Raw genomic sequence first — 72,089 nt, forward strand, 5'->3', positions numbered from 1 at the left:
CTTACGGAATGACCGGGAGCCTTCCTCCTGTGAATGCTGCAGGAAGCACACGAGGGGCACACGGGTGAGTAAAGTGAGAAACCATTATAATGTCTATTTGTTCCAGGTCTGCAACTCCCAAGAACTGCTGAACAGCGCACAGGACAGCCAGAAAAACAGCATTTCTGACACGTTGAGCAACGGCAGCCGCTCCATGTTTGAAGCTGAACGCCTAAAGCTGCATTTTGCTGAGTTTACGTGCGTTCAGGCATTACAATCTATTCTGGCTGTCAAAACGTCTGTAAACGTGGCGTCCTGTGTGCATGAGGGTTTCAAAGAATACATTGACTTACACATGTAATGGTCTTAACTGGTGCGCACCTGACCTCTGCGCACTAACCCCCCCTGAAGGACACTGCCCCTCCCCCCCCCCCCTTCTACCACCTCCATGGAAAATGGGTGATCAAAGATTAGGAAGGCTCACACCCCGCTATGGAGTAATAATGGAAATGCACAATGAGAAATGTTCCATATCCTGAAGGTCAGAAGAACACCACATACATGTAAAAAAAAAAAATTATATATATATATTGATTTGCCTACAGCTGAAATTAATGCAGCACTGAATTCATTAATAGTTTCTTAAAATGCAAGAAGTGTGAGTATCTGAGACTGACCCATTATCTGCCTCTTGTGGTTCCTCTACAGCAGAGCTCTGACTGGAAGAAGCTACATAAAGAGCCAACCAGTTCCGCTTTGCTTGTGTGCTGTTTTGAGTGTGAGACAGGAAGTGAAAAGAAATCTTCCCAATAGAAAAAAAAAAAAAAAAAAAAAAAAGGATTTAAGCCTTCAATATCACTTTAATAAAAATAGATTCAAGGGTCTACATTTAAAATGCTGTCTTATATCCACATTGGGGAGATTTCCCCTTTCTTCCTAACCTGCTGACACAAAAACCCTATACTGGAAGTGCAGACAGCAAACAATACTGGACCTCTACTCCATCTGGAACTGAAAAAAAAACCAAACAAACATTTACAATACTAATAATAAAAAAAAAATATATATACACACACACACACACACACACACACTATATTGCCAAAAGTATTGGCCCCGCCCTCCCAATCATGTGATTCAGGTGATCCAATCCCCTCCATGAACACAGGTGTATACAATCAAGCCCCTAGGCATGCAGACGGCTTCTACAAACATTGGTGAAAGAATGGGTCGCTCTCAGGAGCTCAGTGACTCCAAGCCTGGTCCCGTGATAGGTGGTCACCTGGGCAATAAGTCCATCCGTGACATTTCCTGGCTACTAAATATTCCACGCTCAACTGTTAGTGGGATTATAACAAAGTGGAAGCAACTGGGAACAACAGTCACTCAGCCACCAAGTGGTAGGCCACGTCACATGACAGGACGGGGTCAGCTCATGCTGAAGCGCACAGTGCGCAGAAGTCGCCAACTGTCTGCAGAGTCAATAGCTAAAGACCTCCAAACTTGGTGTGGCCTTCAGATGAGCCCAACAACAGTGTGTAGAGAGCTTCATGGAATGGGTTTCCATGGCCGAGCAGCTGCATCCAAGCCTTCCATCACCAAGTGCAATGCAAAGCGTCGGATGCTGTGGTGTAAAGCACGCCACCACTGGACTCTAGAGCAGAGGAGACGTGTTCTCTGGAGTGACCAATCACGCTTCTCTGTCTGGCAATCCGATGGACATGTCTGGGTTTGGCGGTTGCCAGGAGAACGGTACTTGCCTGACTGCATTGTGCCAAGTGTAAAGTTTGGTGGAGGGGGGAGTATGGTGTGGGGTTGTTCTTCAGGGGTTGGGCTTGGCCCCCTAGTTCCAGTGAAGGGAACTCTTAAGGCGACATTTTGGACAATTTCCCGGCTGGATGACATCTATCATCATCTAGCCCTCTCCTCCCCCAACCTTACTGTCCCTGTTCCCCCTCCTCCTTTCACCTAGGGTGGTATGCATGCATGTACACCCCGCCTAGGAACACCTACTCCTCTAGACTGACACCCACCCACCCATCCACGTAGATTTGCATACCTCTTCTCAGAAGTCAGCCCACTGCTTGCATCAGGGGGGGGGGCTCTTAATAGAAGGACTATGGCAGGGTGCCGTGATATTTTTCAGGCCGGTCCTTCCCACCAACATTGCATAGAGAATTACAGAGACCAAAAAATGCATCCCTTAAAAAGAGACTTTTTGTCCTCTATGTAATAAAAAATAAAGTTTGAGGGAAAAAAAAAAAGTTTTTTTTTTTTATAAATACAAAAAATTGCACTTAGCACTGGGAAACACTTTTTGAAAGATAAAGAACACATTTTATATACAACTATAGAGATCAGACTCTCCTCCCCAATCTTCCTGTCCCTGTTCCCCCTCCTCCTTTCACCTAGGGTGGTATGCAGGGGCAGACTGACCATTTGGAAAGTTGGGCAATGCCCAAGGGCCCGGGATCAGTAGGGGGCCCCATGAGATGCCCTTGGTACCTTTTTTCATAGGCTTTTTTGAGTTTGGGCAAGGACACAGGGGCCCCTTGATCCCCTATTGCCTGGGGGCCCCATGAGTTGTCATTCCACCCCTGGTAGGCGGCCCCATGAGATGCCCCTGGTACCTTTTTCATAGGCTTTTTTGAGTTTAGGCAAGGACACAGGGGCCCCATGATCCCCTATTGCCTGGGGGCCCCATGAGTTGTCAGTCCGCCCCTGGTGGTATACATGCATATACACCCCGCCTAGGAACACCGACTCCTCCAGACTGACACCCACCCATCCAGGTAAATTTTCATACCTCCTCTCAGAAGTCAGCCCACTGGGGAGGGCTCTTAAGAGGAGTACTGAGGCAGGGTGCTGTGATGTTTTCAGGAAGCTATGCACAGCACCAGGCCAGCCCCTCCCACCAAGATTGCATAGAGAATTACAGAGACCCAGTGATGATGTCATTGGATCCAAAATTAGCCATGTAATAGAAATGAAAAGGAATTTTAATTTTATTTGTTGACAAGAAAAAAAAAAAAGGAGGGCTCAGGAAAAGCAAATTAAACTTCAGCTTTAACCTCTGGTGGCTGCACAGCTCAGGGTTCATATACCTTCCCCCTCCATCTCATTTATTATGTCATTATTCTTCTATATTTACATAAGGAGCAGGGAGCCTCACTACACTGAGCAATGTGGATCCTCCCAGTCCCCGCTCTCCCTTTTCATCTGAAAACGGCATTTATAATATATAAATAGAATATAAAAATAACAAAGGGGCCGATTAAAGAGCAGGAGGGCGGGAAGATCGGGGTGGGGAGAGAACGGCCCTATTACTCACTCCATTCCTGGCAAAGTACAAAAGTTGTTTCTGCAGAAGATTTCCTGTGACATCACTTCCATCAGACCCTACCACCACCTTCATCACCTATTGTACTCATTTACACTGAAAATAGGACAGATCCCGCAAAACAGCCTATATAGATAATAAAAAAGAAAAAGCCAATGCAGATTTGCAAGTGTGCAACATTTTTAATTTGCAATTTCAGTGTTTGATATAAAAAAAAAAAAAAAAAAAAAAAAAAAGAAGAAGGAAAGAACTTCTACTTTAACCCTTTCAAACCCCTGATGTCTCATTAACGAGAACCTGTCACCAAAAAAATGCATCCCATAAAAGAGACGATTTGTCCTCTATGTAATAAAAAATAAAGTTTATGGGGAAAAAAATAAATAAAAAAATGTATATATATATATATATATATATATATATATATATATATATATATATATATATATATATATATAAAATATATTTTAAATAAAAATTGCACTTAGCACTGGGAAACACTTTTGAAAGATGCAGTGAAGGAAATGCGTATTTGCTCCCCTGCTGATGTTGAATGTTCGCCCCTCACACAGAAATGATCGGTCTAACAATATAATGTTCGGTGTAACACTGAGAGACAGAATACAACAACAAATTCAGCAGAAATGCGTTTAACAAATGATGACTGATCTGCATGTTCATGAGGGAAATAAGGATTTGCTCCCCTATCATTCAGCAGGATTTCTGGCTCCCAGGTGTCTCTCATACAGGTAACAAGCTGAGATTAGAAGCAGTCTCTTAAAGGGAGTGCTGCTAATCTCATTGTGTTACCTGTATAAAAGACACCTGTCCACAGGAGCAATCAAACCATCAGAATCCAAACTCTCCACCATGGCAAAGACCGAAGAGCTGTCCAAGGATGTCAGGGACAAGATGGTAGACCTACACAAGGCTGGACTGGGCTACCAAACTATGGCCAAGCAGCTTGGTGAGAAGGTGACAACAGTTGGTGCAATCATTCACAAATGGAAGAAACACAAAACAAGTGTCAGTCTCCCTAGGTCTGGTGTACCGTGCAAGATCTCACCTCGTGGAGTGTCAATGATCATGAGAACAGTGAGGAATCATCCCAGAACTACACGTGAGGATCTTGTCAATGATCTCCAGGCAGCTGGGACCACAGTCACCAAGAAAACAATTGGTAACACACTACGCCGACAAGGACTGAAATCCTGCAGTGCCCGCAAGGTCCCTCTGCTCAAGAAAGCACATGTCCAGGCCCGTCTGAAGTCTGCCACTGAACATCTGAATGATGCAGAGGAGGACTGGTGGGAAGTGTTGTGGTCAGATGAGACCAAAATCCAGCTCTTTGGCATCAACTCAACTCTCCGTGTTTTCAGGAGGAGGAGGAATGCTGCCTATGACCCCAAGAACATCATCACAACTGTGAAACTTGGTGCTGGAAACATTCTGCTTTGGGGGTGTTTTTCTGCTAAGGGGACAGGACAACTGCACCGCATCAAAGGGACGATGGACAGGGCAATGTACCATCAAATCTTGGGTGAGAGCCTTCTTCCCTCAGCCAGGGCATTGAAAATGGGTCGTGGATGGGTGTTCCAGCATGACAATGGCCCAAAACACATGGCCAAGGCAACAAAGGAGCGACTCAAGAAGAAGCACATTAAGGTCCTGCAGTGACCTAGCCAGTCTCCAGACCTTAATCCGATTGAATATCTGTGGAGGGAGCTGAAAGTTCGAGTTGCCAAACGTCAGCCACTAAACCTTAATGACTTGGAGAGCATCTGCCAAGAGGAGTGGGCCAAAATCCCTCCTGAGATGTGTGCAAACCTGGGGGCCAACTCCAGGAAACGTCTGACCCTCTGTGATTGCCAACAAGGGATTGGCCACCAAGTACTAAGTCATGTTTTGTGAAGGGGATCAAATCCTTATTTCCCGCATGAACATGCAGATCAGTCATCATTTGTTAGACGCATTTCTGCTGAATTTGTTGTTGTATTCTGTCTCTCAGTGTTACAATACACCGAACATTCGATTTTTAGACCGATCATTTCTTTGTGAGGGGCAAACATTCGACATCAGCCGGGGAGCAAATACGCATTTCCTTCACTGCAAATAATGCATTTTATATCCAACTATAGAGATCAGACCAAAATGAGGAGGAATAAAAGGGACAGAGGGACTTTGCTCCAAATCAGGGACATGATGGTTGTTTCACGAGAAAAACACAATTTTACGAAGCAACACGTTTGGTATCTATTTACTCAGCACAACCTCATCTTTACTATTTTACCCCCCCCCCCCCCAAAAAAAAACCCAACAGGTAATATATTGTGATTGTGGGCCCTAAACTTAACTTCAGGTGTATTTTTTACTGCAATCATGAGTTACATGGACCCTTGCGCTGATATGGAAGTTTTATGCAAGCTTTGGACCTAAAATTATTTTTTTAAACATATGTCCAAAAGACGCTAAAACAGCTCTGGCAGTGAAAGGGTTAAATCTGCAGACAACCCGATACATACTATCAGTAGTTTCAGGCTGAAAATGTCATGTGATACAAGATTTAGCACCTACAGTAATTACGTGCTATAATTTCCTGCACAATTCAATACGACAACCTGAAGGTATACTATCCAAATATTGGTGGCTAGAATGCCCCAAAAATGTCATTCTGCTTGTGTGATTGGCTCACTGATGCCCCCAGAAGTCTGCACTAATATTCATGCCAGATTTTTGGCATCCACTGCAATTGGAGTTTCAGTTTTGGCAAAATACTCCCAAGGGTTAAATATTTCTAAAGGCATGCAGATTTTCTTTAGAGTGCTGCCAGGCGATGATGGTCACTCCCATTCCGAATCAGTCAGCAAAAGGACATGATGAAACAAACCGCTAGTATTCAAAGCAACCAAAAGGTACGGGTCTGCTTCAAAGTTTGTTAAAATTCCTGGATTGTTTCTTCCTCAACAAAAGTAGAGTTACCCTTTAAATGATCTGGTGTGCAAGAAGCCATGGAACTCTATGGAGGAACTCTATGGAGGAACTCTATGGAGGAACTCTATGGAGGAACTCTATGGAGGAACTCTATGGAGGAACTCTATGGAGGAACTCTATGGAGGAACTCTATGGAGGAACTCTATGGAGGAACTCTATGGAGGAACTCTATGGAGGAACCCATGGAGCAGTATTTAGAAGTGGTAGAGCCCAAGACCACTTTAAAGAGTTAATGTTTGTGAGTGGAATACCTCAAGCAAAAACTGTTAAGGTATGGGTAGAGAACCTTCCTCATGGACTAAACCACAGCTAGACTTAATAATTGGACCAACCTAAAGTGATGGTTCAGGTGTACTGGCCAAGTCGCCCAACCTAACCTATGCTGAAGAAGCCAATCCGATGTTCTGAGTGTTCATAAAACAGGAGTTTTAAAATCTATTTAAAAAAAAAAAAATAAATCACATGACAATAATGAATAGCCTTACCTTCTGAGCATTGCGTGATGACGGCAAAAGATGGTTCCAGAAAGGAGCCCCCTTGGAGTCCGTGCTTCTGCAAGATCCATGAAGGGCCTGGCAGGTTTCAGCTCCCTTCCATCTCTTCCCAGGTCCTTCATCGTCAGAACAAGAGTCCCCAGTCTCGGTGGATGGAAGTAGTTTTCTCTTCACTGCAACGCTGCTGCTTCCAGGGGTGCCCAGGCGGGCGGCCCCAGGAGGAGTCCTCTCTAAGGAACTCAGGTCTTCACCATCAGCAGTGGGGAGCTTCCCGTCTTCTACACAGGCTTTAGAAGCCTCCTTGGATGCTTCTTTAGCAACAAAGTTACTATTGGCACAGCCATGACTGCCACCAGGGCTGTCTTCTTCTAACATTTCCACCAATGTCTCTGTATGTGCAATGTTGTGCAAATCAAGATCAAGTATGTGCTGGTTGCTGGTAGATGCCTCTGAAGTCCTTGTGTCAGTTGAGAGACTAGTCCCGTTAGATTCGGAGGCATTTGACAGTCCTTCAGAGTTCCCCAGCTGTCTCTCTTTCAGACTGCTTCTGTGCAAAGTGGTGCAAGGTGGAGGAGAGAGGGATTCAGTCCTTCTACATCCGACTTTATGGAGGAGTGGAGAGGTCACTCTCCTAGGTGAATCCTTGGAAGGAAAGCCCTCCACTCTATGTTCAATGACTCGCAGTCCGCTATGGGAGAAATGCTGAGCGGAACTGCACATTGGCATCTCTTCTGAAAGCAATCCATCCTCAAACATGTCTTGATCATCTTCATCATCAACAAGTGAGCTGCTTGGATAGTCCCTATCTGACTGACCGTGTCCAGGTGGGCAATCACTTCTGGACTGCCCCCACATGGTTCTCCTTGGGCTCCTTGCAGGCTCCGGAAGCTGGTCCGGAGGACCTCTCTTCAAGGCTTGACGGCAAATGGCTTTAGGCCCCGGGATATCAGATGTTATAGATACATGATAGACTTTCTGGAGTTTGTGCTCCGTTTCTGGGTATCCAACAAGAACTCTACAGTCCTGAGCAACGTTCAGAACTCCAACCTGGCCTGCAAACGATGAGTCAACAGGGGCAGGCTGCCCGTTCTCTCCACCTGCCTCCTCCTTGGGTGGTGTGTCCATCTGGATGTGCCTCATGGATCTAACACAAGTGAGCCTCCAAATACTGGGATTAGCAGGAGAAATGGAGAAGCTCCAGGGTAGCTGGAAACCAATGGATGGGGCCAGTGGACAGCCTCTCTGGAGTGGCTTACACAAACCCAACAGTCTCCAGAGTGATCTGCATCTACGGAGAGAAAGCAGCAAGAAGTCAATAAGTCTGCGGAATGGAATAAAATTTACCATAAACAATATATGGAGAAGCTCATTGCCGAGGTCCTTCTGAAAATGATAGTTGCTTGGCTGCGTTTGGCTTGAATTAAAAATCGGGGAAAAGTCAGAACTCCTGATCTCTTTACTTCTTCCAATAAATGTCAAAGTATCGGTATTAGTATCAAGCAACCAGAAATTTCAGAAGGGAAAATCATCAATGGCATTCGACACTAAATTCCCCATACTTTGGGGAAAGCAACAAAATCCCTCATATTCTCTCCAAAACTATTGGGCTGGTAAATGTCATGCTGATCACCCATCACCCATGCCACCTGCCAACATCCCCGCGGAGCCATTAATCTGTGCCCACCTTAGACCTAACTCATACCATTCTACACTAATCTTGTGTATGCCACTGAATTAAATGGTGGAACCCTACACAGGTCCCAGCAATTCTCTACCTCAGGGCTAACGCTGGAAAAAAAACAAAAAATCAGTTCACTCTTATACAGGGCTACCACTGGGCTTGAAGATACCCTCCATGTTTCCACCCCAGAGACTCACCCCTGTACGTATGTGCGCTGCCTGTGGCAGTATGATGCCCCTTCTTTGGCACCTAGGATGCTCCTTCCCTGGCACATCTAGCTGGTGAGTCTGCTCATAATGGCACCTACAACTGCGAACCAGACGCAGGCTCAGAGCTTCGCTCCACACCATACCGGAGAGGAACCCTCCAATCAGAAGCAGCGCTGCTGTGGTCCAAGATGACTGCAAAAAGAACAAAGACAAGAAAAAAAAAAAAAAAGCACAATGAGACAAATGGTATACACTTGTTTAAAGCCAAAGGACTTGATACACTTGTTAAGTGGGCAGCACAGGGGCTAAATGGTTAACACTTCCACCTGGCAGTACTCGGGTCGTTGGTTCGAATCCCAACCACGGCATCACCTGCCTGAAGTTTGCATGTTCTCCCTGTGCGGGTTTCCTCCGGGTACTCAAGTTTCCCACACTCCAAAGACATGAATTGGCTCCTGTCTAAATTGTCCCTAGTATGTGTATGTATGAATGTGAGTTAGGGACCTTAGATTGTACGCCCCTTGAGGGTCAGGGACTGATGTGAATGTACAATATATGTAAAGTGCTGCGTAAATTGACGGCGCTATATAAGTACCTGAAATAAATAAATACCAGCACATGCAGTAATCTGTACAATAAGTCCTTAAACACCCATCTGCTGATATTTGGGGGCAGCTGCAAATTCTCTGTACCCAAGTTCCCAACTCCACCCAACTCTAACTTGAATCCTGGTGAGCTCTGTGTATTTCTACAATATCTGGGCAGTCATTCAGTGTGAGACTTCCTGTAATAAAGACTGCTCACTGCTGCTCTCTCTCCTTGTACAAGGGGACTGGTTTTGACTCCGCCCCTCCTGCCGTTTTCAGCAGGCTGCAGTAAGTGGAGCCTGCTGGGCCCCTCCCACTGCTCTGCTCAGGCTCTTGACTCCCTCAAGAGTTGGTTGTGGCCAGCTCAGTGGATTGCTGTAGGAAAGTCCTGGATTATTTCTTGGATACACAGAATATAACATTTATAGGTAAAGTTGATCCAGGGAATATTCGATTGCCTCTCGGGGGATCAGGAAGGAATTTTTTCCCCTGCAGGAGCAAATTGAATCGTGGTTTGCTGTTTTTTTTTTGCCTTCCTCTGGATCAACTGTGAGTGGAGGATTATAACTTTTTTTTTTCTATGGTTGAACTGGATGGACTTTTGTCTTTTTTTCAGCCAGACTATGTACAGCACAGTGATGAGGTCACTGCTACTTTTATATGGTAACATCCAAGTTTTCAAAAGCACATCAAAGTGGATTTAGATCCTTTGTGGCTATTGATATATTTCACATGACAACTTGCATACCCGAAGTCTAGTTTTTTTCTAGTTCCCCCCCCCCCCCCCCAAAAAAAATAAAAAAAATACATTTTTAAAATTATATATATATATATATATATATATATATATATATATATATATATATATATATATATATATATATATATATATATATATATATATATAAAAATTTAAAAAAAAATGTATTTTTTTTTATTTTATATATACACATACACAAAAATTATACAGTTGCAAGAAAAAGTATGTGAACCCCTTGGGATTACGTGGAGTTTTGCATGAATTGGGCATAAAATGTGCTCTGAACATCATCTAAGTCACAACAATAGAAGAACACAGTCTGCTGAACATAATACTACACAAACATTAGATGTTGCCATGGTTTAATTGCACATAACATGTAAACATTCACAGTGCAGGGAGGAAAAAGTATGTGAGGCCCTAGCTTAATGACTTCTCCCAGAGCTAATTGGAGCCAGGAGTAAGCCAACCTTGACTCCAATCAGTGTGATGATATTAGATGTGTTGCTGACAGCTGTCCTGCCCTTAAAAAACACACACCTGTTTTGGGTTTACTGGTTTCAAGAAGCACTGTCCGATGTGAACCATGCCTCGCAGCAAAGAGCTCTCAGAAGACCTACGATCAATAATTGTTGACATGCATGAAGCTGGAAAGGGTTACAAAAGTATCTCCAAAAGCCTTGATGTTCATGTGTCCACGGTAAGACAGACTGTCTACAAATGGAGAAAGTTTAGCACTGTTGCTACTCTCCCTAGGTGTGATCATCCTGTAAAAATGACTGCAAGAGCACAGCGCAGAATGCTGCATGAGGTAAAGAAGAATCCCAGAGTGTCAGCTAAAGACCTACAGAAATCTCTGGCACATGCTAACATTTTTGTTGACACATCTACAATAAGGAAAACATTAAACAAGAATGGAGTACATGGGAGGACACCACGGAGGAAGCCATTGCTGTCCAAAAAGAATATTGCAGCACGTTTGAAGTTTGCAAAAGAGCACCTGGATGTTCCACAGCACTACTGGCAAAATATACTGTGGACAGATGAAACCAAGATTGAGTTGTTTGGGAAGAACACACAACACTATGTGTGGAGAAAAAAAGGCACAGCACACCAACAACAAAACCTCATCCCCACTGTGAAACATGGCGGAGGGAGCATCATGGTTTGGGGCTGCTTTGCTGCCTCAGGGCCTGGATGGATTGTTGTCATTGATGGGAAAATTAATTCCAGAGTTTATCAAGACATTTTGCAGGAAAACGTACGACCATCTGTCCGCCAACTGAAGCTCCGCAGAGGATGGGTGATGCAACAGGACAATGACCCAAAGCATACAAGTCATTCAACAAAACAATGGCTGCAACAGCACAGAATACGCCTTCTGGAGTGGCCCAGTCAGAGTCCTGACCTCAACCCCATTGAAATGCTGTGGCATGACCTTAAGAGGGCGATTCACACCAGACATCCCAAGAATATTACTACACTGAAACAGTTTTGTGAAGAGGAGTGGTCCAAAATTATTCCAGATCGTTGTGCAGGTCTGATCTGCAACTACAGGAAACGTTTGGTTGAGGTTATTGCTGCCAAAGGAGGGTCAACCAGTTATTAAGTCCAAAGGTTCACATACTTTTTCCTCCCTGCACTGTGAATGTTTACATGTTATGTGCAATTAAACCATGGCAACATCTAATGTTTGTGTAGTATTATGTTCAGCAGACTGTGTTCTTCTATTGTTGTGACTTAGATGACGTTCAGAGCCCATTTTATGCCCAATTCATGCAAAACTCCACGTAATCCCAAGGGGTTCACATACTTTTTCTTGCAACTGTATATATACACACACACACACACACACACACACACACACACACACACACACAATATATATACACATTATGCAAACATTTTTTTTAATTATATATATATATATATATATATATATATATATATATATATATATATATATATATATATATATACACACACACACACATACACACACAATAAATATATATAAATTTATTATGCACAGAAATGTGTATAAAAACAGGCATACACAGTTACATAGTTAGTCTGGCTGAACAAAGACAAAAGTCCATCAAGTTCAACCATTAACACAAAAAAAATAAATAAAAAAGTTATAATCCTATACCCGCAGTTGATCCAGAGGAAGGCAAAAAACACCCAGCACAGCACGATCCAATTTGCTCCTGCAGGGGAAAAAAAAAAAAAAAATCGTTCCTGATCCCCCCCACCCACACAATATATTTTTTATATATATATATATATATATATATATATATATATATATATACACACACACACACACACACACACACACACACAATTTATACACACACCCACCACATTTTGTATTTAATAGACTAGAGCCAACAGAACCCCTTAAAAATACATACTTCACCAGGGTTCCTCATCTACAGTATATGTAATCTATAAACAGACCTTTTTTTGTTTTTTTTTTGTTTTAAAGGTTCTTTGTGATGACCAAGTTGTATAGAAAAGACATTAGACAAGCAAAAAAAAAAAAAAAAAAACCAGAATAAAAGGTTTTGTAACTATAAGAGTTGTATAATTTATTTTACTCCATCTAAAAAGATGAAATAAAACCAATTATATTGTATACGGCGCCCCACATCAATACATAGAAATATAACAGTAGGGCTATTGTTATTACTGCATGCATTGATGTGGGGCGCCATATACTATAATTTGGTTTATTCACCATTTTTAGATGGCAGTATAACAAATTATATAGCATTTATATTAAAAGGGAAAAAAAAAAAAAAAAAGGAAAGAAGGAAGAAGGTTTTGTATTTGCTGTTTTTCTGTACAAAAGGGTCCATCACAAAGGACCTTTAAACAATCTTATTATAGTAGAGATACAATCTGGTTTGACAATCCTGAGCCTTTTATTCACAAAAAGGAAAAAAAAAAAAAAAAAAAAAAGTCATTATTCAGAGCATGTGTGGAGTCAATGGCAGGGCTGCCTTATGATTCAGGAGGGTGTGGATCACATGACAAAGAGCAATTAAAGTGCTATATTATGACTGGCTGGCCTCCAAAAGTAGGAATGGGATGTTTTTAATCATAAACTAGGTAAGAAATGTCCTACAGTATATTATAAATATAATACTGTATATAATTATGACATTATGAATTAACATTATATATTACACATGTATAAAAAAAATATACATAAGCATATACACACATTTTATATATTTATAAATATTTAAATAGGTTAGTTCATAATGTCATAATTATATACAGTATTATATTTATAATATACTATAGGACATCTGTTACCTAGTTTATAATTATATATATTTTACATACACACCTCAAAAAAAAGGAAAGGAACACGTTTTAATCAGAGTATAGCATCAAGTCTATGAACCTCCTGGGATATTGATCTGGTCAGGTAAGTAGCAGAGGGGGTTGGTAACCAGTTTCAGCTGCTTTGGTGTTAATGAAATGAACAACAGGTGCACTAGATAGCCAACAATGAGATGACCCCCCAAAACAGGAATGGTTTTACAGGTGGAGGCCACTGACATTTTTTTTCCCTAATCATCTTTTTCTGATGGTTTTTGACTGTTGTTGCATTTGGCTAGGGTCAGTGTCACTACTGGTAGCATGAGGCCATACCTGGACCCTACAGAGGTTGCACAGGCAGTCCAACTCCTCCAGGATGGCACATCAATACCTCCCATTGCCAGAAGGTTTGCTGTGTCTCCCAGCACAGTCTCAAGAGCATGGAGGAGATTCCAGGAGACAAGAGCATGGAGGAGATTCCAGGAGACAAGAGCATGGCGGAGATTCCAGGAGACAAGAGCATGGCGGAGATTCCAGGAGACAAGAGCATGGAGGAGATTCCAGGAGACAAGAGCATGGAGGAGATTCCAGGAGACAAGAGCATGGAGGAGATTCCAGGAGACAAGAGCATGGAGGAGATTCCAGGAGACAAGAGCATGGAGGAGATTCCAGGAGACAGACAGTTCTTCTAGGAGAGCTGGACAGGGCCGTAGAAGGTCCTTAACCCATCAGCAAGACCGGTATCTGCTCCTTTGTGCAAGTAGGACCAGGATGAGCCCTGCCAGAGCCCTACAAAATGACCTCCAGCAGGCCACTGGTGTGAATGTCTCTGACCAAACAATCAGAAACAGACTTCATGAGGGTGGCCTGAGGGCCCGACGTCCTCTAGTGGGCCCTGTGCTCACTGCCCGGCACCATAGAGCTGGATTGGCATTTGCCATTGAACCCCAGAATTGGCAGGTCCACCACTGGCGCCCTGTGCTTTTCACAGATGAGAGCAGGTTCCCCCTGAGCACATGTGACAGACGTGAAAGGGTCTGGGGAAGCCGTGGAGAACATTATGCTGCCTGTAACATCGTTCAGTATGGCCGTTTTGTTGGTGGGTCAGTGATGGTCTGGGGAGGCATATCCATGGAGGGACGCACAGACCTCTACAGGCTAGACAATGGCACCCTGACTGCCATTAGGTATCGGGATGAAATCCTTGGACCCATTGTCAGAGCCTACGCTGGTGCAGGGGGTCCTGGGTTCCTCCTGGTGCAGGGGGTCCTGGGTTCCTCCTGGTGCAGGACAATGCCCGGCCTCATGTGGGGAAAGTATGCAGGAAGTTCCTGGAGGATGAAGGAATTGATACCATTGAATGGCCCGCACGCTCACCTGGCCTAAATCCAATAGAACCCCTCTGGGATCTCATGTTTCGGTCCATCCGACGCTGCCAGATTGCACCTCAGACTGTCCAGGAGCTCAGTGGTGCCCTGGGGTCCAGATCTGGGAGGAAATCCCCCAGGACACCATCCATTGTTTCATTAGGAGCCTCCCCCGACGTTGTCAGACATGCATACAAGCACGTGGGGGCCATACAAACTACTGAGGGCCATTCTGAGTTGCTGCAATGACATTTCAGCAATATGGACTCGCTTGCTGTATTATTGTTTCACTTTGATTTTTGGGGTGTCTTTGGATTCAGTCCTCTGTAGGTCGATCATTTTCATCAAACAATGGGACATCCTTATGTTCCTAACACATTACCCCGTCCATATCAGTACAGAGATGGAAGAAAAGTCCACTCCTCACATTTTTGTAAATATTTGATTCTCTCTTTTCATGTGACAACACTGAAGAAATGACAGTTTGCTACAATGTACAGCTTGTATAACATGGAACTTTGCTGTCCCCTCAAAATAACTCATCACACCGCCATTAATGTCTAAACCGCTGGCAACAAAAGTCAGTCCACCCCTAAGTGACAAGGTCCAAATTGGGCCCAAAGTGTCAATATTTGTGTGGCCGCCATTATTTCCAGCACTGCCTTAACCCTCTTGGGTATGGAGTTCACCAGAGCTTCACAGGTCACCACTGGAGTCCTCTTCCTCTCCTCCATGACGACATCACGGAGCTGGTGGATGTTAGAGACCTTGCGCTCCTCCACCTTCTGTTTGAGGATGCCCCACAGATGCTCAATAGGGTTCAGGCCTGGAGACATGCTTGGCAAAAGTCCATCACCTTTACCCTCAGCTTCTTTAGCAAGGCAGTGGTGGTCTTGGAGGTGTGTTTGGGGTCGTTATGTTGGAATACTGCCCTGCGGCCCAGTCTCCGAAGGGAGGGGATCATGCTCTGCTTCAGTATGTCACAGTACATGTTGGCATTCATGGTTCCCTCAATGAACTGTAGCCCCCCAGTGCCGGCAGCACTCATTCAGCCCCAGACCATGACACTCCCACCACCATGCAGCCCCAGACCATGACACTCCCACCATAATGCCTGACTGTAGGCAAGACACCCTTGTCTTTGTACTCCTCACCTGGTTGCCGCCATACACAAGTGACACCATCTGAACCAAATCAGTTGATCTTGGTGTCATCAGACCACAGGATGGTTCCAGTAATCCATGTCCTTAGTCTGCTTGTCTTCAGCAAACTGTTTGCGGGTTTCTTGTGCATCATCTTTAGAAGAGGCTTCCTTCTGGGACGACAGCCATGCAGACCAGTTTGATGCAGTGTGCGGCGTATGGTCTGAGCACGGACAGGCTGACCCCCCACCCCTTCACCCTCTGCAGCAATGCTGGCAGCACTCATACATCTATTTCCCAAAGACAACCTCTGGATATGACGCTGAGCACGTGCACTCAACTTCTTCGGTGGACCATGGCGAGGTCTGTTCTGAGTGGAACCTGTCCTGTTAGACCGCTGTATGGTCTTGGCCACCGTGCTGCAGCTCAGTTTCAGGGTCTTTGCAATCTTCTTATAGCCTAGGCCATCGTTATGTAGAGCAACAATTCTTTTTTTCAGATCCTCAGAGAGTTCTTTGCCATGAGGTGCCATGTTGAACTTCCAGTGACCAGTATGAGAGAGTGAGAGCGATAACGCCAAATGTAACCCCCCCCCCCGCTCCCCATTCACACCTGAGACCTTGTAACACTAACGAATCACATGACACCGGGGAGGGAAAATGGCTAATTGGGCCCAATTTGGACCTTGTCACTTAGGGGTGGACTCACTTATGGCTGTGTGTTGAGTTATTTTGAGGGGACACTTTTTTTTTTTTTTTTTTTTAAATTGGGCCTTTACATATAAATTATCCATTTGTCCAAGCTGGTATGTTGCTGAGTGACCAAGCGACTCATCTTCAAGGATGGGTTTGTCATTATGATCTGATTTGATATGGAAACTCCTTTTCCTGTGGTGCAGTTTCTATTGGTATTCGGCCGCCACCTTTAGTTGCCATGTATACATTTCATGGGACACTCTGCTGCTCCCCCATCTATAATTACCAGCAACTACCGGCTGTCAAATTGACAGCAGGGAATGGCTTTGTATTAGGCAGCAGGCGGGGCGGTCTCAATGTGTAACATAACAAGTGTAATGGAGTAATACAATGTAACAATGTATTGATCCATTGTTGGCATTTACTGTCTCATTCATATGTAGATCATCACCTAACCCCCTCCCAACCCTTTACCCCGGGTTCACACCTATGCAGCATTTTGCAGAAACGCAGTACAGTCCATTTATCATGATTTCCTATGGGACAGGTTCACATCTGCGCGTTTTCAGCCAGTGTGGTTTTTCGAAAAGGGTCAGGGACTTTTTTTGAACGCAAAATGTGTTTTTGGTTCTATAGACTTCAATGGGAATGCTGCAGAAAATCATGTATTGCGTTTGTGCTACGTTTTGCGTTTAAAATCTGCCTAGCAACAAGAAAAGAAAGGAAAAAAAAAAGAAGAAGGAAGAACCCCCCCCCCCCGCGCAAAATGCAACGCAGAAATGCACAAAACGCAACCTGCATAGGTGTGAACCTGGCCTTAGGAGGTTTCAGATGCCGAGAGGCGGAAGCGAGTGATTACCGGTCACATGATCGGAAGCTCCCAATTGCAAGTAGCGATCAGGAGCTTTCCATTACCTGCCGGTAACCGGTGTCGGGAGTGCGCGGTGTCGGCACATTTTGGTATGTTATGTATATATGCAGCCTCTCACCGTTAATGCCAACCCGCTGAGAGGCCGCATGTATGACTGCGGCTGGTGAGAAGAGGTTAAAAAAACACAAAAACAAAAAAAAAAAAAAAATGACAAGTTATATTTGTACATTCTTTTCTTTTTTGTGGTCGGAAAAGCTGCAGAATTATTTAAAGTTACACTGCATAAAATCTGTTAAATACACAAATGAAATCCACTGATGGCAGCTTATTTACCTGTCAAAGGATTCATATTTCTGCCCATCCAGTTCTGAGATAGACACAGCTCTGCCAGACAGCACATCGGGGAACTGATTTTTCTCAGCTGCAGTTAACACTTACAGGTCTTGTCCCACCCCCAGCCTATGACTGGTAAAAGCAGTAGACTGATAAGCTCATCTCTGTCACTCTGCTCTCTCCTTCTATCAGCATGTTCCTTGTTAACACATGAGCGCCGCAGCACAACTGACTGGCCCCTCTCTGCCTGAGCTCTGCTGTACAGGGACTGCAGGAGGCATATATTAGGTCATATTCAGGTGCAAAACCTGCCTGCATTTCAACAAAACATATCATGATGTATTTTTGAATACACAGCTTTAAAAAGGAAACCTGAAACTGCTGATCTCTCCACATGATAATGCCACTTACCTGGCACAATAACACAGCCAATGACTTCATATCGCAGTGACTTAGAAAGGCAGAGATAGCCGGGATAGGAACACTTTCAGCATTGGGGGGGCTCAATGGATCACAAGAGGAAGCGCGCGCGCGCGCGTGCGTGCGTGCGTGTGTTGTATAATAATAAATAATATTTAATTCTACACATATATGTGTATATAATTAAATATTATTTATTATTATTATACAGTAATATATACACATACATTAAAAAAAAGTATATATATTTTTTCTTTTTTTAATGTATATTTTATATTATATATTACTGTATAATAATAAATAATATTTAATTACATTATATATATATACACACGTGTGTGTGTGTATATAATTAAATATTATTATTATTATTATTATACAGGAATATATATATAAAATACACATTAAAGAAAATATATATATTACACATATACACACACATTTTTTTAATATATATATATATATATATATATATCTGTATAATAATAAATAATATTTAATTATATACACACACACACACACACACACACATATATATATATATAAAATCACATAGATATCTATAGTTACTGGCAGTCCTGAGCTTGCTGCAGTCTCTCCTGCCAGGAAAGGAAATGGTGTGTATGTGTATATATATATATATATATATATATATATATATATATATATATATATATATATATATATATCAGTGAGTCAGGCACTGAATCAGAAAAGAATTGAGATGAGGCAATCCCCCCCCATCCTCCTCATCACTCTCCATGGGGGGCTCACAAGCTACAAGGGTTTCGTGGTCAGCCAAGGACAAGTGATCAGCAGTCAGAGGATAGCCACCTAGCCAGCACGGGCTAAGTCCAGCTTTACCTAGCATCAGATAGATTTGACATTAACGCTCGTAAAGATCACAGTACGCCCCCCCTTGACAATGCCTTCATTCTGCTTTTCTCTCCAGAAGGACGGCACCATCTTTGTTCAGGTATTTTCCTGGGTCAGACTCTATTTCATGGACCAAGATGCTAAATCAAGAAGAACACAGTCATGTAAACTCCGGTGTCTGTGCATGTACCGGCTGTGTTATCAAAATGCCCGACACATATCAGCCGCTGCTGCAGCCTCTCACCGTGTGACTTGCTACAAAGTTACAACGTATAGTCTAATCACTGGAGGAGAGGAGACTGAGGAAACGCTTCCCTCTGCCTGCAGCAGACTGATGACATCAGCCCAGCCTAGGCAAAGTCACTGGATTGGAGATCAGGGAAGATATATATACACACAGATGCTGAGCCTCCATGATTGGATGACTGAAATCCAATGAATGAAAGAAGTGGGCCAGGATCCAAAAGGAAGGGGGCTAGATGATGCTGGACGTCCTCCAGCCAGGAAATGAGGCGGAGCTCCATCTGCAGCTTCTAATGCACATTATGAGAAGCTCACAGTATGCAGTTAAATCAGAGGACGCCTACTGACAGCGTGCCTGTAGATGTAACAGAAGCCGCCATTAACAATCTAAATGTGGTTTTGGCAGCTCGGCCTCCAGCTGTGGATTATCCGGCATCACCGGAGAGAGCTGGGAGGGCAGCAGATCCTTCATTCAGAAACCTTATCTGAGCCCAGCACTGAGGAAGGGGGGGGGGGGGGGGGGTGCAGCGTGGCTGATAGAGCCTGCAGCCAGATCACTGGGGATTCCTAGCAGCTGAGATAAGCACACAGCACAAATAGCTTCACATAGAGAACGAGGCGGCCACACGCCCAGCCATCCGACCATCCCACCGCCCGACCATCCCACCGCCCAGCCATCCGACCATCCCACCGCCCAGCCATCCGTGCGTACTTCATAGGAGGTGTCACTCAGGAGCCTCCCCGCCTGCCAGCCACCCTTCATGGCCAGGGAGAGGCCCACATCTATTATGTTGGAGCTGGGAATGGGTTTGTTACTTGACAAGTCCCTGATCTGCAGCAAAGAGACTAAATCATACAGGCCTGACACCAATGATGGGGCGCCATCGCTCACACCGACGCCAACGATGGGGCGCCATCGCTCCCACCAACACCAATGATGCCACTGCACCGACGCCATGGCTCCCGCCGACGCCAACGACGGGGCGCCATCCCTCCCGCCGACGCCAACGACGGGGCGCCATCCCTCCCGCCGACGCCAACGACGGGGCGCCATCGCTCCCGCCGACGCCAACGACGGGGCGCCGTCGCTCCCGCCGACGCCAACGACGGGGCGCCATCGCTCCCGCCACCATCGCTCCCTCCGACGCGGCGCCATCGCTCCCTCCGACGCGGCGCCATTGCTCCCACTGACGCCAACGACGGGGCGCCATCCCTCCCTCCGACGCCATCGCTCCCACCGACGTCAATGATGGGGCGCCATCGCTCCCGCCGACGGGGCGCCATCCCTCCCACCGACGGGGCACCATCACTCCCACCGACGCCAACAACGGGGCACCATCACTCCCACCGACACCAACGACGGATGCCATTGCTCCCACTGACACCAACGACAGGACAATATTGCTCCCACTGACACCAACAACGGGACACTATTCCTCCCACTGACACCAACGACAGGACACTATTCCTCCCACTGACACCAACGACAGGACACTATTCCTCCCACTGTCAGGGGGAATACCTGGAGGGGGGACACTGATACTAATTACCGAGCACAGGCCAACTAAATGCATTCTAGAAAAGTGTACCCCAACCTGTGTTATACGCATACTATGTGTGTATTCATATACATACATCTCTATCTCTATCACACATATATATATCACACACACACATATACAGTTGTGTTTAAAATACTAGCAGTCAGACATCACTAACCGGATCAATCACTGTTTTTGGTGGAAATGATATTTCTACATGGCAAATAATTTCCTAGCAGGTGTAGTAGAGTAATAGAAATCCAACAGACCCAACAGTCATGACATGCATGCTGCTGATTCTGTGTCATTGAATCACTCATTGAAAGGGGCGTGTTCAAAATAATAGCAGTGTGGAGTTCTATTAGTGAGGTCATTCATTCTTTGAAAAACAGGTGGCAATTATTGCACTTATTTAAAGGAAGGAAGGCAGCAAATGTTGGACATGCTGGTTACAGTGCATTTCTCTCTGAAATTCTGAGGAAAATGGGTCGTTCCAGACATTGTTCAGAAGAACAGCGTACTTTTGATTAAAAAGTTGATTGGAGAGGGGAAAACATATAAAGAAGTGCAGAAAATGATCGGCTGCTCAGCTAAAATGATCGCAAATGCTTTAAAATGGCAACCAAAACCTGAAAGACGTGGAAGAAAGCGAAAAACTACCATTCGAATGGATAGAAGAATAGCCAAAATGGCGCGGACTCAGCCAACAATCAGCTCCAGGAAGATGAAAGAAGGTGTGACGTTCCCTGTGAGGACTGTTACAATTAGAAGACGCCTATGTGAAGCCAAGCTATCTGCAAGAAGCCCCCGCAAAGTCCCACTGTTGGGAAAAAGACGTGTGCTGAAGAGGTTACAATCTGCCAAAGAGCACATTGACCGGCCTAAAGAGAAATGGCGCAACATTTTGTGGACTGATGAAAGGAAGATTGTTCTTTTTGGGTCTAGTGGGCGGAGACAGTTTGTCAGACGACCCCCAAACACTGAATTCAAGCCACAGTACACTGTGAAGACAGTGAAGCATGGTGGTGCAAGCATCATGATATGGGGATGTTTCTCATACTACGGTGTTGGGCCTATTTATCACATACCAGGGATCATGGATCAGTTTGAATACATCAGAATACTTGAAGAGGTCATGCTGCCTTATGCTGAAGAGGAAATGCCCTTGAAATGGGTGTTCCAACAAGACAACGACCCCAAACACACCAGTAAACGTGCAACATCTTGGTTCCAGACCAACAAGATGGACGTTATGGAGTGGCCAGCCCAATCCCCGGATCTTCATCCAATAGAAAACTTGTGGGGTGACATCAAAAATGCCGTTTCTGAGGCAAAACCAAGAAATAGAGAAGAACTGTGGAATGTGGTCCAATCATCCTGGGCTGGAATACCTGATCACAGGGGCCAGAAGTTGGGTGACTCCATGCAACACAGATGTACAGCAGTTCTCAGAAACAGTGCGACTACAACCAAATATTCATGAAGTCATTCAAAGGAAAGCAAAATCTTCAAACATTTCTCAGTTTATATAGTGAATGTTTGAGTTTGTAAAGAAGAATACAAACACTGATTTTTTTGAACCGTCTAATATTCACTTTTCTTCCATTTTTTTTTAGAGGAACAACACAAATTTGATGTATTTTTCTTCATGTTGTGATTTGGAATAGAATGTGTCGTGTTCCCAATGCATTTGTGTGGATGGAAATAAAAGCTATTAGAAGGATTTTCAGCTTTATTCACTTTTTTCAACACACTGCTATTATTTTGAACACAACTGTGTGTATATTATATTTATATATATATATATATATATACACACATACATACACACACACACACACACAGATACATATATACACACACATACACACACACATACATACACACATATACATACATAGATACACATACACACACACACATATACACACACACATACATAGATACATATATACATACACACACACACATACATATATACACATACATATACATACAATGTATTAGCAATCCTCCATGATCAGACATTTCTATGTTGAACCCTGAGCCCGGCATCGCGATTCATACAAACACAAAGCACACAATAAAGGTGTCACTGACAAGTGTATAAAGTCTTCCGGCTGTCAGTTGGACTTTTATGGAGCAGTAAAGCGGCATCACTATTCATAGACGGGTAATCTGCCCTCAGTGAGGTCATCCCCTGGATCTGGAGGGGTGTGACAGCCCATAATGATTTAGAAGGGTTTGCCGTCCATTATATTTGGGGATGGGGGTGGGGGAGCAGTCGAAATTTTTTTTGAAGAGGACTGGCAGCTTAGCAGTACTTGGATGCGGTGGCTGCATTAGGATTCTTTGTCGTAATTTTCACCTGGTGATCCTGCCTTAGGGTGACAACGCTCACTCACTGTTCTCTATGATGGAGGAGTGTTGTCACTCTAGGACAGGAAGTGTTAGGACTACAGAACACCGCTCTCCTCTTCTCAATGACATAGGAGGGAGGTGTACTGTCACTCACTGTGCTGCATCCATGGAGAAGCAATGTGAAAAGACTATGGAACACCTCCCTCCTATGCTATGGAGATGAGGATGGAGGTGCGGAAGGAGTGTTCTATAGATAGTTCTAACACCTTTCCTGGCCTAGGGTGACAACATTTACTGAACTGTATTCTCCGGAGGAACAGTGTTGTCACCCTAGGACAGGAAGTGTGTTAAGACTATAGAACACCTCCCTTTTATGCCATGGAGTAGGGGATTGGAGAAGGAAGGGAGGGCTGCGTATCATAGGGCCACCTCCTTTCCTGGCCTAGGGTGACAACAGTTATTGAACTGTATTCTCCGGAGGAGCAGCGTTGTCACCCTAGGATAGGAAGTGTATTGAGAACATTGGCACTCGTCCCTCATGTTATGGAGTAGCGAATATTGTATTCTCTGAAGAAACAATATTATCACCTTAGGACAGGAAGTGTGAAAGGGCTATAGAACACCTCCCTCCTATGACATGAAGAAGAGGAGGGTAGTGACCCATAGTCCTAACACCTTTCCTGTCCTTAGGTGACAACACTCACTGTATCGCTGGAGAAGCAATGTTGTCACTTTAAGACAGGAAGCATGGTAGGACTATGGAACACCTCCCTCTGCTCCATAACACAGGATGGAAGAGTAGTGCATCTCCGGAGGAGCAGCACTATCACTCTAGCAAGAGTGTGCTAGGACTATGGAACACCTCCCTCCTATGTTATGGAGAAGAGAAAAGGGGGTAGTGTTCTGTAGTCTGAAAGAGCAACATTGTCACCCTAGACAGGAATTGTGTTAGGACTACAAACACCTCCCCCTTCTTCATAACAGAGGATAGGGGCGTTTCATCACTAACTGCACGGAGTCTCTTCAGAAGCAACATTGTCACCCTAGGAACAGGAAGTGTTAGGACTACAGAACACCCCCTCTCCTATTCTCCATAACACAGGAGGGAGGTGTTCTGTCACTCACTGTACTGCATCTCTGGAGGAGCAACGGTGTCACCCTAGAACAGGAAGTGGATTGGACTATGGAACACCTCCTCCCTCCTATTCTCTATAATATAGGAGGGAGGTGTATTGTATCTCTGGAGGAGCAAGGTCTAAGACTGGACGTGTGTTAAAACTATAAAACACCCCCCCTCCTCTTTCCCATCACATATGAGGGGATCCATCACTCACTGCATCTCTGAAGGAGCAAAATGAGGGAGGTGTTGTGTATTCCTAACACTTCCTGTCTTATGACAACACTGTTCCTACTCCACAGACAGTACAGTGAGTGTTGTCAGCCTAGGACAGGAAACATGTCAGGACTACAGAACACCTCCCTCTCACTCTCCACAACATAGAAGGGGTGTGTCCTGTCATTCAATCTAGTGTTTTTCTAAAGGAACAATGGACATGATGTGTGTTAGGACTATAGAACACCTCCCTCCAAAGTTAAAAGAGAAGGGGGGGGGTGTTTCATAGTGCTAACACCTCATATACAATACAGTGAGTGCCGTCACCCTGGTATCAGAAGACAGCAACAGGAAGCAGATGGTGACCCTGGATGATGCCTGAACAAAGAAGGTGCTGTGCTACAGATGAAGGAATTGGAGGAACTTGGAGGAAAACTATGGTTGAGCTGGATGGACTTTTGTGTTTTTTCAGCCAGACTAACTATGTATGGAACGAAGAAAAAAAAAATTGTGCATTCCAGTACGATGCACGGCTACACAGGAAAGGAGGAGGAGAAAAAAAAAAAAGGTGTCGTCCAAATTTCCAGATATACAGGAATTACATTTCATTAAAGTGTTCCTGAACCCCCAGCAGTACAATCAGTCTGTAGATGCAGGAAAGCATGCTTGTTATACTCACTGTGGGACCTAAGGGGTTAATCCCCCGCATTGTGTAAAAAGGATGTTTAATCCTGTCTTCTCTGATCCTCCCCTTCTACTGTCCCCAATCCATTTACTGATAGAACAGAGCCTTGAGGGCTTTTGTTTTTCCTTTTGGAGGATGCATGTGATCAGCACAGGGCCAATCCAGATAGAGGGTCGGGGGTCATGCAGCCTCATAGGACAATCAGAGGAGAATTAAAACTCATTCTACAAGCTGTAACCAGAGCTGTGCTGGACATTGATAGAAGTCACAAGACTGCTCTATACTGCTGATGAGAAAAGGGATTTATCAGTTTATATTTACTAAAAAATTGCATTTCTATGCTGTGCGTACTGTGGGAGAGCGGATATAGTGAGCGCGGGGCCCGGGGAGAGCGGATATAGTGAGCGCGGGGCCCGGGGAGAGCGGATATAGTGAGCGCGGGGCCCGGGGAGAGCGGATATAGTGAGCGCGGGGCCCGGGGAGAGCGGATATAGTGAGCGCGGGGCCCGGGGAGAGCGGATATAGTGAGCGCGGGGCCCGGGGAGAGCGGATATAGTGAGCGCGGGGCCCGGGGAGAGCGGATATAGTGAGCGCGGGGCCCGGGGAGAGCGGATATAGTGAGCGCGGGGCCCGGGGAGAGCGGATATAGTGAGCGCGGGGCCCGGGGAGAGCGGATATAGTGAGCGCGGGGCCCGGGGAGAGCGGATATAGTGAGCGCGGGGCCCGGGGAGAGCGGATATAGTGAGCGCGGGGCCCGGGGAGAGCGGATATAGTGAGCGCGGGGCCCGGGGAGAGCGGATATAGTGAGCGCGGGGCCCGGGGAGAGCGGATATAGTGAGCGCGGGGCCCGGGGAGAGCGGATATAGTGAGCGCGGGGCCCGGGGAGAGCGGATATAGTGAGCGCGGGGCCCGGGGAGAGCGGATATAGTGAGCGCGGGGCCCGGGGAGAGCGGATATAGTGAGCGCGGGGCCCGGGGAGAGCGGATATAGTGAGCGCGGGGCCCGGGGAGAGCGGATATAGTGAGCGCGGGGCCCGGGGAGAGCGGATATAGTGAGCGCGGGGCCCGGGGAGAGCGGATATAGTGAGCGCGGGGCCCGGGGAGAGCGGATATAGTGAGCGCGGGGCCCGGGGAGAGCGGATATAGTGAGCGCGGGGCCCGGGGAGAGCGGATATAGTGAGCGCGGGGCCCGGGGAGAGCGGATATAGTGAGCGCGGGGCCCGGGGAGAGCGGATATAGTGAGCGCGGGGCCCGGGGAGAGCGGATATAGTGAGCGCGGGGCCCGGGGAGAGCGGATATAGTGAGCGCGGGGCCCGGGGAGAGCGGATATAGTGAGCGCGGGGCCCGGGGAGAGCGGATATAGTGAGCGCGGGGCCCGGGGAGAGCGGATATAGTGAGCGCGGGGCCCGGGGAGAGCGGATATAGTGAGCGCGGGGCCCGGGGAGAGCGGATATAGTGAGCGCGGGGCCCGGGGAGAGCGGATATAGTGAGCGCGGGGCCCGGGGAGAGCGGATATAGTGAGCGCGGGGCCCGGGGAGAGCGGATATAGTGAGCGCGGGGCCCGGGGAGAGCGGATATAGTGAACGCGGGGCCCGGGGAGAGCGGATATAGTGAACGCGGGGCCCGGGGAGAGCGGATATAGTGAACGCGGGGTCCGGGGAGAGCGGATATAGTGAACGCGGGGCCCGGGGAGAGCGGATATAGTGAACGCGGGGTCCGGGGAGAGCGGATATAGTGAGCGCGGGGCCCGGGGAGAGCGGATATAGTGAACGCGGGGCCCGGGGACAGCGGATATAGTGAACGCGGGGCCCGGGGACAGCGGATATAGTGAACGCGGGGCCCGGGGACAGCGGATATAGTGAACGCGGGGCCCGGGGACAGCGGATATAGTGAACGCGGGGCCCGGGGACAGCGGATATAGTGAACGCGGGGCCCGGGGACAGCGGATATAGTGAACGCGGGGCCCGGGGACAGCGGATATAGTGAACGCGGGGTCCGGGGAGAGCGGATATAGTGAACGCGGGGTCCGGGGAGAGCGGATATAGGGAATCAGCGGGGTGGATCTGCTGTCACATAGAACTGATCCTTTATCTCACGGCCTAGCAGAGTCCTGACACACACCGCCAACTACCAGGGTCCAACAGGGCCTATTCACATGACGTGGGGCCCATGTACCCTGCATGGCACCCCAACATACCCGCTGTCAGACGTACAACATGGGGTGCACTGCCAGAAAAAAAAAAAAAAAAAAAAGTACATGCCTTATTTTTTGACAGTACACATTCCTGTATCGCCGTGCGGTGTGATGTGACGTGTGATGCGGTGTGATGTGCGGTGTGATGTGCGGTGTGATGTGACGTGTGATGCGATGAAACGTGCGGTGTGACGTGCGGTGTGACGTGTGATGCGGTGTGATGTGCGGTGTGATGTGCGGTGCGATGCGCGGTGTGATGCGATGTAACGTGCGGTGTGATGTGCGGTGTGATGCGGTGTGACGCGCGGTGTGACGTGCGATGATATGTGTGGCGCAATGATATATGCGGCGCGATGATATGTGCGGCGCCATACGCCCTTCAGCAGGTGCATTGGGGTGCCATTTAGAATGGATTGCACAAAGGCACTCGGGCGTGCTTCATGGCTATGCAGGTTGGGAACACGCATAAAATCAGACTTTCCCCGACACGCACAGAAACATGTATGGCACATACATACAACACGTCCAATAGAACTATGTAACATTGCCATACCTGGAACTCCGCTTCACCCTTACTCAGGTAATACTGACATGTCATGCTGAACCTCCAGGAATGAAAGAACTGAAAGGGACGGGGCCAGGAACAGTCAGGCTGGGGAGGAAAAGGCTAGATGATGCTGGATGTCCTCCAGCCAAGAGATGAGGCTGAGCTCTGTTTGACTTCCTGCAGCCTCTCATGCACATGTGAAGCAGGCAGACTTGTGTGGGGTTTCTGTGGTCTTAACGTGCGATTTGCTGCGGCGCAATTTCTAAAGCAGTTCTTGCTAGACGTTCTGCAGTTCCCTGTGATTTCACATACATGAGGGGGAAATTTGCAAGGAATTATTGAAAATCTTCAGAAATCACACCTGAAATTGCTCACAAATTGCAAGATTTTAAATCGCAGTGGTGTGACCGATGACTTAGATTTACATAAACAAGTGTCTCCGTTGAATGATTTCCCGTCACTTCCGGTCCCAGTGACACAACAGGAAGTTAGAAGAAATCTCTAAAAAAGGAGGGGAAAGGGAAATTTTGTATTTTCCACCGCAGGGGTCATCCGGAGTAGTAGAGGAGGAGAAGGAGGAGGGGTGACTCTCCCCAGTGGGGACACAGGCAGAAATCTGAACTTTGCCTGGCGACACGGAGAGAGGAATTTTTTTTTCCCCCTCAGTGGAGTCGAGAAGAAGGGAAGAAGGAAAGGAACGAAGGAAGGAGGAAGGAAAGGAACGAAGGAAGGAGGAAGGAAAGGAACGAAGGAAGGAGGAAGGAAAGGAACGAAGGAAGGAAGAAGGGATGGAAGGAAGGAAGAAGGGATGGAACGAAGGAAGGAAGAAGGGATGGAAGGAAGGAAGAAGGGATGGAAGGAAGGAAGGAAGAAGGGATGGAAGGAAGGAAGGAGGAAGGGATGGAAGGAAGGAAGGAGGAAAAGGAAAAGGAAAAGGAAGGGAAGGAAGGGAAGGAAGGGGGGGAGAGAAGGAAGGAAGAAGGAGGAGAGACGCCAAAAGCAAGAAGCAAAAGACTGCATGTCACAGCAAATATGGCTGCTGTACACATCCCATCACTGCCCATGTATCCCCGCAGACATCCCCCACGTGTCCATCACTGCCCACGTATACCCGCAGACATCCCCCACGTATACCAACAGACACCCCCCACGTATCCGTCACTGTCCACGTATACCGACAGACACCCCCCACGTATCCCCGCAGACACCCCCCACGTATCCATCACTGCCCACGTATACCCACAGACATCCTCCATGTGTCCATCACTGCCCACATATCCCCACAGACATCCTCCACGTATCCCTCACTGCCCACATATCCCCGCAGACACCCCCCACGTATCCATCACTGCCCACGTATACCCACAGACATCCTCCACGTGTCCATCACTGCCCACATATCCCCACAGACATCCCCCACGTATCCCTCACTGCCCACGTATACCCGCAGACATCCCCCACGTATCCACACAAACACCCCCCACGTATCCCCGCAGACACCCCCCACGTATCCATCACTGCCCACGTATCCCCGCAGACATCCTCCACGTATCACTCACTGCCCACGTATACCGACAGACACCCCCCCACGTATCCGTCACTGCCCACGTATCCACACAGACACCCCCACGTATCCGTCACTGCCCACGTATCCACACAGACACCCCCACGTATCCGTCACTGCCCACGTATCCCCGCAGACATCCCCCACGTATCCGTCACTGCCCACGTATACTCCCAGACATCCCCCATGTATCCGTCACTGCCCACGTATACTCGCAGACAGCCCCCATGTATCCATCACTGCCCACGTATCCCCGCAGACATCCCCCACGTATCCGTCACTGCCCACGTATACCCGCAGACATCCCCCACTGCCCACGTATACCGACAGACACCCCCCCACGTATCCGTCACTGCCCACGTATCCCCGCAGACATCCCCCACGTATCCGTCACTGCCCACGTATACTCGCAGACATCCCCCATGTATCCGTCACTGCCCACGTATCCCCGCAGACATCCCCCATGTATCCGTCACTGCCCACGTATCCCCGCAGACATCCCCCACGTATCCGTCACTGCCCACGTATCCCCGCAGACACCCCCCACGTATCCGTCACTGCCCACGTATCCCCGCAGACATCCCCCACGTATCCGTCACTGCCCACGTATCCGTCACTGCCCACGTATCCCCGCAGACATCCCCCACGTATCCGTCACTGCCCACGTATACTCCCAGACATCCCCCATGTATCCGTCACTGCCCACGTATACTCGCAGACAGCCCCCATGTATCCATCACTGCCCACGTATCCCCGCAGACATCCCCCACGTATCCGTCACTGCCCACGTATACCCGCAGACATCCCCCACTGCCCACGTATACCGACAGACACCCCCCCACGTATCCGTCACTGCCCACGTATCCCCGCAGACATCCCCCACGTATCCGTCACTGCCCACGTATACTCGCAGACATCCCCCATGTATCCGTCACTGCCCACGTATCCCCGCAGACATCCCCCATGTATCCGTCACTGCCCACGTATCCCCGCAGACATCCCCCACGTATCCGTCACTGCCCACGTATCCCCGCAGACACCCCCCACGTATCCGTCACTGCCCACGTATCCCCGCAGACACCCCCCACGTATCCGTCACTGCCCACGTATCCCCGCAGACACCCCCCACGTATCCGTCACTGCCCACGTATCCCCGCAGACACCCCCCACGTATCCGTCACTGCCCACGTATCCCCGCAGACACCCCCCATGTATCCATCACTGCCCATGTATACTGGACAGACATCCCCCATGTATCCGTCACTGCCCATGTATACTGGACAGACATCCCCCATGTATCCGTCACTGCCCATGTATACTGGAAAGACATCCCCAACGCATCCCTCGCTGCCCACGTATACCCGCAGACATCCATCCCCCATGTATCCGTCAGTGCCCACATATCCCCGCAGACATCCCCCATGTATTCGTCACTGCCCACGTGTTGCTCCTTTAAAGATTTCTTCTAAGTTACTGTTGTGTCACTGGGACAGGAAGTGAAAGAAAATAGTTCACTGGGGACACTTGTTCGTGTAAAAACTAAGAGGAATTCTTTTCTGCTCCTTTAGAGATTTCCTATTGTGTCATGACCTGGTGTCCCCATTGGGAGCTTTCCCCTCTATTCTTGTTCTAATGTCCCTAAGTTTTCTGTTGTGTCACTGGGACAGGAAGGAAGGGAAAATAATTCAATGGGGACACTTATTCATGTAAAAACTAAGGGGAATTCTTTTCTGCTCCTTTAGAGATTTCCTCCAAGTTCCTGTTGTGTCACTGGGACAGGAAGTGAAAGGAAAATTTGTTTTTACTTGAACAAGTGTCTCCAGTGAACTATATCCCTTCACTTCCTCTCCCAGTGACACAACAGGAACTTGGAGGAAATCTCTAAAGGAGCAGAAAAGAATCCCCCTTAGTTTTTACATGAACAAGTGTCCCCATTGAATTATTTTCCCTTATTTCCTGTTCCAGTGGCACAACAGGAACTTAGAGGAAATTTCTAAAGGAGTGGAAAGGAATTCACCTCTAAGTTCCTGTTGTCACCAGGACAGGAAGTGAAGAGAAAATTTGTTTTTACTTCAAGTGTCTCCAGTGAACTATTTCCCTTCACTTCCTGTCCCAGTGACAACAGGAACTTGGAGGCGAATTCCATTCCACTCCTTTAGAGATTTCAAGTTCCTGTTGTGTCACTGGGAAAGGTAGTGAAGGGAAAAGTTTTTTTTAATTGAACATGTGTCCCCATTGAACTATTTTCCCTTCACTTCCTGTCCCAGTGACACAACAGGAACTTAGAGGAAACTTAAAGACATTAGAACAGGAAATGGGGAAATCTCCCAATGGGGACACCTGGTCCTGTGACAACTTTGTGGGAGGGGATTTCTTCTGACTTCCTGTTGTATGTACAGGACAGGAAGTGTGCTCTTTTCTACAATTAGCTGCTCCCTGGCCATCGTAGGGAGAGGAAGAGACGATACGGAGAGTATCCCCAACATATTTCATGCCCTGGGGGAGGGGCAGGGAAGTGTGAAGACCCCGCCCCCTTAGCGCGCACACAGGTTATAAAAGGCAGTATCTTGGGACGGGAAGTCCATTATTACATAGCGATGCGCACACTTTACATACGTTGCGTTAAAGCCTTTTCATTTTTTTTTTTGGGGGGGGGGGGGGTGTCCGGCGCACTACAGATGCGCATACCACAGTTTTTCTTAGCGCAACATGCAGGTTGTTCCCATTTGCGCGCGGATGTGTGCGGCATTATTCAAAAGTAACATCAACGCAATACACACGTGACTGCGCATTACGCCCCTACCTGGCAGCTATGAATGCAGGGCCCCGGGTCAGGTGATCAGAATGCGGCATGGCATGTCACATGACCCCCCCCCACGGTGCGCACCGACGTCAGCGCGGCATTTTCTTTCACAGAGGAGTCTGCTGACATCGGCTCCCCAGGGTGCTGCTGCCTGCAGGTCACATGACTCACCGCAAGCTCGGGTTATCGGAGTTTCACAACTCCCACAGCACGCCTGGTCACACGCACGTCATAATCTACACGCATGATCTCTGTACGGAGTCGACATGCAACGCTCAGCTGACTCAAGAAAGATGGGTTATATTAAAAAAAAAAAAAAAAAAAAAAAAAAAGGAAGAAACGTAACAAAGTATCGCTTTGTTTACAAAACACAATGTAACAAATCACATGGAGGAAACAAGGAGGAGGACTAACCAATCACTGACATCGGCAAGCTTTGCGGTGCGTTTCGCGGAAGCGCACTACAGTCCACGCACCAGGATTTCCTACGGGTGAAGTTCACAACTCTGCATTTTCAACCGATGCGATTTTTTGGAAAGGGTCGGGGATTTTTTATTTAGGGACGGTTCACACTATAGAAAACGCAGTCCAGATGCGTTCCGGACACGCTTTTGATGTGTTTTTGGCGCGTTCCGGTGCATTTTTGTATGCATTCCAGTTCCATTTTCTTCAATTTAAAAAGGGACATGTGCGTTTCAATGCGTTTTTGGTGCATTTTACCGCTTTCCAGTGCAGTTCTGTGCAGAAAAAAAAAAAAAAAAAAAAAAAAAAAAATGCAGCCTTTTCTACTTTTCTTTTTATTCTGCACCCGGAACGCACTGGAACTGCAAGCGCTGATGTGAACTATGACACCGACAACCATATCACCTACTTTCTGTGCGTTTCGGATGCAGAAAAAAAAAAAAAGCAACTGAAAACGCATGGAGTGTGAACCGGCCCTAAATGTCCTTTGCAAGTCCCTGACCCCCCCGGTTCACATCTATGCGGCCGTGCGGGCCGTGTTTTGCGCGGATACCAGAGCCCATTCATTTGAATGGACTCCCGCCGTGCAGCGGCCCCACCCGCACAGATGTGAACCTAGGATGAATGTGACCTCTCGCAGCTTCTATACAGCAGGGCAGCAGCTAGAGAGGAAGAAGCACCACAAGAAGCCAATCAGCTCAACAGCATGCAGATAGGAGGAGAGAGCACAGTGACATCACAGTGCTGATTCTCCTTTCACGGTCCAGTCACAGGCCCGGGGGGGGGGGTGCTTGAATCAGACTGCGGACATCTACTGGCAGAAATAAAGTACTGCAGGGGGGGAAAAAAAAAATCTCAAGGGGGAATATTGTAGCAAAACAAAACAAAAAAACAAAACAATAGTTTTGTTTGTTCAGCTTTTAATGGATTGCTGATTTGCATCTTTTTATTTTGGCTGCTTTAACTCTGGATAGGTGTGGAAGGATCAGGACCTCGGTCTGATTTTTACTGCTTTCTGTGCCCCCCTCCCCCATTTGTCCTTGTATCAACAGAACAAAGGGGAAAGTCAAAATGTGGACACTGGAACAGGAATAGAGGGGAAATCTCCCAATGGGGACACCTACTTTCTGTGCATTTTGGATGCAGAAAAACAAAAAACGAAAAAAAAAAAACAAGCAACTGGAACGCATGTAGTGTGAACTGGTCCTTAACCCCTTCACGCCGGCGCCTCCCGGCCCTTTAAGGGTTCCAGAAACCGGGAGGGGTTTAGGGTCATGTGACCGCCGTCACGATCAGGAAAGGTCCTGATCGAAAGAGGAGATCGGGACCTTTCCGTGAGTACCGGACATGTGTGCTGGGAGCGTGCTCTCTCGGCACATATGTCCCTCCTTTTTTAATAGAACGCAAATGTGCGGCCGCTCAGCATCTAGGCCCAGACCCCGGGAGGCCGCATATTTGTGTGCGGCCAGCGTGAAGAGGTTAAAGCGCAAAAAGGTTCAACAGACGTTCAATGGAGACGCTGCGGAAATGCATGTAGAGCTTTTTTGGTGGGTTTTGCGTTTTTACATTGCCCAGCAACAAGTTGGCAAAAAAAAAAAAAAAAAGACAAAAGTGCAAAACGCACTGCAGAAAAGAATCACACGCAAACCACATAGGTGGAAACCCTACTGACCCGAGGCCCTATTCACATAGCGGGAAAGTGCATTCCTACTCGCTTTTTTTTTTTTGTGTTTCCAAATGTCGCAAATAGAGCGGCTCATTCACTTGAACGGGTTGCCCTACGCATGGCAAATGTGCCAAAGAAGCTCCAGTACGGTTTCGGGCGTGGAGTGCCGCACAACAAAACGTACCACTTTTGGGGGGGGGCATGAACACTGAATTGCGCTGATCTGCAGCAACACACACATTGCCTGAGTTCTGTCACGTGTTCAGGAAACGCCAAGTGTGAACGCGGCCAGGCTCCATTCACATCCGAGCACAGACAAAAGGCGCACGTTTTTGTGTGGAAGCTTCACGCGATTTACAAAGGCGCAATTTGCCATGACAACGTGGCAGAACTGCGCTGTGTTTTGGGGTGACATTGGAGGATAATGGACCCCGTTGGGCGCAGTGCGTTGTGCTGTCATCCCGAATCGCGAGATGTGAGCGGGGCCGCAGCGTTCTGCTCGTTTTGCCGCAATCGACAAGCAATTTTCCACGCAGGAAAACGCAAGTCCGTTTGCTGAGCTTGGGCTGCCATTTACAATGAGCGACACAGCAAGCGTGTCGTACGTTTTGCCCACCTTTTGAAAGTGCAAACTTTTGCGCACGTGCGTTCAAGAAACGCTTAAATGTGGGGACTGCCGCACACCGATTTCTTAAGAATCTTTAACAATTACTCCGCTGGGCACCGAGCGGGGGATGGGGTCTCCAAGCTCTGCAGCCATCAGACAGGCTGGATTGATTGACAGAAGCTGCGGCATCCGGGATGAGGACTGGACGCACACGGGAACAAAAATGCAAACGTCTCATTATATCTCTTGGCCCATTTACAATTCGTTTCTGTGCGTCCTGTAAAGGCTGCTGATTCATCGTGAACGGGCTGCCGATGCACAAGAACAAACAAAAAAAAAACCCAGCCGTGCAGCGCCACAACCTGCATCAGTGCATGTGCGTCAGGGTTGCAGTGCGTCAGCCCATGTTCACATTTGTGCGCGTCAGAAACATGCGCAAAATTGCGTTCTTTCCTGACACACACAGAAACACGCCGACATTTACCAAACCCATGTCATTAGTTCTTAACCACCTCCCATCCGGCCCATGTATATAAACGGCCTCCCTGCACCCTGCTTGTGCACGCTCCCTGGGAGCCATCCGGTGCCTGCTGTGTCCTCCAGACACAGTGGAACACCGATCGTCGTACGAGACCTCTGTGTGAGGTCCCGATCATGTGATCACTGATTGGCCAATAAGTGATCACATGCAGAGTCTAAAGCAAGATGTCACTTCTGACATCATTGCTTACTACGTGTGAAATCTGTGAATGATCACAGAGGTCACATGGTACAGGGCTATTCACAACAGCCTTGTACCATGTGACAAGCTGTGACCAATCACAGCTCACACAGCAGTTCTCAATGGCAGAGAGAAGGAGAAATGATTGCTATTACACCCATAAAAGGCTGTAAAAGAAAATCAGTGTAAAAAAAACAAAAAAAAAAAAAACAAATCATCACCTCCCACAAGTAGTACAGTGTCACCATGGTGTACTGCTAGGGTGACAGTATATAAAAAATAAAAAAAAAAGCCATAATATAAAAAAATTTAAAAAAATGTAAAAGAAAAAAAAAAAGGTTTAAAAATTATAATTTTTGGTTATAAAATAATTTGGGCTATTTTTTTTTTTACTAAAAAAATAACGGCATAAATGTTGCCCAAGATTTATGATGAAATATTTATTTGCAAAATTTTATAAGAAAAACACTTTTTTTTCAAAATTTTTGGACTTTTTCATTTACATAGCAAAAAAAAAAAAAAAAAAAATTCCAGTGGTGAATAAATAACACCAAAATAAAGCGTTACCTGTCTAAAATAGAAATGCTAAAAATTCATATGGGTACAGTGTTGCATGACCGCGCAATTGTCAAAGTGTGATAGCGCTGAAAGCTGACAATTGGCCTGGACTGGAAGGGGGGGGGGGGGGAGCGTCCGGACTGGAAGGGGTTAATGGCACCCTCATGCACACATTTTCGCATGCCGTGGCGCACGGTTCGGCAAGATTTTGAAAAAGCTTTGAGGATTTCTTTCCCGTGTTTCTTGCATAAATGTGTACATGCTCTGCATGGTGTGAGCAGCACCTCAAGGTGCCAATTGAAATGAACAGCACTGCAAGGTGCTAATGCATGTAGCATGCGTTCCTGTGCATTGCGGTAATACATGCGCAAAAGTGTGCTTCACCATTTACACAACATGGGTGTTACTTCAATGCGCTGCAATGTAACATGCGTTGCTGCAATGTGGTGTTGTTCATCCTCCATGGCACTACCCCCCACACACAGGACGTGCGTTGCAGCGATTATTACCGCAATTGTAGAAATGGGCCCCAATCCTGATTGGCTCCCCAGCGCACCAAGACAGCGCGTTGCTGAGAACGCAGCAGGACGACTTTTACCCCCCCCGGTCACACCGATCCTGACTTTGAAATCATGTGACTTACAGTGAAGTGGCACGATTTCAAAATCAGATGATTTGAGGCACGATTTGCAAGAAATCTGATGCAGATGTCTACTCAAATTGCATCAAAAGTGGCGCATGTACTTCTTTAGAAATCGGTGCGGCTAAGTCGGAATCGCACCAACATGCTCGCTGTAATTGCAGACAGACAATGGGTGCGACTTGCAAGTAGTATGGCATAAAAAATAAATAAATAAATAAAAATTGCATGCCAAGTCACTCCGGGGACTAATGCAGGCCATAGACGGGTCGAACATCGCCAACAGGCCATAGACGGGTCGAACATCGCCAACAGGCCATAGACGGGTCGAACATCGCCAACAGGCCATAGACGGGTCGAACATCGCCAACAGGCCATAGACGGGTCGAACATCGCCAACAGGCCATAGACGGGTCGAACATCGCCAACAGGCCATAGACGGGTCGAACATCGCCAACAGGCCATAGACGGGTCGCCAATTTAAAAAAAAATAAATAAATAAATAAAAAGGTAAACGGCCTACTAAATCATAAAGTTCACCCCATAACTTCTGTCCCTTGCAGGTCACGGCTCATGCGCAGATTTTTTTTAATCGGTGAAACAATCAGACGATTTGCCCATCATTGCCGGGAAAAATCGGCCGCTCCTCCAAACTGGCCGCGCATTTTCCAAAATGACCGATAAAAAATTTGCAAAAATCCTGAAAAACGTCCGACCAATTAACCCACTAACAGTGAAAATAATCGTCCGATTTTCAACCCGTCTATGGCGGCATAAGTCGGAATCGCACCAATAAGACCGCTGTAAATGCACACAATGGGGTGCGACTTGCCATGCGATTTGCAAGTCATATCGCATTCAAAAATCGCATGCCAAGTCACACCCAGTATGACCGGGGACCAGGGGCAGACTGACCATTTGGAAACTTGGGCACTGCCCGAGGGCCCGGGGTCAGTAGGGGGCCCCATGAGATGTCCCTGGTACCTTTTTCATAAGCTTTTTTGAGTTTTGGCAAGGACAGAGGGGCCCCATGATCCCCTATTGCCCGGGGGCCCCATGAGATGTCAGTCCGCCCCTGGCGGGGACTTAGGGCCCTTTCACACCTAATGCAGATGGATGCATTTTGAACTGCACTCCAGCTCCATAGATAGAGCAAATTCCATGCTGTCCTATGGGCACAGTTCGCACCATTGTAGCACAGTGCAGAATAGTACAGCATGCTGCATTTTTCTGCACAAAAACGCATCACAGCGTGCATAGAAGCCCAGGAAAAAGTGAGGAAGGAAGTGACCTCACAGGTCAAATGCAAATTGAAAAGCGCACGTCAGCTGCATGTAAAACACGCATGGGCAGCACAGTGGCTAAGTGGTTAGCACTTCCGTCTGGCAGTACTCGGGTCGTTGGTTCGAATCCCAACCACAACACCACCTGCCTGGAGTTTGCATGTTCTCCCTGTGCCTGCGTGGGTTTCCTCCGGGTACTCCGGTTTCCTCCCACCCTCCAAAGACATGCTGGTAGGTGAATTGGCTCCTGTCTAAACTGGCCCTAGTATGTGTATGTATGAATGTGAGTTAGGGACCTTAGATTGTACACCCCTTGAGGGTCAGGGACTGATGTGAATGTACAATATATATGTAAAGCGCTGCGTAAATTGATGGCGCTATATAAGTACCTGAAATAAATAAATGCATACATAGGTACAAGAAGAAAAATAAATAAATAAATAAATAAAGCGCAGTTACATGTAGTTTCTGGTGTGAATGGGCCCTTAAACCGTTGCGATGCATTGGGCAGCACCAATGCCATACATGTAATTTTAACACAGCACAGTGGCTAAATGGTTAGCACTTCCGCCTGGCAGTACTCGGGTTGTTGGTTCCAATCCCAACCACGGCACCTCCTGCCTGGAGTTTGCACGTTCTCCCTGTGCCTGCGTGGGTTTCCTCTGGGTACTCCGGTTTCCTACCACACTCCAAAGACATGCTGGTAGGTGAATTGGCTCCTGTCTATATTGTCCCTAGTACATGTATGTATGAATGTGAGTTAGGGACCTTAGATTGTACGCTCCTCGGGGGCGGGGACTGATGTGAACGTACAATATATATGTAAAGCGCTGCGTAAAATTGATGGCGCTATATAAGTACCTGAAATAAATAAACGCAGTGCAGCCAACCAGGCTGGTGTAGACGGGGCCAAAAGAGGCATCAGAGAGACAAATGTTTCTTAAATAATTTTTTAACACTGGCAGTACTCGGGTTGTTGGTCCAAATCCCAGCCACGGCACCACCTGCCTGGAGTTTGTATGTTCTCCCTGTGCCTGCGTGTGTTTCCTCCGGGTACTCCGGTTTCCTTCCACACTCCAAAGACATGCTGGTAGGTGAATTGGCTCCTGTCTAAATTATTCCTAGTATGTATGGATGTGAGTTAGGGACCTTCGACGCTCCTCGGGGGCGGGGACTGATGTGAATGTACAATATACATGTAAAAGCGCTGCGTAAATGGACAGCGCTATCAGGGGCGGACTGATCATTTGGAAACTCTGGCACTGCCCGAGGGCCGGGGTCAGTAGGGGGCCCCATGAGATGCCCTTGGTACCTTTTTCATAGGCTTTTTTGAGTTTGGGCAAGGACACAGGGGCCCCATGATCCCCTATTGCCCGGGGACCCCATGAGTTGTCAGTCCGCCCCTGGGCACTATATAAGTACCTGAAATAAACAGTGGAGCTGTGATACATGTTGGCCATGTGATGCAGGAATAGCAGATTTCTTTAATTGTAAAAAAAAAAAAAAAAGCAAAAAAAGGAAAAAAAGCAAAAAAGGAAAAAAAAGTCAGTCCTCCCGCTAACAATGCTTTCCTCTGCTTTTCTCTCCAGGAGGACGGCGCCATCTTTGCGCAGGCATCATCCGCGCTCACCATCTACTTTCCAGGACCGAGATGCCGGCTCAGAGGTGTTCACAAATGTCTGACACAGATCAGCCCCCTGCTACAAAGTTACAATGTACAGTCTGATCACTGGGTTGGGGACTGAGGAAATGCTTCCCTCCTGCCTGCAGCAGACGGATGACATCATCTCAGCCCAGGAAAAGGGTGACCTTTTCATGACACCTTTTTATTGCAGATTTGTGCACACAGAGCAGACTGGGAGTACAGAGCTCTGCATTCCTATACATGTCACGCAGCCGGTCACATGGCACACGGCGGAATCGCAAAAGGTGTCCGATGACAGAGGCCTCTAGGAAAGATCATGCAGACTCGCACCGGATCTGATTGGCCGCCGTCGTTTGCCAGATATCAGGGGCGGACTGACCATTTGGAAACTCGGGCACTGCCCGAGGGCCCGGGGTCAGTAGGGGGCCCCATGGAGATGCCCCTGGTACCTTTTTCATAGGTTTTTTTGAGTTTGGCCAAGGGCACAGTCCCCATGATCTCCTATTGCTCGGTGGCCCCATGATCCCCTATTGCCCGGGGGCCCCGTGAGATGTCAGTCCGCCCCTGGCAAGGAATCAGGGGCCCCATGATCCCCTATTGCCCGGGGGCCCCATGAGATGTCAGTCCGCCCCTGGCAAGGAATCAGGGGCCCCATGATCCCCTATTGCCCGGGGGCCCCATGAGATGTCAGTCCGCCCCTGGCAAGGAATCAGGGGCCCCATGATCCCCTATTGCCCGGGGGCCCCATGAGATGTCAGTCCGCCCCTGGCAAGGAATCAGGGGCCCCATGATCCCCTATTGCCCGGGGGCCCCCATGAGATGTCAGTCCGCCCCTGGCAAGGAATCAGGGGCCCCATGATCCCCTATTGCCCGGGGGCCCCCCATGAGATGTCAGTCCGCCCCTGGCAAGGAATCAGGGGCCCCATGATCCCCTATTGCCCGGGGGCCCCATGAGTTGTCAGTCCACCCCTGCCCGATATTGATAATAGCGCGACCCGGGCGATTCTTATGGACTTGTAACTTCTCAATAAACTTTTAAAAAAAAAAAGTAAAAAAAATTAAAGAATACAAAAAATTTGCGCTACTCACCGGTTCCTCTGAGCGTGGGATAAGCGCGGTGGCACCGGCGGCGTGGAGCTCGGATGGGGGCGCGGAGGGTGAGTGGCGTCTCCGGGACCGGGTCTAAGCGGAACCTTCTCTTCTAGGCCTCGGAATGCGCACTTGTGGGTAGGAGCGCGGTGCGCGTAGCGCCAACATACGCCGTGGCGTCTGAATGCAGGAATAAGCCAGGCACTAGGCGGTCAGTATACCGTGTCTGAGTGATGACAGCAGAGTATATATATATATATATACACCCCCCCTCCCCCCCAATCATCAGTCTGGGGACAGAGTCTGAGTGCAGCAGCCAATACGATCACCTCCAGCCTGTATGTGTATGAGCCGCCCCATACCTGAGCTAATATAGGACTGCTGGGGGGGGGCGGTAATGTGTCTGCAGCAAGTTTCTAATGGGGGGAGGAAGGGGGGGTGGGGGTGTCATCAGCTACAAAGGTGACAACCTAGAGGAGCCGCAATACATAGAAGGAGGCAGAAACTTATTTATAGATTGCAAGCCTCTGGGGCAAGGCCCGGCAGTGAGCTCCAGCTGACAGGGAATTGCTGCACACAGCCCTGACTCATCCACTTCCCCTGCTGACCCCCCTCCCAAAATCACAAGAGCCCAGCAGGGGGGGCAGGCTGCACCCCCCCAACCCCTCCCACAGCACAGCACAAACAACAGACTTACCCCAAACTTTTCCAGGGAGGGCAGCAGAGTGTCAGGAGGAGGGGGGCTGGGTGCAGTTTGGGGAGGGGGCTGAGCACAGAGGAAGCTCTGCTGGCTGGACAGTTCCTGTGGCCCCCAAGGCTGCTGTAGGGGGGATCCCAAGGGCTCCTCCAGGGACAGGGGGGCACCAGGGGGGTGATGTCACAGCTGGATGTTGGGGTGATCAGCCTGCTCCCCCTCTCCTGCCCTCTGCACACTCACTCTGCTGCTCCTGCTGCCAGCTGATTGTGCTTCTCCTACTCCCCCCTCCCACACACCCCGCCCCCCGAGCCCGTCCGGACACCTGATTGGGGCGCACGGATCTCTGCCATTGGTGGCCAGGGATGCCACTGCAAGACAGGCCCCGCCCAGCCCCGATGTCCCCTCCCAGCTCACCTTGCAGCATTAACCCTTCCCCTGCCTGCTGTGCCTGTGTGATCCCACCATTAACCCCTTCCCTGCCAGGCCCTGTTCCCTGCCACCATTAACCCCTTCCCTGCCAAACCCTGTTCCCTGCCACCATTAACCCCTTCCCTGCCAGGCCCTGTTCCCTGCCACCATTAACCCCTTCCCTGCCAGGCCCTGTTCCCTGCCACCATTAACCCCTTCCCTGCCAGACCCTGTTCCCTGCCACCATTAACCCCTTCCCTGCCAGGCCCTGTTCCCTGCCACCATTAACCCCTTCCCTGCCAGATCCTGCCCCCTGCCCCCATTAACCCCTTCCCTGCCAGACCCTGCCCCCTGCCACCATTAACCCCTTCCCTGCCAGACCCTGCCCCCTGCCACCATTAACCCCTTCCCTGCCAGACCCTGTTCCCTGCCACCATTAACCCCTTCCCTGCCAGACCCTGTTCCCTGCCACCATTAACCCCTTCCCTGCCAGGCCCTGTTCCCTGCCACCATTAACCCCTTCCCTGCCAGGCCCTGTTCCCTGCCACCATTAACCCCTTCCCTGCCAGATCCTGCCCCTGCCCCCATTAACTCCTTCCCTGCCAGACCCTGCCCCCTGCCACCATTAACCCCTTCCCTGCCAGGCCCTGCCCCCTGCCACCATTAACCCCTTCCCTGCCAGGCCCTGCCCCCTGCCACCATTAACCCCTTCCCTGCCAGGCCCTGCCCACTGCCACCATTAACCCCTTCCCTGCCCCCTGCCACCCTTAACCCCTTCCCTGCCCCTGCCACCATTAACCCCTTCCCTGCCAGACCCTGCCACCATTAACCCCTTCCCTGCCCCCTGCCACCATTAACCCCTTCCCTGCCAGGCCCTGCCACCATTAACCCCTTCCCTGCCAGGCCCTGCCCCCATTAACCCCTTCCCAGCCCCCTGCCACCATTAACCCCTTCCCTGTCAGGCCCTGCCACCATTAACCCCTTCCCTGACAGACCCTGCCACCATTAACCCCTTCCTTGCCCCCTGCCACCATTAACCCCTTCCCTGCCACCATTAACCCCTTCCCTGCCAGGCCCTGCCCCCCATTAACCGCTTCCCTGCCCCCTGCCACCATTAACCCCTTCCCTGCCAGACCCTGCCACCATTAACCCCTTCCCTGCCACCATTAACCCCTTCCCTGCCAGGCCCTGCCCCCATTAACCCCTTCCCTGCCAGATCCTGCCACCATTAACCCCTTCCCTGCCAGGCCCTGCCTCCCATTAACCCCTTCCCTGCCAGATCCTGCCACCATTAACCCCTTCCCTGCCAGGCCCAGCCACCATTAACCCCTTCCCTGCCAGACCCTGCCCCATTAACCCCTTCCCTGCCCCTGCCACCATTAACCCCTTCCCTGCCAGACCCTGCCCCATTAACCCCTTCTCTGCCGGGCCCTGCCACCATTAACCCCTTCCGGGCCCTGCCACCATTAACCCCTTCCCTGCCGGGCCCTGCCACCATTAACCCCTTCCCTGCCTCCTGCCACCATTAACCCCTTCCCTGCCGCCATTAACCCCTTCCCTGCCACCATTAACCCCTTCCCGGCCAGGCCCTACCATCATTAACCCCTTCCCTGCCCCCTGCCACCATTAACCCCTTCCCTGCCAGACCCTGCCATCATTGACCCCTTCCCTGCCAGTTCTATAACCTACCAGCATTAACCCCTTCCCTGCCAGGCCCTGCCAATCATTAACCCCTTCCCTGCCAGATCCTGTACTATGCCAGATTAACCCCTTCCCTGCCAGATCTATAACCTACCAGCATTAACCCCCTTCCCTACCAGATCTTCTTTCTGGCATCATTAACCCCTTCCCAGCCAGATTCTGTACTATGCCAGCATTAACTCCTTCTCTGCCAGATCCTGTACTATGCCAGCATTAACCCCTTCCCTGCCAGATCTATAACCTACCAGTATTAACCCCTTCCATGCCAGAACTATACCCTGCCAGCATTATCCCTTTCCCTGCCACATCTGTTCTCTGACATCATTAACCTCTTGCCTGCCAGACCTGATACTCTGTCAGCGTTAACTACTTCCCTGCCAGACCTTATCTTTGGCCTCATTATCTCCTTCCCTGTTAGATCTGTACTCTGCCAGCATTAACCCTGTTGCTTTAGTAGCATTAACCTGTGCCTTTGCAACTGTGGCTGAACACTGGCAGTATTAACCCCCCACCCTCTCAGCATTAAAGCCGAACACTGTGAAAAAAAAAACTTTCATTGAAATATATTCCTCAATAGGCACAAAGGATATCCACTTTGTATGTACCCTATGTATTTACAAACCCAGCTATTACCTTGTAAAAGTAGCGGTGACATCCTCATTCTGCTGTACATGGCCTGTGCAGACAGCAGAGCTGTGGGAGGGACCCAGCAGGCTCCACCCTCTACAGGCTGCCTGCAGGAAACTACAGGAGGGGGCGGAGATAAGACCAGTCCCCCTGCGCAAGAAGAGAGAGCAGCAGTGAGCGGTCTTTATTACAGGAAGTCTCACACTGGATTACTCCCCAAACCTGGAAGAAATACACAGAGCACACCGAGATTTGAACCTCTTTCTTGACAGTTGTGTGTTTCCCCGCATTAACCCTTTTTTTGCACTGAGTAAGCCATGCTTATTACCTCCCAGGGGTGGACTGACAACTCATGGGGCCCCTGGGCAGTAGGGGATCATGGGGCCCCTGTGTCCTTGCCCAAACTCAAAAAAGCCTATGAAAAAGGAACCAGGGGCATCTCATGGGGCCACCTACTGACCCCGGGCCCTCGGGCAGTGCCTGAGTTTCAAAATGGTCAGTCCGCCCCTGTTCTCATCTATGCTTTTTGAGCTGCTGCGTTTTTGGAAAGGGTCGGGGACTTTTTTAAATGCAAAAAGCAGCATTTTTGCTACAACAGAGTTCAGTGGAGAATCTGCTGAAATACAATGGCATGGTTTTTGCCCCGTTATGCGTTTTGCATTTTTATTCTGCCCAGCAAAAAAAAAAACTCCACCTAGAAGAAAAAAAAAGAGCAAAATGAACTGCAAAAAGCACTGCAAAACGGACAAAAAAGCAAACTGCATAGGTGTGAAGGGAGCCTAAGGGACGGTTATAACCCATCAGTCCTTTTTTTTGCCACCTGTGGCCTTGTATGATGAACTGTTAGGGCCGGTTCACACCATAGATGCCCAGATGCATTTTTGCATACGTAGTCCAGATGCGTTTTTGCATGCGCATTTTTTACTTGTTTTTAGCGCGTTACGGTGCGTTTTTGATGCATTTTTTAAGCATTCCAGTGCGTTTTTTATGCATGCCAGTTCATTTTTCCCCCTCTCTTTTTCGTCAATTGAAATAGGAACATGTGCGTTCCAGTGCGTTTTTGGTGCGTTCCGGTGCGTTTTCATTTGTTTTACCGCATTCCAGTACAGTTCTGTGCAGAAAATGAAGCCTGCTCTATTTTTTTTTCTGCATCCGGAACGCACTGGAACTGCAAGCGCTGATGTGAACTATGACATTGTGCGTTTTTTATGCATTCCAGTTCATCTTTCCCCTCTTTTTCTTCAATTTAAATAGAGACATGTGCGTTCTGTTGCGTTTTTGATGCGTTTTACCACGTTCCAGTACAGTTCTGCACAGAGAAAACACGGCCTGTTTTACCTTTTTTTTTCTGCATCCAGAACGCACTGGAACTGCAAGTGCTGATATGAACAAATTGACAACCATATCACCTACTTTCTGTGGATTTTGGATGCATTTTGATGCGTTCCAGTGTGTTTTTTATGCATGCAGTTTATTTTTTCCCGTCTTTTTCTTCAATTTAAATGGGACATGTGCATTCCAGTGTGTTTTTGATGCGTTCCGGTGTGTTTTTGATGCGTTTTACCACGCTCTAGTACAGTTCTGTGCAGAAAATGCAGCCTGTTCTATTTTTTTTTTCTGCATCCCGAATGCTCTGGAACTGCAAGCACTGATGTGAACTATGATATTGATGACCAAATCACCTACTTTCTGTGCGTTTTGGATGCATCTTGATGCGTTCCAGTGCGTTTTTGATGCGTTTTACCACGTTCCACTACAGCTCTGTGCAGAAAAAAATGCAACCATTTCTACTTTTTTTTCTGCATCCGGAACTCACTGGAAGTGCAGCACTGATGTGAACTATGGCATTGACTGCCATATCACCTACTTTTTGTGCGTTTTGGATGCATTTTGATGCGTTCCGATGAGTTTTTGATGCGTTTTTCCGCGTTCCAGTACAGTTCTGTGCAGAAAAAAATGCAGCCTGTTCTACTTTTTTTTTTTTGCAACCGGAACTCACTGGAACTGCAAGCACTGATGTGAACTATGATATTGACGACCATATCACCTACTTTCTGTGCGTTTTGGATGCATCTTGATGCATTCCAGTGCGTTTTTGATGCGTTTTACCACGTTCCACTACAGTTCTGTGCAGAAAAAAATGCAGCCATTTCTACTTTTTTTCTGCATCCGGAACTCACTGGAACTGCAGCACTGATGTGAACTATGACATTGACTGCCATATCACCTACTTTCTGTGCGTTTTGGATGCATTTTGATGCGTTCCGATGAGTTTTTGATGCGTTTTACCACGTTCCAGTACAGTTCTGTGCAGAAAAAAATGCAGCCTGTTCTACTTTTTTTTTTTTGCAACCGGAGCTCACTGGAACTGCAAGCACTGATGTGAACTATGATATTGACGACCATAGCACCTACTTTCTGTGCGTTTTGGATGCATCTTGATGCGTTCCAGTGCGTTTTTGATGCGTTTTACCACGTTCCACTACAGTTCTGTGCAGAAAAAAATGCAGCCTGTTCTACTTTTTTTTTTTTTTGCAACTGGAACTGCAAGCGCTGATGTGAACTATGACACTGACCACCATATCACCTACTTTCTGTGCGTTTTGGATGCATTTTGATGCGTTTCGATGAGTTTTTGATGCGTTTTACCCCGTTCCAGTACAGTTCTGTGCAGAAAAAAATGCAGCCTGTTCTACATTTTATTCTGCAACCGAAATGCACTGGAACTGCAGCACTGATGTGAACTATGACATTGACCGCCATATCACCTACTTCCTGTGCGTTTTGGAATGCAGAAAAAAAAGCAACTGAAACGCATGGAGTGTGAACCGGCCCTTAAACAACCACATTGGTCTGGATTGCTAGCAATAACCCCTGCAATATTTTTCCTATCTCGGATAGCTATGCAGTAGTTACCCCAACAGCAGCAGCTTCCTCATTAACCCTTTCAAAGCTCATCCATTCTGCAGCAAGGCTCCTGGCCAGGGGCGGACTGACCATTTGGAAACTCGGGCACTGCCCAAGGGCCCGGGGTCAGTAGGGGGCCCCATGAGATGCCCCTGGTACCTTTTTCATAGGCTTTTTTGAGTTTGGGCAAAGACACAGGGGCCCCATGATCCCCTATTGCCCGGGGGCCCCATGAGTTGTCAGTCCGCCCCTGCTCCTTGCTCATCTGCATTGAGATGTGACACCATTGACCCCAATGTTCTTATTTCATTTATGACTCACAAAATGTACAAAAAACATGCATCACGCTTGGGGGGCCATTTATTGTCAACGCCGTCAGGGGACGCACGTGTTTTTTGCAGGAAATAAACATGTTAGAAACATGCAAAGCTAGAAACTCAAAAAGGTGCATGAACTGCTTTGTCGCCTTTGTTGCACGTAGCATGATCCATTGAGACCAAAGGGCAGCCTCATACGTAGAATGTGACAACGCGCAAAAAAAGCTGCATATGTGCGTGACTCCTGATGTTGCACGTGAATGTGTTGATTTAAATGCAAGCAATGTAAGTACATGAGTCAACCTTTTGCAATTCTTGTACAGCAGAGCACAGACTGGGAAAGGAAGCAGAAGCAGCCAACCAGTTGTGCTGCATGTGCCAACAAGGAGCATGCTGACAGGAGGAGAGAGCAGAGTGACAACGACAGGAGTTAATCACTGTGCTGTTTCTCCTTCACTGACCAATCACAGTCTGGAAGAGGGACAATAACTGTTAGGGCTCGTTCATACTGAGGGGGTGAAAAACTCTATGGTTGAATTTCCTTTTTACCGCTGCCCTTTAGCTGCAGGGCTGCAGCAGGAATTATATCCTCTGTCACTTTTCAACAGAATAGAACTCCTCTGCGACCACATGTAATGAATGCGGTTGCGATGTGCTAGTCAGCAGCCAGGGGCAGACTGACCATTTGCAAACTCAGGCACTGCCAGAGGGCCCGGGGTCAGTAGGGGGCCCCATTAAATGCCCCTGGTACCTTTTTCATAGGCTTTTTTTGAGTTTGGGCAAGGACACAGGGGCCCCATGATCCCCTATTGCCCGGGGGCCCCATGAGTTGTCAGTCCACCCCTGTCCGCAGCACTGGTGTCAAACTGGCGGCCCTCCAGCTTTTGCCAAACTACAAGTCCCATGAGGCATTGCAAGATTGACAGTTACAAGCATGACTCCCAAAGGCAGAGGCATGATGGGACTTGTAGTTTCGCAACAGCTGAAGGGCCACCAGTTTGACACCCCTGTACTAGTGAGCAGGGGCGGACTGACAACTCATGGGTCCCCCGGGCAATAGGGGATCATGGGGCCCCTGTGTCCTTGCCCAAACTCAAAAAAGCCTATGAAAAAGGTACCAGGGACATCTCATGGGGCCCCCTACTGACCCCAGGCCCTCGGGCAGTGCTCGAGTTTCCAAATGGTCAGTCCGCCCCTGGCCAGGAGCCTTGCTGCAGAATGGATGAGCTTTGAAAGGGTTAATGAGGAAGCTCATTAACAGACATTGTCTGGCACTTTACTTTTTTTTTTTTTTTTTTTTTTTTTTAAAGTGTGAGGTTTCCCCCCCATCCATATCAAGCCCTTCAGGTCTGGTATGGATTTTGAGGGGAACCCCAATGCCAAAATTAAAAAAAAATGGCGTGGGTCCTCCCCAAAATCCATACCAGACCCTTATCCAAGCATACACCCCAGCAGGTCAGGAAAGAGGGGGGATGAGCAAGCACCCCCCCTTCCTGAACCATACCAGGCCCCATGCCCTCAACATGGAGGAGGGGTGCTTTGGGGCCCCCAACGCACCTTTTCCCCATGTTTATGGGGACAAGGGCCTCTTCCCCACAACCGTGGCTGGTGGTTGTGGGGGTCTGCAGGTGGGGGGCCTTTTGGAATCTGGAAGCCCCCTTTAATAAGAGGGCCCCCAGATCCCGCCCCCCCATGTGAATGAGTATGGGGTACATGGTACCGCTACCCATTCACAAAAAAAAGAGTAGTGTGAAAAATGACAGTAGACAGTCTTTGACAAGTCCTTTATTAAAAACAAAAAAGAGAAAGAAAAAAAACAGCTCCGCTCTTGAGGCTGGCTCCCGCCGTATGACAGCTGCGCCACGACAGTTCTTAAATAGCTGGGCACTCTACTTAATGAAGGGGGTGGGCAGGAGGGTCAGGCGCCCTGGGCACTCTACTTAATGAAGGGGGTGGGCAGGAGGGGGTGGGCGCCCTGGGCACTCTACTTAATGAAGGGGGTGGGCAGGAGGGTCAGGCGCCGTGGGCACTCTATTTAATGAAGGGGGTGGGCAGGAGGGATAGGCGCCCTGGGCAATCTACTTATTGAAGGGGGTGGGCAGGAGGGATAGGCGCCGTGGGCACTCTACTTAATGAAGGGGGTGGACAGGAGTGGCAGGCGCCCTGGGCACTCTACTTAATGAAGGGGGTGGGCAGGAGGGTCAGGTGCCCTGGGAACTCTACTTAATGAAGGGGTGGGCAGGAGAGGCAGGCGCCCTGGGCACTTTAGTTAATGAAGGGGGTTGGCAGGAGGGTCAGGCGCCCTGGGCACTCTACTTAATGAAGGGGGTGGGCAGGAGGGTCAGGCGCCCTGGGCACTCTACTTAATGAAGGGGGTGGGCAGGAGGGTCAGGCGCCCTGGGCGCTCTACTTAATGAAGGGGGTGGGCAGGAGGGGCAGGCACCCTGGGCACTCTACTTAATGAAGGGGGTGGGCAGGAGGGACAGGCACCCTGGGCACTCTACTTAATGAAGGGGGTGGGCAGGAGGGACAGGCGCCGTGGGCACTCTACTTAATGAAGGGGGTGGGCAGGAGGGTCAGGCGCCCTGTGCGCTCTACTTAATGAAGGGGGTGGGCAGGAGGGACAGGCGCCGTGGGCACTCTACTTAATGAAGGGGGTGGGCAGGAGGGTCAGGCGTCCTGGGCGCTCTACTTAATGAAGGGGGTTGGCAGGAGGGAGAGGCGCCCTGTGCGCTCTACTTAATGAAGGGGGTGGGCAGGAGGGTCAGGCACCCTGGGCACTCTACTTAATGAAGGGGGTGGGCAGGAGGGAAAGGCGCCCTGGGCACTCTACTTAATGAAGGGGGTGGGCAGGAGGGACAGGCGCCCTGGGCACTCTACTTAATGAAGGGGGTTGGCAGGAGGGAGAGGCGCCCTGTGCGCTCTACTTAATGAAGGGGGTGGGCAGGAGGGTCAGGCGCCCTGGGCACTCTACTTAATGAAGGGGCTGGGCAGGAGGGTCAGGCGCCCTGGGCACTCTACTTAATGAAGGGGGTGGGCAGGAGGGACAGGCGCCCTGGGCGCTCTACTTAATGAAGGGGGTGGGCAGGAGGGTCAGGTGCCCTGGGCGCTCTACATAATGAAGGAGGTAGGCGCCATGATGTGAGCACTACATGCACACTCCAGATCAATGGTGGGCATCTATTGGGTCTCAGTTTCCCTTCTACTGGGCTCCTAATGCTTTCACGCCGTGCACCCCCCAAGTAGACCACACCACGTACATGCATCTGCCCACCCACTCTACTGCCAGAAAGCAAGCGAATGAGCAAACATGGCCAATGCATACTCCATGCTAACTATGGGAAAGCGGAGGACGGGGTGGGGTCGAAAGCAAGGGCACCAAAGCACTCAGGGTGATACACCTATCAATGGGGGCTCTGTTCCTCACCGTCACCCTGCGCACCAGTTGTTCCGCCCCCATCTTGTTCCGCATGCACCATGCGGTTCAGCGTAACACATTTCTGGAAAATAGTCAGGAACTTCTTTGCGTCATTTCATCCGTGCTCACAGAAGCATCAACCAAACCTCCGGCGCTGTTAGAGGGTCACCATGTTTGTTGAACTTCGCTCGTCTGCATACCAGGGGTAGGCAAGCTGAGAGCCGCACGACTACAAGTTCCATCATGCCTCTACAAGTCATAGCTGTAACTATCAGCTTTGTAATCTTTGCAATGCCTCATGGGAAATGTAGTTCCACAACAGCTGGAGAGCCGCAGGTTGCCTACCCCTGGCCTAGACTGACGCAGGCTCAGTGCAAAGGGGGATAGAGAACAATTTCTGCATGGAGGTGTTGTCTAATAAAGTCGACATGCGGACATTTCGGTCCCCCGCCACTGGTCAGCACTAGCAGCCATTGGCTATCAGCACTAATTACATGCTGATTGGATGCTGGTTTTCCAGCATGCCCATCCGACAGAAGTGGGTCGTGAGACCGGCTTCTATCTGGCCGAAGAGCTGCACATAAAAGTCGCACGATCGCACTAGTCCGCGCGGTGAAATGCAGCTTTGTGCCAGTAGGGTGCAGTGCAATGTGCGTTTCAGTGTTTTTCTTTTCTCAGCTTTATTGGAATCATCGCATAATGACAATTCATTTGTGTCTCTGCATAGCAGTGTGATGTGTTGCGGTGCTGCGTGGTGACATGCGGTGCCATCCAGGGCTGGGCAGGAAAAATGTGGACGTTTTTCCGCATTGCCCCACGCCATATATGTAGTGTGAAGGGGGGGGGGGGCGCAGAGAAAACCATTGTTTTCTAGGTGACCTGTATTTATCCATTGCGGGCAAAAATGCAGGCTAACGCTCGCAGTGTGAATGAGCCCCTACGCAACGCACTGCCCCTGAGCACAAGCCCCAATGCTCCACAGCTGATTAAAGTGTCATGAATGTACCCCCTTCTGCTCCAGCAATTTCATGACCAGGACAGCAAAATCTCAAATGAAGGGATTGTCCGCCTGTGAGGTTTCAGGGTGCGCCTAGGTCACCAACACGCTGCAGGGCCCTCACAGGCTCACAGCCAGGACGTATTTTCTATCAGGGCGGGGGGACCCTACAGGGCCCAACATAGTGTTGGTGATATTAGCGGCCCCTCGTAGGGTCGCAGCCAGGACATGGGGTATTTTCTGTCAGGGCGGGGGGATCCTACAGGGCCCAAAAGAGTGTCAGTGACATTAGCGGCCCCTCGTAGGTAAACAGCCAGGACATGGGGGATTTTCTGTCAGGGAGGGGGACCTTACAGGGCCTAACAGAGTGTCAGTGACATTAGCGGCCCCTCATAGGATCACAGCCAGGACATGGGGTATTTTCTGTCAGGGCAGGGGGATCCTACAGGGCCCAAAAGAGTGTCAGTGACATTAGCGGCCCCTTGTAGGGAAACAGCCAGGACATGGGGTATTTTCTGTCAGGGCGGGGGAATCCTACAGGGCCCAAAAGAGTGTCAGTGATATTAGCAGGCCCTCGTAGGATCACAGCCAGGACATGGGGTATTTTCTGACAGGGCGGGGGGATTTTATGAGGGCCCAACAGAGTGTCAGTGACATTAGCAGCCCCTCGTAGGGTGACAGCCAGGACATGGGGTATTTTCTGTCAGAGCGGGGGGATCCTACATGGCCCAATAGAGTGTCAGTGAGATTAGTGGCCCTTTGTGGGGTCACAGCCAGGACATGGGGGATTTTCTGTCAGAGCGGCGGGACTCTATGATGACCTAACAGAGTGTCAGTGACATTAGTGGCCCCTTGTAGGGTGACAGCCAGGACATGGGGTATTTTCTACAGGACCTAACAGAGTGTCAGTGACATTAGCGGCATTTTGTAGGGTGACAGCCAGGACATGGGGGATTTTCTGTCAGAGCAGGGGGGATCCTACAGGGCCTAAAAGAGTGTCAGTGACATTAGCGGCCCCTCATTGGGTCACAGCCAGGGCATGAGGTATTTTGTGTCAGGGCAGGGGGGATCCTACAGGGCCCAACAGAGTGTCAGTGACATTAGCGACCCCTCGTAGGGTGACAGCCAGGACATGGGGCATTTTCTATCAGAGCTGGGGGATTCTATGAGGGCCCAACAGAGTGTCAGTGACATTAGTGGCCCCTCGTAGGGTGACAGCCAGGATATGGGGGATTTTCTGTCAGGACAGGGGGATCCTATGAGACCCCAACAGAGTGTCAATGACATTAGCGGCCCCTCGTAGGGTGACAGCCAGGACATGGGGCATTTTCTGTCAGCTTAGGAGGAGATGTAGTGTGTTATTCAGGAGTTGCTGGTGTTTTTCTGGCCGGGGACTGTGCCTGGTCGCCGTGGTAGCAGGGCTGAGGCCTAGTGTGCGTTCTCTGTGTCTGCACAGATCATTATCATACGGAGCAGACATCGGACACCGCCACTGCGTTCTGCGCCCAGAGACGTGATACGGGGGGAGGGGGGTTCAGGCTCACTCAGGAAGGTGAAGTCCAATGTATGCAGAGCTGTAACCCCTAGCAACCAGTCAGAGTCCATCCTTTTCCATGACCTGACTTTGCTGAGCTGACATCACTCCTTGCTTTATCACAGCAGCTTCGGCCTAGAAATCGGAAAGGAGACATCTCTGTGTTGCTCGTAGCAACCGCAGTCCGGCTGCGGCTTTTCCTAGATCACTATGTGGAGGAAAACAAAGTGTGGTAACCCATAGCAACCAATCAGTGTTCATCGTTTTCCTTAACCTGACTTTGCTGAGATTGGTTTTGCCCCCCTGAACACATTCCTTGCTTTATCACACCAGCTTCGGGCTAGTGATCGGAAGGAGACATCTCTGTGTTGCTCATAGCAACCCCGGTCCAGCTGCCGCTTTTCCCGGACCACTATGTGGAGGAAAACAAAGTGAGGTAACCCATAGCAACCAATCAGAGTCCATCGTTTTCCTTGACCTGACTTTGCTGGGGTTGTTTTTGCCCCCCTGAACGCACTAGGCCTAGCGATCGGAAGGAGACGTCTCTGTGTTGCTTGTAGCAAGCGCGGTCCGCCTGCTGCTGCTTTTCCCGGACTGCTGTGTGGAGGGAAACAAAGTGTGGTAACCCATAGCAACCAATCAAAGTCCATTGTTTTCCTTGACCTGACTTTGCTGAGATTGGTTTTGCCCCCCTGAACTCAGTCATTGCTTTATCACACCAGCTTTGGCCTAGCGATTGGAAGAAGACGTCTCTGTGTTGCTCGTAGCAACCGCGGTCCAGCTGCCGCTTTTCCCGGACCGCTATGTGGAGGGAAAAAAGTGTGGTAACCCATAGCAACCAATCAGAGTCCATCATTTTCCTTGACCTGACTTTGCTGAGATTGGTTTTGACCCCCCCCCCCAACGCACTCGGCCTAGCGATCGGAAGGAGACATCTCTGTGTTGCTCGTAGCAAGCGCGGTCCGGATGCTGCTTTTCCCGGACCGCTACAAGGAGGAAAGCAAAGTGCGGTAACCCCTAGCAACCAATTGGTTGAAATCCCCTCACCATACGCTTTACAATCTGACCGTACAATCTTTGTACAATCAATCTGAGATTTACCAAAACTCTATGTAATGAGCACCTAGCCAATCTAACCAATCGATTAGCGTCCAATCGGGCGGGCCCTTGCACTGCACCCTTGTTGGGAGACTTAAAGGAGCTTGTACAACCAGATTGTAATGTGCGTGGTGAGACCTTGGGCTTGTTTACATAAGGGTTGCCCTCTGCCGAGCAATCTGATGTGGGTTGCTTTTCAGAGGGTTTTTGACAGATATATCATCTCAGCACCCTAATGCAGGCCATAGACGGTTCGTTTATTGGCCGAATTTTCGTCCGACTTTCGTAAGCATTGGTGGCAACAGAACGACCGATTTTTCGGCCGAAAAACAAACCATCTATGGCCGGCACAACCCCTAATAGACCACACCACCATGCTGAAAGCCGTGGTTGCAGGGCAGATGCAGCGTGGCCCCATTCAGCTGGCGGTACTGCCTGCCAAACATGACGTGGGGGGGGGGTTATTAATGCCGTGGCATGTGCAGCTGTATTTGCAGTGGGGGGGTAAAAATGTGTTCAAGTATTCCATTCCATCCTTGTGGGATCCCCACATATGCTGGAAATCGCTGGACTGGTTGGCGCTTGCACAGCGATTGTCGCAGCACCGGGTCCCACGCCGAGCAGCTGCCCCGCTGCACAGTGACCCCATCACTCGCCAGGAACGGTCACCATTTACAGGACACTTTGCATTCTTCTCAATGAATGCAAGGAGTTCTCTGACTGGATGAGGCGGAGCAGTGATATCGTGATCTCCACCTCGTCCAATCAGAGAACGCATTTGAGAAAAATGCAAGGCGTCCTGTGAATGGTGCCTGCGATGAGCGAGCGACCTCCGGTGTTCACTAGGAAACAGGGCAACCGCTCGACATTGTGCCTGGAAGACATGGAGGATCATTGTAATAGCGGTGACTACTACAATGAATTCCTCCTTCCACAGGGATCACACAGGTATGGTATATGGACCGCTCCCCTCGCTCCAGGACACCCCAGCCTTTTAGTGCCCAGTCACACCCCTGCGATTTGGGAATTTAAATCGCACCTGAAATCGCGTCTAATGAATGCGGCGCGATTTCTGAAGTAGTTCTTGCATGACCTTTTCTGCAGTTTTGTTGAGATTTCACCTACATAGAATAGAATGGAAATCGCACCTCAAATCGCAAGAAATCGTTGAAAATGAAAGTCGCAATAAAGTCTTCAGAAATCGCCCCTGAAATCATGCGAAAATCGCACAAAAAATGGTGCGATTTTTAAATTGCAGCAGTGTGACCGGTGACTTATGGAGTTCCCAGGGCAGGAGGAAAGGGGAATTCCATAGAGTGTCACATCCAAGATGGCGTCACCCAGCACCAGTCCCAGAGCTACGGGGACGTGGGAGGAGTTTATTTTTTACAGGTAAATAACATGAAGGAAACGTGTTCAATTCACATGTCTTCTTGCTGTTGAAACGAATGGGCTGGTGACTAGACACGGGCAGAACAAAAACATTTGTTTAGTTTCGTATCAAATTTGAATTGAAAATATCAAATTGATCCAAATTTATTGTGAAGAATTGGTGGTTCTATTCTATTCGAAATTCCAATTTCGGAAGACGGCCATATTCTTTCTATTCTATTCTATTTTTTTCTATTCTATTCTTTTATTTTCTATTCTCTTCTTTTCTAGTCTATTCTATTTTATTTAATTCAAATTTATTTTATTATATTTCTATTCTATGCTATTCTGTTCATCCTATTTTTTTTATTCTATTCTAAGCTATTCTGTGTTATTCTATTCTTTTCAAAATGTGAATTTCAAAAGACAGCTGTATTCATTCTATTCTATTTTATTCTTTTATTTTTAATTCTCTTCTTTTCTATTTGTATTTTATTCTTTTCTATTGTATTCTATTTTATTCTATTCTATTTCATTGTAATTTATTCTATTTTTTTTCTATTCTATACTATTCTGTTCATTCTATTCTTTTCTATGCTATTCTGTTTTATTCTATTCTATCTTATATTCTATTCTTTTCTAAATTTTAATTTCAGAAGACGGCTATATTCATTCTATTCTATTCTTTTTCTATAATTCGAATTTTGGAAGACAGCTATATTCTATTTTTATTCAATTCTATTTGAATTTTGAAATTCAAAATTCAAATTACGGAAGATGACTATATTCTTTCTATTCTATTCTATTTTTTTCTATTCTATTATTTTATTTTCTAATCTATTTCTATTAAATTTTATTATTTTATCTTCTATTCTCTTCTTTTCTAGTCTATTCTATTTTATTATGTTCTTTTCTATTCTATTATTTTCTTTTCTATTTTATTTTATTCTATTCTATTTAATTGTAATTTATTCTATTTTTTATATTCTATGCTATTCAGTTCATTCTATTCTTTTCTATTCTATGCTAGTCTGTTTTATTCTATTCTATTCTATTTCATTATATAATATTCTTTTCTAAATTTTAATTTCAGAAGATGGCTATATTCATTCTATTCTATTATTTTATTTTGATTCTATTTTTTTATTCTATTCCTTTGTATTGTATTGTATTCTGTTTTATTCTATTCTAAAAATTAAAATTTTGAACGACAGATATAATCTAATCTATTTCATTCTATTCTATTCGAATTTTAAAATTTTGAATTACGGAAGATGACTATATTCTATCTATTCTATTATTTTTCTATTCTATTCAATGCCTTTCTATTCCTTTATTTTCTATTCAATTCTATTATTTTATTTTCTATTCTATTCTGTTTTATTCTATTATTTTCGCAATTTCATTGATATTTCGAATTCATTTAAATTTGTTACAATTGTAATTTGGTACATCCGAATCTCTGAATAACGAAAATTTCATGGAAAACGAATGGAAGCGCACATGTCTCCTGGTGACAAGGCCTTGTTGAGTCCTCAAGGTGGTCACTTACTCCTGTTTGCAGTCCTCAAGTGGCTCCCATGAGACCACATGATGATCAGGAGTCCAGCCCTGCTGTGGAAGGGGGGTAAGACCTTCAACCTATACTACTGATATCCTTCATCACCTATGGGGGAAGGGTGCACATTTGGATAATGACCCCCCAGGCACCTCCAGCATCAACAAGTGTTGAATCTTTAACTCCCTGGTGCCTGACGTATTATGTGGCTGTAAGGGCCCCTTGCAGTCAGTAGTTAGGAATTTCCTCTTCTAGGTGCCAGTGAAGAAAAACACCTTAGATTGGGTTCTAGTACTCACATGCTTTAGTTTTTGTCTTTCATATATTCTTATGTTCTAAAGCTTGCCTGTAGTCACCAGCCATCCCCTGTAGTATGTATGCAGTCTTTGACCATCTCCTGTAGTATGTCTGCAATCTCTGACCATCTCTTGTACCATGTCCATAGTTTTTGACCATCTCTAATACCACGGCCATTGCCTCTGACCATCTCTTGTACCACGTCCATAGTCTCTGGCCATCTATTGTACAACATCCATAGTCTCTGGCCATCTTTTGTACCACGTCCATAGTCTCTGACCATCTCTTGTACCACGTCCATAGTCTCTGACCATCTCTTGTACCACGTCCATAGTCTCTGGCCATCTCTTGTACAACATCCATAGTCTCTGGCCATCTTTTGTACCACGTCCATAGCCTCTGACCATCTCTTGTTCCATGTCCACAGTCTCTGACCATTTCTTGTACCACATCCATAGTCTCTGACCATCTCTTGTACCACGTCCATAATCTCTGACCATCTCTTGTACCATGTCCATAGTTTTTGACCATCTCTAATACCACGGCCATTATCTCTGACCATCTCTTGTACCACGTCCATAGTCTCTGGCTATCTCTTGTACCACGTCCATAGTCTCTGGCTATCTCTTGTACCATGTCCATAGTCTCTGGCCATCTATTGTACAACATCCATAGTCTCTGGCCATCTATTGTACAACATCCATAGTCTCTGGCCATCTTTTGTACCACGTCCATAGTCTCTGGCTATCTCTTGTACCACGTCCATAGTCTCTGACCATCTCTTGTTCCATGTTCATTGTCTCTGACCATCTCTTGTTCCATGTTCATTGTCTCTGACCATCTCTTGTGCCATGTCCATAGTCTCTGAACATCTACTGCACAGGTGTCAAACACAAGGCCCAAGGGCCATATCCGGCCCTCCAGGCCATTTCATGTGGCCCTCAGACCTCTCCTGCAGCTGTGGCACTCCCTCGTCTCCACCTTGTCTCAGTAGTCAACAGAAAAGAGGAGGTCAGATCTCCTCCGCCAGATCCTGCTCTTCTCCATGCAGCCACAGAGAGGCTAATTTCTGTAACCCCCCCACCCTTGGTCTCAGCAATTGGCAGCAGAGAGGAGGACAGAACTCCTCCTACAGATCCTGCACGTCTCTGTGCAGCCACAGCACCCCCTTTTCTCCATCTCCCCTGCAGACTTCAGCAGCTGACTGCAGCCTTCCTTTGGTCCTCCTCCAGACCCTGCACTTTCTGCTTCCCAGCTCCACCTCCAGCTTCATCCTGGCAGCAGTACAAGGTAAGGGGGGGTGCACTGTGAGGTAGGAGAGGATAGGGTGCGCTGGACATCTAGTCTTACAGATACAACCGGCCCTTTGAGGGCAACCATAATACTGATGCGGCCCGTCATGAAATTGAGTTTGACACCCCTGATCTACTGCATCAATAGACATTAGATGACTTAGACTTGGACATTTTGGTCAGATATGGTGACAGTCTAACAAGTGCAGCAGCGTGGCTGTGACAAAGTGATCAGGAAGTGGCTGACCACCGCGGTGACCAGCGTGGAGCGCAAGATAGCGCCGGACTGGAAATGACGTCAGCGGGAGGACGTGATGACGTTGTTGTGCGGTGACATGTTTCAAAGCTTCCGCTTCTTCTCGCATGTCAGTGTCCCATGACGGAGAGTCCTAGAGAAACGATGGGAAATTATAGTAAATCTCTCCAAAGTAAGACCAGAACAGATGTCACTGTTGGAAGGTTAACCCTCATCTAATGTTCTGGTGACCACCATAAAAGTTTGCATTTTCCCATCACTTTCTAATTCAGTGACAATGGTCACCAGGATGAATAGAAAGGAAGAAAAATCCCTAGTAGGGAAACAACCATGAACAGGGCAACCCAAAACCTGCCTACATTGTGCCCTCGTTCACCATCTACTCAAGGGAGACCAGGAACATGACCTTCCATGGTCCGGGACCAAGCTTCTAAGCTAGGCCATGCCACACATGCCAACATGTTCTCTCTTGACCAGGAAAATCCACCAATCAAAGAAAGGGCATGCCACACAAGGAATGCATTAAGAGGGGATTAATTGCCTCCTTTTAAGGACACCCTTGGAGAAATATGCCATGATTGCCCCCAATTATATAGGATTTGGTAAATGTTTGCCCTGTAATTCTTCTACCTTTCCAAACAACCAATGCATTACAATAGACATTAGATGACAGTCCTTGGGCTTGGACATTTTGGTCAGATATGGTGACAGTCTGACCAGTGCAGCAGGGCAGCTGTGACAAGGTGATCAGGAAGTGGCCAACGATACTTATGGAGCAATATGGCGCCAGATCAGAACTGACATCAACAAAAGGACGTGATGACAGATGTGTGCGGTAACGCGTTTCGAAACTTCCACTTCTTCCAGCATGTCAGTGTCCCATGAGGGAGAGTCCTAGAGAAACGCTTTCTATTTCAGTGACAATGGTCACCAGGATGAATAGAAAGGGATAAAAATCCCCAGTAGGGAGACAGATAGCAACAGGGCAACCCAAAACCTGCCTACATTGTGCACTCATCCACCAGCTACTGAAGAGAGACCAGGAACATGACCTTCAACGCTCCGTGACCAAGCTCCTGAGCTAGGCCATGACACACACGCCAACATATTCTCTCTTGACCAGGAAAGTCCACCAACCACAGATAGGGAATGCCACACATGGAACATATTAAGAGGGGATTCATTACCTCCTTTGAAGGACCGCCTTGGAGGAATATGCCATGATTGCCCCCAATTATAAATTATTTGGTCTGACCAGTGCAGCAGGGCAGCTGTGACAAGGTGATCAGGAAGTGGCCAACGATACTTATGGAGCAATATGGCGCCAGATCAGAACTGACATCAACAAAAGGACGTGATGACAGATGTGTGCGGTAACGCGTGCGGTAAAGGTGGTGGGGTTGGTCTGCTCCTGTCACCGCAGAGCACCTTCCGAGTCCTCCCAAACCCCCCCTCCCTATCCTTCGAGGCCCACTGCCTCCGACTATTCTCCCCAACCCCCCTGAAGATTGCTGTGATATACCGGCCTCCTGGATCCATACCACGCTTCCTGGATGACTTCTCCTCCTGGCTACCCTTCTTCCTCTCCTCTGAGCTACCCACCATCATTCTTGGGGATTTCAACATCCCTGTCAACCTCGACAACCCGGACACAGCCCGTCTCCTCCACCTAACCTCCTCCTTTGCACTTGCACAGTGCATACAATCCACCACCCACTCCGACGGAAATATCCTGGACCTTGTCTTCTCCAACCGCTGCGCTCCCCACAACCTCACTAACACCCCCTTCCCTCTCTCTGACCACAACCTGATCACCTTCTCTATCTCCTCGTCCTCCAACGCCTACCCCTCCAAATGTCACACTACTACCAGCCGTAACCTCCGCAACCTTAACCCTGCCTCCCTCCACTCTGCAGCTGATCAACTCCACGACTGCATCCTCCCCCTGTCCTGCCCCGACTTGGCTTTGACCGCCTACAACAATGCGCTCTCAACAGCCCTTGACTCACTAGCGCCTTTAACCACACGCAACATCAGACCCCGACCGCTCCAGCCCTGGCAGACTGATCACACCAAAACCCTCAAACGACACAGTCGTGCCCTGGAGCGACTATGGCGCAAAACCAAATCCCAACAAGCCTTCACCCGCTACAAATCTGCCTTCCGCACCTACACCTCCTCCCTCCATGCTGCCAAACAGGCCTACTTCTTGACCCTCATCAAGGCCCTCTCCTCCAATCCTCGCCGACTCTTCTCTGCCTTCAACTCTCTACTCTCTCCACCCCCACCTCCACCCAGCACCTCACTCACTGCCCTTGAGATTGCCAATCACTTCAAAAACAAAATTGACACAATTCGCAAGGACATTGCCGCAACTCACACGCCCTCTCAACCCGTCCCCTCTCACACAGTTACCCCCTTATCCCCCCTCCCCCTCGACATAACCCGCAGGGACTTCGTCGCTGCTCAAACTCTCTCCAACCCCCTTCACCCTCACTCAGCTACCCCCTCATCACCCCTCTCCCACAGCCCCACCACTGCTCTGACCTCCTCTTCCACCCCACCCTACATTCCTCATACTGAAGCTCCCCCAACACTCCACACCTTTGACCTTACTACCATCGAGGAAGTCTCCAAGATCCTCTCTGATGCCCGCCTCACCACCTGCCCCCTCGACCCTATCTCCTCACAACTCCTACGACCTTCCTCCTCCTCCATCCTACGCTCCCTCACCCACATCTTCAATCTCTCCCTCTCCTCAGGCACTTTCCCCTCCCCTCTGAAACATGCACACATCACCCCCATACTTAAAAAGCCCTCCCTGGACCCCAATGACCCGAACAACCTCAGACCCATCTCCCTGCTCCCATTTACATCTAAACTCCTCGAGCGCCTAGTCTACACCCGCCTATGCTCTCACCTCAACGACAACAACCTCCTCGATCCCCTACAGTCCGGCTTCCGTCCCCTACACTCCACCGAAACTGCCTTACTCAAACTCTCCAACGACCTGCTAACCGCCAAAGCTAATGGCCACTATTCAGTGCTCCTACTCCTTGACCTCTCTGCGGCCTTCGACACAGTCGACCACCCCCTTCTCCTCAAAAAACTACACTCCCTCGGCCTCAGAGATTCTGCTCTCTCCTGGCTCTCATCCTACCTGTCACAACGCTCCTTCAGCGTTACCTATAATGCTACCACCTCCCCCTCACTCCCCCTCTCTGTTGGGGTCCCTCAAGGCTCTGTCCTCGGGCCCCTTCTCTTCTCCATCTATACCTCCTCCCTTGGCCAACTCATACACTCTCACGGCTTCAACTACCACCTCTATGCCGACGACACACAAATCTATCTCTCAACCCCCCACCTCACCCCCTTGGTCTCAGCCCGAATCACACACCTACTGAGCGACATATCAGACTGGATGTCGCTCCACTTCCTTAAATTGAACCTCTCCAAAACCGAGTTTCTTGTCTTCCCCCCAGCCCGGACACCACCCCCCCATTGATTTCTCCATCACATCCAACAACGCTACCATCAAACCCGCCCTGCAGGCCAGAGTACTGGGTGTCATTCTGAACTCCAACCTATCCTTCCAGCCCCAAGTCCAATCTTTAACAAACTCGTGCAGACTCCACCTCCGCAACATTGCCAAAATCCGCACGTTCCTAACCCCAGAAACCACTAAACAGCTCATCCACTCCCTCATCATATCACGACTCAACTACTGCAACTCCCTCCTCACTGGCCTGCCTCGCCGCTGGCTATCCCCTCTTCAGTCCATCCTGAACACGGCTGCCAGACTCATTCACCTTTCCAACCGCACTGTCTCCGCCACCCCCCTCTGCCAATCCCTCCACTGGCTTCCGATTGCGCAACGGATCAAATTCAAAATCCTAACGCTGACGTACAAAGCTGTCCACCATACTGCCCCGAACTACATCACTGACCTAATATCCAAGTACCGCCCAACACGCACACTCCGCTCCTCACAAGACCTCCTTCTCTCTAGTTCCCTGGTCTCCTCCTCCCATGCCCGCCTCCAGGACTTCTCCAGGGTGTCACCCATCCTCTGGAACTCCCTGCCCCAACCCATCAGATTATCACCTACTCTCCTCTCCTTTAGGCGCACCCTGAAAACCCATCTCTTCAGGGAAGCCTACCCCACCCCCTGCTAACTTGCCGACCTCCTCCACTCTTCCTACCACTCCATCCCCCACAGCTATCTCCTCCTGTGCCACCATCCCCTCCCTCCTAGATTGTAAGCTCGAAAGAGCAGGGCCCTTGATCCCCTCGTGTTTTGCATTGTATTGGTATTGTTCTGTCACATGTTCTGTCTCCCATTGTAATGTACAGCGCTGAGCGAACTATTGGCGCTTTATAAATACTGTATAATAATAATAATAATAATTTGGTCAATGTTTGACCTATAATTCTTCTGCCTTTCCAACCACCCAAAACGCTACAATAGACATTAGATGACATTTTGGTTAGATATGGTGACAGTCTGACATCTATTAGCAGACAGGGAGGCCCCGAGTAGAAGAAAGAAAGACCTGAACAAAGGGCCGGCATGACAAGAGTTAAAGGGGGTTGGGAGAGGAGAGTCCCAAAGCTAAGGGGGGAGTCTAAATGGTTTTAGCCCTGGTTCACATATATGCAGCCGTGCGGGCCACGTTTTGCGCGGTTACGAGAGCCCATTCATTTGAATGGACTCCCGTGCCCCACGACACGCAGAGAAGAAGTCCCTGCACCTCTTCTGAAAATGCAGCCCGCATGGGAACCTCGGTTTCCAGTACAGCTGCGTTTTCCAGTGCTGGAGGCGTGCCTTTTCTGTGCGGGTGGTGCGGCTGCACTGATTTTCGTGCGGATCCGCACCGGCACCACCCGCACAGATTAACCTAGTCTTAAGGAGGGAGCTGGTGGAGACACAAGGGGTGGTCTCAGTGGTGTATTTAGGTTTTGTGCTGCCCTAGGCAACACAAAAATCCCCCCCCTGCAGAGAGAGCCTGACGTTGACCAACAACACCCCTGCCCCCTCCTTCCCCCGAGAGAGCCTTCCACTACCACTGCCCCCCATACACCAGCCAACATCCGCCACGGCGAGACGGCAGAAGACACTCGCCTTCGCTGCTCCGGATATCCCTGGGAACAAGAGTCGGGCTGTGCATACACCATCATGAAACCTGCCGCCTCTCTCGGAACCCACCAAGTCCCCATGCCGCATGTGTCTCTTCTTCCATCCCTTCACAAGGGGAAGTGCTGCCCCCCCTGAAAAATGCCACCCTAGGCAAATGCCTTGTTAAATACACCCCTGGGTGGTCTGACAGGGTGTGACAGGGGGTCTTCAGTCAGAAAAGAGTTTTCACAAGGCAAACTTCCCTCCCGCCCACCCAGTTGTTTTATGGTTTGTTTTTGGTGGTGGTTGTGCCAGTTGGTGCTGGGGACAACAGGTGGGGTGTAAGGTCCTCGTTGGTTACTGTGGGCACAAGAAAGGCCCTTTGTAGGAACCCGTCTGAGGTACGGCTTCCAGTATTTCTGGTGGGGGTATCTGCGGCGGTGTCTCCGAGTCGATGATGCACTTTGTAGGAACCCGTCTTAGGTACGGCTTCCAGTATTTCTGGTGGGGGGTATCAGCGGCGGTGTCTCCGAGTCGGTGGTGTTGCGGCTGGAGGCCTAGTTAAGCAAGACGCAGGTCTTCGTTTTCTTGATGCCTATTGGGACCTTTTTTGTTATTTAAATGTTATTTATTAATGGTTGTAATAAAAGGCCGTTTTGGGCCATTATCTCCAGTTTTTGTTGTCTGTGTGGTTATTTAGGTTAAAAGGGAGGGTAGGTATTGGTTGAGGGGGACTGGATCAAGCCATCTTTAGTCCCCTGGTCATGCAGATGCCACAACTGAGGCCTGTCTGGGGAAACCATGTTTGGAAGGATTTGAAAGCCTTGTATCTTCAAAACATTACTCCAACCTGCTTCGTAGGCCTGAAAACCAGGAGTTGTATTTGCTGCATGTTGTCGCCCAAAGTCCGGGTCCCTTTTAGCTCCCAGGCCAGGTCATTGTGGCTCCTATTGTTTGTATTGATTGACAGGAACCTCCAGCTGATGTTGACACACGGATCAGCTGTTTACTCCCAGCATTGTCACCAGGACTTTAGACACAAGGTGAGGTGGATCTGGTACACACAGATGAGCTACTTTATCTGATGTTTAGAGGAGGACTTGCTCAGGGCAGAGGAGTCTGCAACAGGCTGATTACGCCTCGCCCGGCTCTGTCTTCACATGAAATTCATTCACTTGCTCAGCTAGATCCAGAGCTTGCAATCTGACACCCAGGGCACGGGTAATCAGTTCTACTGTACACACAGTATGAAGATAAAGGTGCAGCAAAGTGAAGTCACATTTAAAGGGACACGAAGGACACAGCACAATGGTTTGAATGAACTCTTTTGCTCTCAGCTCTCAGAATCTGCTGCTGTTAAAGAGGAATTCAACTTCCACCATTTTTTTTATGAGGCCATACTGTGCTGGTATACCCAGCATATTAACATATGGCAGACATACCTGGCAAAAAAATACCCCCCCCCCCAGCGCTGTGCTGTCAGTGCTCCCCTCGGGCACAGCCACCCTCTCCTGGTCTTCTTTCCAGGTTCTAAACTTTTGGTCATATTATTATTATTATTATGCTCCGGGATCCCTCCAGCACTTGTCCTGCGCTCCCGCGATGTCCCCCCTGCAGTGTCCCCAGCAATGTCCTCCGGCCGATGCCGGCATCTGTCTTCCGGGTTCCAGTCCCTGCGACGTCGGGACGTACGGGGGACGGAACCGCAGGAAATTGAAAAATGTAAATATTGTTATACAGGATTTATGGCGCCAACAGTTTGCTCAGCGCTTTATAATATAACGGGAGACAATACAGCAACAATACAGTTCAATACAAGAGGGATAGGAGGGCCCTGATCCTGGGAGCTTACAATCTAGGATGGCTTTGGCTGCAATTATTATTATTATTATTATACAGGATTTATATTATTATTATTATACAGGATTTATATTATTATTATACAGGATTTATATTATTATACAGGATTTATATTATTATTATTATTATACAGGATTTATATTATTATTATACAGGATTTATATTATTATTATTATACAGGATTTATATATTATTATTATACAGGATTTATATATTATTATTAATATTATACAGGATTTATATTATTATTATTATACAGGATTTATATATTATTATTATACAGGATTTATATTATTATTATTATTATACAGGATTTATATTATTATTATACAGGATTTATATTATTATTATTATACAGGATTTATATATTATTATTATTATACAGGATTTATATATTATTATTATACAGGATTTATATATTATTATTAATATTATACAGGATTTATATTATTATTATTATACAGGATTTATATTATTATTATTATACAGGATTTATGGCGCCAACAGTTTGCTCAGCGCTTTACAATATAATGGGAGACAATACAGCAACAATACAGTTCAATACAAGAGGGATAGGGGGGCCCTGATCCTGGGAGCTTACAATCTAGGATGACATCACTCCCATACATAGGCACAGGAGGCACGTCATCTAGGCATGTACACTGAGCTGCACATGAGTAGGAAAGAGAGATCGAAATGCTGAGATTTTTACACCCCGGTCACATCGATCCCGACTTTGAAATCGTGCGACTTCACTGTAGGTCGGGATGTCGTTGCGATTTGAAGTGCGATTTGCAAGACATCTGACACCGATGTCTATGCAAATCGCACCAAAAATAGCGCATCCACTACTTGAGAAATCGGTGCGGCTCTGACCAAGTCAGATATGACCGCTGTAATTGAGGACAATAGGGTGCGACTTGGTATGCGATTTTCAGGTCACATGTTGGAACCGCACTGATATGACCGCTGTAATTGCGGACAATATGGTGCGACTTGGTATGCGATTTTCAGGTCACATGTTGGAACCGCACTGATATGACCGCTGTAATTGCAGACAATAGGGTGCGACTTGGCATGCGATTTTCAAGTCACATGTAGGAACTGCGCCGATAGGACCGCTGTAATTGCGGACAATAGGGTGCGACTTGGCATGCGACTTTCAAGTCACGTGTAGGTACCGCACCGATATGACCGCTGTAATTGCAGACAATAGGGTGCGACTTGGTATGCGATTTTCAAGTCACATATAGGAACCGCACCGATATGACCGCTGTAATTGCGGACAATAAGGTACGACTTGGCATGCGATTTTCAAGTCACATGTAGGAACCGCGCTGATATGACCGCTGTAATTGCAGACAATAGGGTGTGACTTGGCATGCGATTTTCAAGTCACGTGTAGGAACCGCACCGATGTGACCGCTGTAATTGAGGACAATAGGGTGCGACTTGGCATGCGATTTTCAAGTCACATGTCGGAACCGCACCGATATGACCGCTGTAATAGTGGACAATAGAGTGAGAATGGCATTCAATTTGTAAGTCACAGGCATGTAAATCGCATGCCAATCTGCACCCTTAAAGCAGAGCTCCACCCAAAAAGGGAAGTTCCGCTTTAAGCCTTTGTCCCCCACTCCTCATTAAGGATTGGCACCTTTGGGGAGCGGGGAGGGGGTACCCGAATTTGACAGGCACCTGCCTATGCGATCGGAAGTGGAAGTTGCCCTCCCTCCCCGTAGTCTTCTGGGACACGTGACAGGTCCCAGAAGACTACGAAACCATTCAGAAACCGCAGCGCTACTCGCGCATGCGCAGTGGGCACCCGGCTGTGAAGCCACAAGCTATCACAGCTGCATGTCCACACTGAAGATGCCGGCGCCAGGGAGAGAAGACGGCCGGTGAAACCAATGGGGGGGAGGACACCGCTGGACCGAGGGACAGGTAAGTGGCTGTATTTTAAAAGTCGGCAGCTACAGTTTTTGTAGCTGCTGACTTTTTTTTTTTCAGGTGGAACTCAGCTTTAAGGTACATATAAAAATATTACAATATAATATTTTGTATTTTTCAGCCAGCAGGTGGAGCTCCAGACATTTTCAAATATTTACCAGTTTCTTCTTGGCTCCTTTGATGGAAAAATTCTAAAAATAGCTCAAGTTGAATTTTTTACATGTAAAAGTCAGTGCAGGGTAGTGACTCCCCCCCTCCTTCAGAGCAGTGACTTCTTCCTTCCAATTCCCCATCAGAGTTAGGTTTCAGACATATTGTGCATAACCATGTGCTACACTGTACCGTGATGCCCCTTGTACTCCCAGTGGACTTCAGCTGAATGGGTCAACATTACCTTGCCTCCATCCACCAGGGGGAGCTGACAAGCAGAAGGAGCTCAAAAGACTTGATGGTGGCAGCATTGGATCATGGGAGATGTAGTGTATGGGAAGGATTATGCTTTGGGAGTCAGTGTACTATAGAACTACAATTCCCATTAAGAGCTGGGTATAAAGAGAGAGAGCTGTATTTTCACAGGCTGAATACTGAGGAACTTTCCCTCTTTGCTGCAAGGAGATCGACGTGTGCACATTATTTATTACAGGTACTTATATAGCGCCGTCAATTTACACAGCGCTTTACATATATATTATACACAGGGGTGGACTGACCATTCGAGCACTCGGGCAGTGCCCGAGGGCCCGGGGTCAGTAAGGGGCCCCATGAAATGCCCCTGGTACCTTTTTTATAGGTTTTTTTGAGTGTGGGCAAGGAAACAAGGGCCCCATGATCCCCCATTGCCCGGGGGCCCCATGAGTTCTCAGTCCGCCCCTGATTACACATTCACAAAAGCAGCACATTGCTGCTTTTGTGTGTGCATCAACCTGCTACAAGCCTTTGTCCAATTTCTGAGGACCACAGTCGCTCCACGCAGATCCAGACATGAGCTGACATCTGAACAGTGAGACCCCTGTTTCAGTATCGCAGGGACTGCTGAGAGGACACTGCTGCCATTAACCTGTTGCTGTTAGCACAGACTGAGCACATAAGGACTGGCCATCAAATTAAAAGTATTATTCAGTGCATGCAGACTTTACTGGGACATGTGCTCATGTGCACCACCGTAAAGACCTGGCCCCAATGCTAGCTGGCTGAAGAACTACAGGTGAAACTTGAAAAATTAGAATATGGTGCAAAAGTTCATTTATTTCAGTGCAGCAACTTAAACGGTGAAACTAATATATGAGATAGACTCATTACATGCAAATCAAGATAGTTCAAGCCGTGATTTGTCATCATTGTGATGATTATGGCTTACAGCTCATGAAAACCCCAAATCCACAATCTCAGAAAATGAGAATATTCCATGCAATCAATAAAACAAGGATTGTACATAGAACAATATCGGACCTCTGAAAAGTAGAAGCTGCATATGTACTCAGTACTCGGTTTGGGCTCCTTTTGCAGCAATTACTGCCTCAATGCGGCGTGGCATGGAAGCGATCAGCCTGTGGCACTGCTGAGGTGTTATGGAAGACCAGGATGCTTCAATAGCGGCCTTCAGCTCTTCTGCATTGTTTGGTCTCATATCTCTCATCTTTCTCTTGGCAATGCCCCATAGGTTCTCTATGGGGTTCAGGTCAGGCGAGTTTGCTGGCCAATCAAGCACAGCAATCCCACGGTCATTGAACCAGGTTTTGGTGCTTTTGGCAGTGTGGGCAGGTGCCAAGTCCTGCTGGAAAATGAAGTCAGCGTCCCCATAAAGCCGGTCTGCGGAAGGAAGCATGAAGTGCTCCAAAATCTCCTGGTAGACGGCTGCGTTGTCCCTGGACTTAATGAAGCACAGTGGACCAACACCAGCAGATGACATGGCTCCCCAAATCAACACAGACTGTGGAAACTTCACACTGGACTTCAAGCATCTTGCAGTGTGTGACTCTCTATTCTTCCTCCATACTCTGGGTCCTTGTGCCTCTCCATTCTTCCTCCATACTCGGGGTCCTTGGGCCTCTCCATTCTTCCTCCATACTCGGGGTCCTTGGGCCTCTCCATTCTTCCTCCATACTCGGGGGTCCTTGGGCCTCTCCATTCTTCCTCCATACTCGGGGGTCCTTGGGCCTCTCCATTCTTCCTCCATACTCGGGGTCCTTGTGCTTCTCCATTCTTCCTCCATACTCGGGGTCCTTGGGCCTCTCCATTCTTCCTCCATACTCGGGGTCCTTGGGCCTCTCCATTCTTCCTCCATACTCGGGATCCTGGGGCCTCTCCATTCTTCCTCCATACTCGGGGTCCTTGGGCCTCTCCATTCTTCCTCCATACTCGGGGTCCTTGGGCCTCTCCATTCTTCCTCCATACTCGGGGTCCTTGGGCCTCTCCATTCTTCCTCCATACTCGGGGTCCTTGGGCCTCTCCATTCTTCCTCCATACTCGGGGTCCTTGGTTTCCAAATGAGATGCAAAAGTTGCTCTCATCAGAAAAGAGGACTTTGGACCACTGAGCAACAGACCAGCTCTGTTTTTCTTTAGCCCAGGTAAGACGCTTCTGACGTTGTTTGTTGTTCAGGAGCAGCTTGACAAGAGGAATACGACATTTGAAGCCCATGTCCAGGATCCGTCTGTGTGTGGTGGCTCTTGATGCACTGACTCCAGCCTCAGTCCACTCCTTGTGAAAGTCCCAAACACTTTTGAATGGCCTTTTCCTGACAGTCCTCTCCAGGCTGCGGTCATCCCTGCTGCTTGTGCACCTTTTTCTTCCACACTTTTCCCTTCCACATAACTTTCTATTAATGTGCTTTGATACAGCACTTTGGGAACATCCAACTTCTTTTGCAATTACCTTTTGAGGCTTTCCCTCCTTATGGAGGGTGTCAGTGATGGTGTCAGGTCAGCAGTCTTTCCCATGATTGTGATTCCTACTGAACCAGACTGAGAGACCATTTAAAGGCTCAGGAACCCTTTGCAGGTGTTATGGCTGAATGAGCTGATTAGAATGGGACACTTTGAGCCGAGAATATTCCACCTTTTCACAATATTCTCATTTTCTGAGATTGTGGATTTGGGGTTTTCATGAGCTGTAAGCCATAATCATCACAATGATGACAAATCACGGCTTGAACTATCTTGCTTTGCATGTAATGAGTCTCATATATTAGTTTCACCTTTTAAGTTGCATTACTGAAATAAATGAACTTTTGCACCATATTCTCATTTTTCGAGTTTCACCTGTAGGTATAAAGATTGCTCACTCAGACAGCTGCTTCACAAGAACTGTGCCTATTGTCCATAGTAAGAGATACCTCTTTAGGGAGTTTTAGATTTCATTACTGCCTTTCATATAGAGTGCACCGTGGAGTGGATATAGCCTGCTTTGTACAGAGGAATAATCGTAGTATTGATTGTGCTGTTACTGTTTCTGATGCCATTACTTGCTGCTGATTTTGTGGATTACCAGGTCAGCTGCATAGAACTCCATTTTATAAGCCTAGTGAACTGCGAGTGACCTAATACTTTACATTATTGGGTTCATTTACCACTAACCAGCCTGATGTTTGCTTTGGGATACTGAGCCTTAGTTGTGTGCAGGAAATCTATAGTATGTGCTCCTTGTAGCAGTGCAGTATCCATTGCC

At 48.2% G+C, this 72,089-nt stretch overlaps 1 protein-coding gene across 1 annotated transcript; it reads right to left on the reverse strand.

Annotated features, from left to right (window-relative positions):
* Positions 1 to 6,792: 6,792 nt before the first annotated feature.
* Positions 6,793 to 41,941, reverse strand: LOC149436245 (atos homolog protein B-like; the record flags this gene model as incomplete). Its single annotated transcript, XM_089661817.1, has 4 exons — positions 41,717 to 41,941; positions 41,020 to 41,199; positions 8,680 to 8,883; positions 6,793 to 8,089 (listed from the first exon to the last, which is right to left on the reverse strand). Coding segments are annotated over exons 3-4 (1,374 nt in total), but the record flags the coding sequence as incomplete, so codon positions are not given.
* Between the last annotated feature and the right edge of the window lie 30,148 nt (positions 41,942 to 72,089).

This window comes from Staurois parvus, unplaced genomic scaffold (assembly GCF_062004578.1).
Source record: "Staurois parvus isolate SC_StPar_1 unplaced genomic scaffold, SC_StPar_1.0 ptg001394l, whole genome shotgun sequence".
Classification (NCBI taxonomy): Eukaryota; Metazoa; Chordata; class Amphibia; order Anura; family Ranidae; genus Staurois; species Staurois parvus.